The sequence below is a fragment of the Henckelia pumila genome, chromosome 3, assembly GCF_033568475.1.
Source record: "Henckelia pumila isolate YLH828 chromosome 3, ASM3356847v2, whole genome shotgun sequence".
In the NCBI taxonomy this organism is placed as follows: Eukaryota; Viridiplantae; Streptophyta; class Magnoliopsida; order Lamiales; family Gesneriaceae; genus Henckelia; species Henckelia pumila.
The window spans coordinates 143,414,613-143,486,701 of record NC_133122.1 but is presented as its reverse complement, the minus strand read 5'-3'; the positions used below and the strand labels follow the sequence as shown (position 1 = coordinate 143,486,701).

Sequence of the window (72,089 nt, the reverse complement as noted above, 5' to 3'; positions counted from 1 at the left end):
TGATAAACTGATTTCACCAATGTGCGCAGAAACCATTTCTGCATCTTTTAGAGTCAAGACAATTTTTCTGAATCCGAATTCAGTGATTTCCAAAAATGCCCATCCCTATGTCATTTTAGGAAATCCCACTCCCTTTAGTTAAGAAGTCCAATTTCTCTTTCATTAAATTTAACTCTTTAAATTTAACTATCTCTACGGGGTTTTATTAATCCATTACTTGTGTAACCCTCAATGGTTCAGGAATACAACTAGCCGTGGGCTCACAACTCCTTGTGACTCGGAACAACAATTTCCAACTTACCCATCGAATCATGGTAAGAGCGCCTAGCAACATTGCCCCATGATTCCCTAGGTATTACTGATAGTGCCTGCAAGAACCAGTAGATTTTGGTTAGCGTACTGTACGGTCCCTTCATCCATATATCCCGATCGAATCAACAACCATTGGTACATCGAGAGTTGTTCGAGATTTGATAACTATGCAATGCATCTTGAAGATCAAATAGTAACATCGCATGTGCTACTAGGAAACCAAGTAACCTAAATCACATCGAGTACTCTGGCCAGAGATTTGTCACACTAATATCTCCTCAGATCGCATAGGATATCCACACTCGCAAGTATGTGGTGAATCCTTGACAACAAAGCATCGACTCCTATATGTGTCGTAACTGTACCCAATCCCGACACCTGATGACCCCAATAGAGTCGGTAAACGAGTCAAAGTACAGTACTAGCATATAGAGTCTCAATGATGTTTCAAGTAGTAAGGACTAATGGTGTACAACCAAAACCGCGGACTTTATCCACTCGATAAGTGATAACCACTTGGAATAGGGTAGTTCGATCATTCATCATATGAATATCCATTTGCATGCTTTGAACATCTCCATGTTCATTACCAATGAAACGTGGTACTTGGCATCACAAATGCTAGTTTTAATCTTGAGCGATCCTTATCCTTATTTGCGGACGGATCAATTGACTAGGAACTATTTAGAATATACAGTGACTATAAGATGTGTTTCATAATAGTGATCTCTCTTTATTCACTATCTCATCTTACTTACACTATAGTATATTCAAGGTTTTTATCAAAACATCAATAGTATATCACAATATAACAATATGAAGAAAGATAAAGAAAATGTCATTAATGAATATAAATTATATTAAACAAAGATTGTTTATACATAGAGTTATAAAAGTCCTTTAGCCACAAGTTGGCTAACCGGGCACCCACTCTTTCAATCTCCCACTTGCCCTAAAGCCAACTAGTCATACTACGTAATCCCATTGCTTCACGATGTTTGTCAAACAATGGTCCTGGCAAGGGCTTAGTAAGTGGATCAGCGATATTGTTTGTAGAGGCCACTCTTTCGACAGTGATGTCTCCTCTTTCCACGATCTCCCGGATGATGTGGTATTTCCTTAGTACGTGTTTGGACTTCTGATGAGACCTTGGTTCCTTTGCCTGAGCAATGGCACCCGTGTTTTCACAGTACACCGGGACTGGACCAACAGCTTCAGGAATTACACCCAACTCTTGGATGAATTTCCTTATCCAAACCGCCTCTTGAGCCGCAGCTGATGCTGCAATGTATTCTTCCTCAGTGGTGGAATCTGCTGTGGTGTCCTGCTTGGAACGTTTCCAAGAGACAGCACCGCCATTGAGCACGAATACAAATCCAGAGGTTGACTTCGAGTCATCCACATCACATTGGAAGCTAGAGTCAGTATAGCCTTCCAACTTCAATTCTCTCCCTCCATAAACCATGAATAAATTCTTAGTCCTTCGCAAGTACTTAAGAATATCCTTCACGGCTTTCCAATGCATTTGACCGGGATTGGCTTGATATCTGCTTATGACGCTCAGAGCATAGGCCACATCCGATCTGGTAGATATCATCCCATACATGATACTACCTATGGCAGACGCATATGGTATGTGTGTCATCTTCTCTATCTCTTCATCAGTCTTGGGACACATAGACTTGGATAGAGAAACTCCATGGCACATAGGTAGATGTCCTCTATTGGACCCATCCATTGAAAACCTTTTCAATATGGTGTCGATGTAGGTTGATTGAGTGAGTCCTATCATTTATTTAGATCTATCTCTATAGATCTGTATTCCTAGAATATAGGATGCCTCACCTAAGTCCTTCATCGAAAATCTACCTGATAACCATATCTTTGTTGACTGCAACATCCCTACGTCATTCCCAATGAGTAGGATGTCATCAACATAAAGTACTAAGAATGTTACCGCATCCTTAACTACTTTCTTGTACACGCATGGTTCCTCCGAGTTCTTGATGAAACCAAAATCCTTTATTGTTTCATCAAATTTCTGGTTCCAACTTCTTGATGCTTGTTTGAGACCATAGATTGATCTCTGAAGTTTGCATACCTTATGCTCGCTTCCTATGGATGTGTATCCCTCAGGCTGCATCATATAGATCTCTTCCTTAATGTTTCCATTAAGAAATGCAGTCTTTACATCCATTTGCCATATCTCATAGTCATACCAAGCTGCTATGACAATAAGGATTCTTATGGACTTGAACATTGCGACTGGTGAAAAGGTTTCATCATAGTCAACTCCTTGTCTTTGAGTATAACCTTTTGCCACCAATCGTGCCTTGTAGGTCAATACCTTACCGTCAGGCCCAAGTTTTCTCTTGTAGATCCATTTACACCCAATTGAAACAATTCCATCGGGAGGATCTACTAAAGACCAAACTTGGTTCGAATGCATCGAATCTATTTCCGACTGCATAGCTTCAAGCCATAAATTAGAATCCGCATCAGAAATTACTTCCTTAAAGTTTCTTGGATCAAATCCAATGTCGGGTTCACTTTGATCCCCTTCAAGAAGAAGACCATATCGAATAGGAGGTCTAGAAGTCCTCTCGGATCTCCTAGATATAGGCGTGTCAATCAATGGTTCCTGAGGTGTAGGATCGTTATTTTGTATCTCGGGTTCTTCTCGAATTTCTTCGAGTTCCATCATCTTGCCTTTCTTATCTAATATGAACTCCTTCTCCATGAAGGTGGCATTCCTTGAAACAAACACTTTTGTTTCAGTAGGATGATAGAAATAATATCCGATTGAATTTTTCGGATATCCTACAAAATAACATAAGGTGGATCGACTATCCAACTTATCTCCCGCTGTCTGCTTCACGTAAGCAGGACATCCCCAAATCCTTAAGTATGAATACTTAGGAGCTTTTCCATTCCATAACTCGTATGGAGTTTTATCTACTGCTTTAGTGTGGACATTGTTCAACAACAATACCGTCGTTTCAAGCTCATAGCCCCAAAACGAAGGTGGGAGCTCAGTGAAGCTCATCATAGATCAAACCATGTCCAACAAAGTTCGATTACGACGCTCCGAGACACCATTCAGCTGAGGTGTCATAGGAGGAGTCCACTGAGAGAGAATCCCATTCTCTTTTAGATAGCTCAAAAACTCGGTACTTAAGTATTCTCCACCTCAATCCGATCGAAGTGCTTTAATACTTCTACCTTGTTTGTTTTCTACTTCAGCCTTGAATTCTTTAAACTTTTCAAATGATTCAGACTTATATTTCATTAAATATAAATACCCATACCTCGAATAATCATCAGTAAAGGTAATGAAGTAGGTGTGACCAAATTTAGTACCGATACTAAATGGTCCGCAAACATCTGTATGGATCAAATCCAATAGATTTTGACTACGTTCAGGCTTCCCTTTGAAAAGAGATTTAGTAATTTTTCCTTTTAGGCAGGACTCACAAGTAGGTAGAGAGTTAATATCAGACATATCTGTGTTCAGATCAATTAAGAATTGATACCTGGTGCAGCGGAAGTTTAAAATTTTTATTTTATTATATGGAACGATTCCATATATAGGTATCAAAACTTTTACAATTAAATTTGTTCAAGTAAAAATAAAACACAGTTAAATTTTTACCTCGTCAAGCAAAGGCTTGATCGTGGACTCCAACAGAATTTAATCTGCTCTTCTTGTAAATCCCGGGAACCGATGACAGTCACGATCTAACTCCGGAATTAGGTCCACGAATGAAAAATAGAAACCCTCTGACTGACTGCACTAGAAATCAATCATAAGTTTTACGTAGAAAATAAACAGATTTGATCTGTTAATTCGAATTTTAATTTTTCACAAAAATCACAGTCCGAATTTTCTCAAAAGGGACAGAGGAATTTTCGAAAAATCCTCTTGAATAATATAGAGTGAATTTCGAAAATTGCAGTATTCAATTTGTGTAATTTTCGAACCCAACACCTCTATTTATAGATAATTTCTAATTATAATTATATCAGGACTCTAACTCCTTAAAGCCCACAATCCATAACTTAAGCCCAATAAGCCAAACTTGTTGTTATAGAAATTAATATAAAATTCATCGTGACTCTGATTGATAAACTGATTTCACAATGTGCACAGAAACCATTTCTGCATCTTTTAGAGTCAAGATAATTTTTCTGAATCCGAATTCAGTGATTTCCAAAAATGTTCATCCCTATGTCATTTTAGGAAATCTCACTCCCTTTAGTTAAGAAGTCCAACTTCTCTTTCATTAAATTTAACTCTTTAAATTTAACTATCTCTACGGGGTTTTAGTAATCCATTACTTGTGTAACTCTCAATGGTTCAGGAATACAGCTAGCCGTGGGCTCACAACTCCTTGTGACTCGGAACAACAATTTCCGACTTACCCATCGAATCATGGTAAGAGAGCCTAGCAACATCGCCCCATGATTCCCTAGGTATTACTGATAGTGCCTGCAAGAACCAGTAGATTTTGGTTAGCGTACAGTACGGTCCCTTCATCCATATATCCCGATCGAATCAACAACCATTGGTATATCGAGAGTCGTTCGAGATTCGATAACTATGCATAACATCTTGGAGATCTATTAGTGACATCGCATGTGTTACTAGGAACACCAAGTAACCTAAAACACATCATGTACTCTGGCCAGAGATTCGTCATACTAATATCTCCTCAGATCGCATAGGATATCCACACTCTCAAGTATGTGGTGAATCCTTGACAACAAAGCATCGACTCCTATATGTGTCGTAACTGTACCCAATCCCGACACCTGATGACCCCAATAGAGTCGGTAAACGAGTCAAAGTACAGTACTAGCATATAGAGTCTCAATGATGTTTCAAGTAATAAGGACTAATGGTGTACAACCAAAACCGCGGACTTTATCCACTCGATAAGTGATAACCACTTGGAAAGTGCGAATAGGGTAGTTCGATCATTCATCATATGAATATCCATTTGCATGCTTTGAACATCTCTATGTTCCATACCAATGAAACGTGGTACTCGGCATAGCAAATTCTAGTCTCAATCTCGAGCGATCCTTATCCTTATTTGCGGACGGCTCAATTGACTAGGAACTGTTTAGAATATACAGTGACTATAAGATGTGTTTCATGATAGCCATCCCCATGTGCTACCACATCTTACATACACTATAGTATATTCAAGGTTTTTATCAAAACAATAATAGTATATCATAATATAACAATATGAAGAAAGATAAAGTCAATGTCATTATAAAAGTGTAAATTATATTAAACAAAAGATTGTTTTACATAGAGTCATAAAAACCCTTAGCCACAAGTTGGCTAACCGGGCACCCACTCTTTCAATCTCCCACTTGCCCTAAAGCCAACTAGTCATACTACGTAATCCCATTGCTTCGCGATGTTTGTCAAACAATGGTCCTGGCAAGGGCTTAGTAAGCGGATCAGCGATATTTTCTGTAGAGGCCACTCTCTCGACACTGATGTCTCCTCTTTCCACGATCTCCCGGATGATGTGGTATTTCCTCAGTACGTGTTTGGACTTCTGATGAGACCTTGGTTCCTTTGCCTGAGCAACGGCACCCGTGTTTTCACAGTATACCGGGACTGGACCAACAGCTTCAGGAATTACACCCAACTCTTGGATGAATTTCCTTATCCAAACCGTCTCTTTAGCAGCAGCTGATGCTGCAATGTATTCTGCCTCAGTGGTGGAATCCGCTATGGTGTCCTGCTTGGAACTCTTTCAAGAGACAGCACCGCCATTGAGCACGAATACAAATCCAGAGGTTGATTTCGAGTCATCCACTTCACATTGGAAGCTAGAGTCGGTATAGCCTTCCAACTTCAATTCTCTCCCTCCATAAACCATGAACAAATTCTTAGTCCTTCGCAAGTACTTAAGAATATCCTTCACAGCTTTCCAATGCATTTGACCGGGATTGGATTGGTATCTGCTCGTGACGCTCAGAGCATAGGCCACATCCGGTCTGGTAGATATCATCCCATACATGATACTACCTATGGCTGACGCATATGGCACATGTGTCATCTTCTCTATCTCTTCGTCAGTCTTGGGACACATAGACTTGGATAAAGAAACTCCATGACACATAGGTAGATGTCCTCTCTTGGACTCATCCATAGAAAACCTTTTCAATATGGTGTCGATGTAGGTTGATTGAGTGAGTCCTATCATTCTTTTAGATCTATCTCTATAGATCTGAATTCCTAGAATATAGGATGCCTCACCTAAATCCTTCATCGAGAATTTACATGATAACCATATCTTTGTTGACTGCAACATCCCTACATCATTCCCCATGAGTAGGATGTCATCAACATAAAGTACTAAGAATGTTACCGCATTCTTATCTACTTTCTTGTACACGCATGGTTCCTCCGAGTTCTTGATAAAACCAAAATCCTTTATCGTTTCATCAAATTTCTGGTTCCAACTTCTTGATGCTTGTTTGAGACCATAGATTGATCTCTGAAGCTTGCATACCTTATGCTCGCTTCCCATGGATGTGTATCCCTCAGGCTGCATCATATAGATCTCTTTCTTAATGTTTCCATTAAGAAATGCAGTCTTTACATCCATTTGCCATATCTCATAGTCATACCATGCTGCTATGGCAATAAGGATTCTTATGGACTTGAACATTGCGACTGGTGAAAAGGTTTCATCATAGTCAACTCCTTGTCTTTGAGTATAACCTTTTGCCACCAATCGTGCCTTGTAGGTCAATACCTTTCCATCAGGACCAAGCTTTCTCTTGTAGATCCATTTGCACCCAATTGGAACAATTCCATCGGGAGGATCTACTAAAGACCAAACTTGGTTAGAATGCATCGAGTCTATTTCCGATTGCATAGCTTCAAGCCATAAATTCGAATCCGCATCAGAAATTGCTTCCTTGAAGTTTCTTGGATCACATCCAATGTCGGGTTCACTTTGATCCCCTTCAAGAAGAAGACCATATCTAATAGGAGGCCTAGAAGTCCTCTCGGATCTCCTAGTAATAGGCGTGTCTTGTGATGATTCTTGAGGTGTAGGATCGCTATTTTGTATCTCGGGTTCTTCTCGAATTTCTTCGAGTTCCATCATCTTGCCTTTCTTATCCAATAAGAACTCCTTCTCCAAGAAGGTGGAATTCCTTGAAACAAACACTTTTGATTCAGCAGGATGATAGAAATAATATCCGATTGAATTCTTCGGATACCCTACAAAATAACATAAGGTGGATCGACTATCCAACTTATCTCCCACTGTCTGCTTCAAAAAGCAGGACATCCCCAAATCCTCAAGTACGAATACTTAGGAGCTTTGCCATTCCATAACTCGTATGGTGTTTTATTTACTGCTTTAGTGTGGATGTTGTTTAACAACAATACCGCCGTTTCAAGCGCGTAGCCCCAAAACAAAGGTGGGAGCTCAGTGAAGCTCATCATGGATCGAACCATGTCCAACAAAGTTCGATTGCGACGCTCCGAAACACCATTAAGCTGAGGTGTCATAGGTGGAGTCCACTGAGAGAGAATCCCATTCTCTTTTAGATAGTCCAAAAACTCGGTACTTAAGTATTCTCCACCTCGATCCGATCGAAGTGCCTTAATACTTTTACCTAGTTTGTTTTCTACTTCAGCCTTGAATTCTTTGAACCTTTCAAATGCTTCAGACTTATATTTCATTAAATATAAATATCCATACCTAGAATGATCATCAGTAAAGGTAATGAAGTAGGTGTTGCCACATTTAGTACCAATCCTAAATGGACCGCAAACATCTGTATGGATCAAATCCAACAGATTTTGACTACGCTCAGGTTTCCCTTTGAAAGGAGATTTAGTCATTTTTCCCTTTAGGCAGGACTCACAAGTAGGTAGAGAGTTAATATCAGACATATAAAGCATGTCCTCTCCCACTATCTTGTTCATCCTCCTTGAGGAAATATGACCTAGCCTAGCATGCCAAAGGTTTGCCGGGTTTTGACTATCGTCCTTCCTTTTAATTGTTGTTACCGGTTTATCAACATAATTAATTGGAACGTCTTTTAATTTTAAGCTATATAGATCGTTTTCAAGTTGTCCATTTCCAATCAAACATTCATTCTTGTAAATATTGCAAATCTCATTCACAAAATTGCAAGAAAAACCATCTCTATCAAGCATAGAAATAGATATAATGTTTTTGACCAAATCCGAAACATATAAAACATCTCTCAAAAATAACTTAAAATTGTTCTGCAAAACTAAAAAAATGTCTCCTATAGCTTTGGCTTCGACTCTAGAACCATTCCCGAGCCTTAGCTGGGTCTCACCCATCCTTAGCTTACGACTTCTTGTCATCACTTGCAAATCATTGCAAATGTGAGATCCACATCCGGTATCCAATACCCAAGAAGAATTATTAAGCGAAACATTTATTTCAATGTAAAACATACCCTTTGCAGTTCGCAACTGTTCGAGATATTTCTTGCAGTTACGTTTCCAATGACCGGGTTTCTTGCAGTAATGGCAAACGTTTTCATCTTTTATCCCATTTGAAACCTTGGCCTTTCCCTTCTTATTTGGTACAATCTTCTTGGGTGGGGCAGAACGTTTCTTATCCTTTCCACTTGGTCCTTTCTTAGAGTTAGAAGAGGAGCCAACCAAGAGTACCGGTTTATCCTTCTTTAGTGTGGCTTCATATGTGACAAGCATATTGACCATCTCTTCAAGGGTGGCCTCTATCTTGTTCACATTGAAGTTCATCACAAAATCGTCAAACGATGAAGGAAGTGATAGAAGCAACAAGTCCGCGCTAAGTTCATGCCCCAAAGTCAAGTCAAGTGTTACCAACTTTTCAATGAGCCCAATCATGCGCATCCCATGCTCACGGACCGAAGTCCCATCTCGCATGCGGCTCGTCATGAGCTCTCTGATGGTGGCATACCTATCCGATCTTGACTGAGCTCCAAAGAGTTCCTTGAGGTTCTTGTGAATGTCAGCAGCATTCACGGTATCCTCGAATCTCCTTTGAAGCTCATCAGACATTGAAGCCTGCATGTAGCATTTGGCCTTGATATCATGGTCCCACCATAAATCAAGTTTGGCCAACTCTTCCGGACTTGTATTAGCCGGGGCTTCCTTCGGAGGCGGCTTCTCTAACACGTAGAAAGCTTTTTCCGAAGTAAGAATAATTTTCAACTTACGGAACCATTTCGTATAGTTTGCGCCAGTCAATTTGTTTTGTTCGAGAATTGAAAACAGTGGATTACGAGAAGTCATTGTAATAGTATACTGAAAAGGAAACAGACAATAATCAATGATTGTTTAATTAATTTACTAAGACATAAAATATGGCAAATTTTAATTTTATGAATTACACTCCCACTATTTTAACGATTTCACTACCCTCTAGTGAAAACGGGAAACTGTTTTCCTTAGTGAGAACATGGAGTCCAATTGACAAATCATGATCCCGAATAATATCAGTCAACCATAATTTTCAAAAGGTAGAGCCCAATTACTTCCAAAGTAACCCCCATGTTTTTACCTCATGTCCAATAAGGGCCCAATAATATGACGCCGTTTATTGTGACATGTCAAGATAACCCATCAATATTAAGTTGTGATGGACGGTCGCCATGTGGATCCCCAATAATATGAGTCAATCCCATGGGAGTTCCACCCAACTTACAACATGTGTCGATCCAATGTACAGCTTTCCGACGAACGGGCCCCCCCAATAATATGAGCCGGACCGTATCCGCGGGTAGCATCTCATACATTAATCGTTGATGGAAGGTAGGAATATTTAAACAATATTTAAATTCCCTTTTTATTAATCTTGATATCAATTTTAAATCATATTTAAAATGAGGGATTTTTAATTTTGAAAATTTGTCTCATCATGCAATTTATGTATGCTTGCGGGATTCATACAATTTAGTCTAAACATGCATACATCAATAATATCATATATTATTTAAGGATGATCGATCCCATTAACTAATCGACCCGTGGTTGCCAATCACGAATCTAAGTCCAATCCTAGGTGATATGTAAGTATGCAATGCAATCCTATTACATTGTGCTTCCAATTTACATTTCTTCGGTCTTCATTATCTGCTGGGCCCATCATTTCTTAAAATCTTTATCTCCCACTAAGTCTAATAAATTTACAATAAATTTCGATGACAAATTTGGGATACATTTTAGGGGTGGGAACGGGCCATAAACTAGGCCCACTTTTATTACATATGACAATCATATTGGGCTATAAACCAAGCCCATTAATAAACACCAACAACAATAAGACAAATATAAATCACCTAACATACACCTAAAACATTGGTCATGACAATCGATCATCCTTTATCCATTAATTAATTCAATAATTAAATAATTAGATAAACATGCAAAGGCATCATAATTTAAAAGATAAAATCATATTTTATCTTATCCATCCATAAGATCATATCTTATCATCAATTGTACCAAAATAATTAATTTTATAAAATTTAATTTAACGGATAAAATTTATAAATTTTCCAAAAATTCAAATTTATCCAAAAATCAATTTTAAAATTTTCGGACTCGAACAATTCGATCCGATGCCTCGTGAACCAATCAAAAACAATTTTTGATCGGATCAAAAACTAGAATTTCAAAAATTAAAAATAATTTTCCCGGGCTGCCCGGGACAATCCCGGGCAGCCCGCGCCCCAAAAGGGGCCCGGGCTGGGCAGCGACGATCGCTGCCCTGGGTAGCGATCCAATCGCTGCCCGATTTGCCCATTAAAATTCAATTTTAAATTTTCGTTTTGTTTCAAAAATCGAGGCTTAAAAATTTTGTACAATCGATTAATTTAATCGTTTGATCTGAGCAACCTGGCTCTGATACCACTGTTGGAAAACTGTGTTCAGATCAATTAAGAATTGATACCTGGTGCAGCGGAAGTTTAAAATTTTTATTTTATTATATGAAACGATTCCATATATAGGTATCAAAATTTTTACGATTAAATTTGTTCAAGTAAAAATAAAACACAGTTAAATTTTTACCTCGTCAAGCAAAGGCTTGATCGTGGACTCCAACAAAATTTAATCTGCTCTTCTTGTAAATCCCGGGAACCGATGACAGTCACGATCTAACTCCGAAATTAGGTCCACGAATGAAAAACAGAAACCCTCTGATTGACTGCACTAGAAATCAATCAGAAGTTTTACGTAGAGAATAAACAGATTTGATCTGTTAATTCGAATTGTAATTTTTCACAAAAATCACAGTCCGAATTTTCTCAAAAGGGACAGAGGAATTTTCAAAAAATCCTCTTGAATAGTATAGAGTGAATTTCGAAAATTGCAGTATTCAATGTGTGTAATTTTCGAACCCAACACCTCTATTTATAGATAATTTCTAGTTATAATTGTATCAGGACTCTAACTCCTTAAAGCCCACAATCCATAACTTAAGCCCAACAAGCCAAGCCTGTTGTTATAAAAATTAATATAAAATTCATCGTGACTCTGATTGATAAACTGATTTCACCAATGTGCACAGAAACCATTTCTGCATCTTTTAGAGTCAAGATAATTTTTCTGAATCCGAATTCAGTGATTTCCAAAAATGTCCATCCCTATGTCATTTTAGGAAATCCCACTCCCTTTAGTTAAGAAGTCCAACTTCTCTTTCATTAAATTTAACTCTTTAAATTTAACTATCTCTACGGGGTTTTAGTAATCCATTACTTGTGTAACCCTCAATGGTTCAGGAATACAGCTAGCCGTGGGCTCACAACTCCTTGTGACTCGGAACAACAATTTCCGACTTATCCATCGAATCATGGTAAGAGCGCCTAGCAACATCGCCCCATGATTCCCTAGGTATTACTGATAGTGCCTGCAAGAACTAGTAGATTTTGGTTAGCGTACAGTACGGTCCCTTCATCCATATATCCCGATCGAATCAACAACCATTGGTATATCGAGAGTCGTTCGAGATTCGATAACTATGCATAACATCTTGGAGATCTATTAGTGACATCGCATGTGTTACTAGGAACACCAAGTAACCTAAAACACATCATGTACTCTGGCCAGAGATTCGTCACACTAATATCTCCTCAGATCGCATAGGATATCCACACTCGCAAGTATGTGGTGAATCCTTGACAACAAAGCATCGACTCCTATATGTGTCGTAACTGTACCCAATCCCGACACCTGATGACCCCAATAGAGTCGGTAAACGAGTCAAAGTACAGTACTAGAATATAGAGTCTCAATGATGTTTCAAGTAATAAGGACTAATGGTGTACAACCAAAACCGCGGACTTTATCCACTCGATAAGTGATAACCACTTGGAAAGTCCGAATAGGGTAGTTCGATCATTCATCATATGAATATCCATTTGCATGCTTTGAACATCTATATGTTCCATACCAATGAAACGTGGTACTCGGCATCGCAAATGCTAGTCTCAATCTCGAGCGATCCTTATCCTTATTTGCGGACGGCTCAATTGACTAGGAACTGTTTAGAATATACAGTGACTATAAGATGTGTTTCATGATAGCCATCCTCATGTGCTACCACATCTTACATACACTATAGTATATTCAAGGTCTTTATCAAAACAATAATAGTATATCATAATATAACAATATGAAGAAAGATAAAGTCAATGCCATTATAAAAGTGTAAATTATATTAAACAAAAGATTGTTTTACATAGAGTCATAAAAACCCTTAGCCACAAGTTGGCTAACCGGGCACCCACTCTTTCACCCTCTCCCACTAGCTTGTTCATCCTCCTTGAGGAAATATGACCTAGCCTAGCATGCCAAAGGTTTGCCGGGTTTTGACTATCGTTTTTCCTTTTATTTGTTGTTATCGGTTTATCAACATAATTAATTGGAACGTCTTTTAATTTTAAGTTATATAGATCGTTTTCAAGTTGTCCATTTTCAATCAAACATTCATTCTTGTAAATATTGCAAATCCCATTCACAAAATTACAAGAAAAACCATCTCTATCAAGCATAGAAACAGAAATAATGTTTTTAACTAAATATGGCACAAATAAAACATCTCTCAAAAATAACTTAAAATTGTTCTGCAAAACTAAATAAACATCTTTCACTGCTTTGATTTCAACTCTGGAACCATTTTCGAGTCTCAGCTGGGTCTCACCCATCCTAAGCTTACGACTTCTTGTCATCACCTGCAAATCATTTTAAATGTGAGATCCACATCCGGTATCCAATACCCAATAAGTAGTATTAAGTGAAACATTTATTTCAATGTAAAACATACCCTTTGCAGTTCGCAACTGCTCGAGGTATTCCATGCAGTTACGTTTCCAATGACCGGGTTTCTTGCCGTGATGACAAACATCTCCGGATATGTTCACGTTTGAAGCTTTTGTCTTGGCCTTTTTTTGTGGTACAATTTTCTTGGGTGGGGCAGAACGTTTCTTACCCTTTTCACTTGGCCCCTTCTTGGAGTAAGAAGAGGAGCCAACCAAGAGTATCGGTTTATCCTTCTTTAATGTGGCCTCATAAGACATAAGCATATTGACCATCTCTTCAAGGGTGTCCTCTATCTTGTTCATATTGAAGTTCACCACAAATCCGTCAAACGACGAAGGAAGTGAAAGAAGTAACAAGTCCGCGTTTAGCTCATGCTCCAATGTCAAATCGAGTGTTACCAACTTTTCAATGAGCCTAATCATGTGTACCCCATGCTCACGGACCGAAGTCCCATCTCGCATGCGGCATTTCATGAGCTCTTTGACGGTGGCATACCTCTCCGACCTTGACTGAGCTCCAAAAAGTTCCTTGAGGTGCATGTGTATGTCAGCAGCATTCACGGCATCCTCAAATCGCCTCTGGAGTTCATCAGACATTGAAGCTTGCATATAGAATTTAGCCTTGATATCATGGTCCCACCATTGATCAAGTTTTGCCAATTCTTCCGGACTTATATTAGCCGGTGCTTCCTTTGGAGGATTCTTTTCTAACACGTAGAAAATTTTCTCCGAGTTTAGAACAATCTTTAATTTACGGAACCATTCCGTATAGTTTGCGCTAGTCAATTTATTTTGTTTGATAATTGAGTATAGTGGATTTCGCGAATTCATTGTAATGAAATACTGAAAAGAAACTGACAATAATCAGTGATTGTTTAATTAATTTACTAAGACATAAAATATGGCAAAATTTAATTTTATGAATTTCACTCCCACTATTTTAACGATTTCACTACCCTCTAGTGAAAACGGGAATCTCCTTTCCTTAGTGGGAACATGGAGTCCAATTGACAAATCATAGTCCCGAATAATATCAGTCAACCATAATTTTCAAAAGGTAGAGCCCAATTACTTCCAAAGTAACCCCCATGTTTTTACCTCATGTCCAATAAGGGCCCAATAATATGACGTCGTTTATTGTGACATGTCAAGATTACCCATCAATATTAAGTTGTGATGGACGGTCGCCATGTGGATCCCCAATAATATGAGCCAATCCCATGGGAGTTCCACCCAACTTACAACATGTGTCGATCCAATGTACAACTTTTCGACGAATGGGCCCCCCCAATAATATGAGCCAGACCGTATCGCGGGTAGCATCTCATACATTGATCGTTGATGGAAGGTAGGAACATTTAAACAATATTTAAATTCTCTTTTATAAATCTTGATATCAATTTTAAATCATATTTAAAATGAGGGATTTTATTTTGAAAATTTGTCTCATCATGCAATTTATGTATGCTTGCGGGATTCATACAATTTAGTCTAAACATGCATACATCAATAATATCATATATTATTTAAGGATGATCGATCTCATTAACTAATCGACCCGTGGTTTTCAATCACGAGTTTAAGTCCAATCGTAGGTGATATGCAAGTATGCAATGCAATCCTATTACATTGAGCTTCCAATTTACATTTCTTCGGTCTTCATTGTCTGCTGGGCCCACCATTTCTTCAAATCTTTGTCTCCCACTAAGTCTAATAAATTTACAATAAATTTCGATGACAAATATGGGATACATTTTAGGGGTGGGAACGGGCCATAAACCAGGCTCACTTTTATTACATATGACAATCATATTGGGCTATAAACTAAGCCCATTAATAAAATCCAACAACAATAAGACAAATGTAAATTATCTAGCATACACCTAAAACATTGGTCATGGCAATCGATCATCCTTTATCCAATAATTAATTTAATAATTAAATAATTGGATAAACATGCAAAGTCATCATAATTTAAAAGATAAAATCATATTTTATCTTATCCATCCATAAGATCATATCTTATCATCAATTGTACCAAAATAATTAATTTTATAAAATTTAATTTAACGGATAAAATTTATAAATTTTCCAAAAATTCAAATTTATCCAAAAATCAATTTTAAAATTTTCGGACTCGAACAATTCGATCCGATGCCTCGTGAACCAATCAAAAACAATTTTCGATCGGATCAAAAACTAGAATTTCAAAAAAAAAATTAAAATTTTAATTAAAAATTAAAAATAATTTTTTCGGGCTGCCTGGGACAATCCCGGGCAGCCCGCGCCCCAAAAAAGGGGCCCGGGCAGGGCAGCGCCGTGCGCGGGCAGTGACGCTGGCTGCCCCGGGAAGTGACAATCGCTGCCCCGGGCAGCGACGATCGCTGCCCGATTTGCCCATTAAAATTCAATTTTAAAAATTTTGTTTTGTTTCAAAAACCGAGGCTTAAAAATTTTGTACAATCGATTAATTTAATCGTTTGATCTGAGCAATCTGTCTCTGATACCACTGTTGGAAAACGTGTTCAGATCAATCAAGAATTGAAACCGGGTGCAGCGGAAGTTTAAAAATTTTATTTTATTATATGGAACGATTCCATATCAAGGGTATCAAAACTTTTACGATTAAATATGTGTAAGTAAAACAAATAATCACAATTAAATATTTTACCTTAAAATCTCGAAGCGAGATTATGGACACCAACAGAACTTAATCTGCTCTTCTTGTAAATCCCGGGAACCGATGGCGTCACAATCAATCACCGGAATTAGGTCCACGAACGAAAAACAGAAACCCTCTGATTGACTGCACTAGAAATCAATCAGAAGTTTTACGTAGAGAATAAACAGATTTGATGTGTTAATTTGAATTGTAATTTTTCACAAAAATCACAGTCCGAATTTTCTCAAAAGGGACAGAGGAATTTTCGAAAAACCTCTTGAATAATATAGACTGATTTTCGAAAATTGCTAGACTGAAAAGCTTGCTTAATTTTTGAACACAGTACATATATTTATAGATAATTTCTAGACTAGATTAAGTTATAATTGCATTAGGACTCTAACTCCTTAAAGCCCACAATCCATAACTTAAGCCCAACAAGGCAAGCCCGTTGTTCTAGAAATTAATATAAAATTCATCGTGACTCCGATTAATAAACTGATTTCAACAATGTGCGCAGAAACCATTTCTGCATCTTTTAGAGTCAAGATAATTTTTCTGAATCCGAATTCAGTGATTTCCAAAAATGTCCATCCCTATGTCATTTTAGGAAATCCCACTCCCTTTAGTTAAGAAGTCCAACTTCTCTTTCATTAAATTTAACTCTTTAAATTTAACTATCTCTACGGGGTTTTAGTAATCCATTACTTGTGTAACCCTCAATGGTTCAGGAATACAGCTAGCCGTGGGCTCACAACTCCTTGTGACTCGGAACAACAATTTCCGACTTACCCATCGAATCATGGTAAGAGCGCCTAGCAACATCGCCCCATGATTCCCTAGGTATTACTGATAGTGCCTGCAAGAACCAGTAGATTTTGGTTAGCGTACAGTATGGTCCCTTCATCAATATATCCCGATCGAATCAACAACCATTGGTACATCGAGAGTTGTTCGAGATTCGATAACTATGCAATGCATCTTGAAGATCAAATAGTAACATCGCATGTGCTACTAGGAAACCAAGTAACCTAAATCACATCGAGTACTCTGGCCAGAGATTTGTCACACTAATATCTCCTCAGATCGCATAGGATATCCACACTCGCAAGTATGTGGTGAATCCTTGACAACAAAGCATCGACTCCTATATGTGTCGTAACTGTACCCAATCCCGACACCTGATGACCCCAATAGAGTCGGTAAACGAGTCAAAGTACAGTACTAGCATATAGAGTCTCAATGATGTTTCAAGTAGTAAGGACTAATGGTGTACAACCAAAACCGCGGACTTTATCCACTCGATAAGTGATAACCCCTTGGAAAGTCCGAATAGGGTAGTTCGATCATTCATCATATGAATATCCATTTGCATGCTTTGAACATCTCCATGTTCATTACCAATGAAACGTGGTACTTGGCATTACAAATGCTAGTCTCAATCTTGAGCGATCCTTATCCTTATTTTCGAACGGCTCAATTGACTAGGAACTGTTTCAAATATATAGTGACTATAAGATGTGTTTCATAATAGTGTTCTCTCTTTATTCACTATCTCATCTTACTTACACTATAGTATATTCAAGGTCTTTATCAAAACAGCAATAGTATATCACAATATAACAATATGAAGAAAGATAAAGAAAATGTCATTAATGAATATAAATTATATTAAACAAAGATTGTTTATACATAGAGTCATAAAAGCCCTTTAGCCACAAGTTGGCTAACCGGGCACCCACTCTTTCACAATGCTCGATGACTCAGCCACGAGTTTTGACAAGTGTTGAACGTAGAGCAGATCGGAAGCTCCGATCATTCGATCGGAAGTTCCGATTCCGACGTGTCACACATGCATGCAATGAGCTGGATCGGATGCTCCGATCCCGAAATCGGAAGTTCCGATCCTGGCCGGGAATTTTGCCTATAAATAGGGCTTCGCAGATTCATTTCTAAATACGAATTCCCGAGTTTCCTTCTTCAGTTATATAGTGTGAGATATACACTTGAGGGCCCTATCGGTTATAATAGAGGTTCTGGAATAACTAAGGTGTGGTTATAGTCATCCGGGACTAGCGACTTCAAAGGGCTAACTACGGACGAAGGTATGGTTCGGGAATCTATTTAAGTTTTGGGAGTACTTATTAGCTTAGTTAAGGCTTATAGAATTTATGTAGTGATACGATAAACTTTTGAATATAGGCTTGGAACCTAGGATCCTACTATACTTGAACTAGCCTAGAGGTACGTACACATTGACTGAGATTGTCAGCGAGTATACATGTTTATATGTTGCATTTATTTGGCATTATTATATGGCATGATATATGATTTACCGCTTTCTATATTCATATGTCATGTGCATATACACGTTGAGTCTATACCTTGTTATACCTGACTATAGAGCCGCTCAGCTCTATACTCGATAGTCTGTCACTGAGAGTACCGCGACGGCGGGGGCATTTATGTCTGTCTACTCTGGTATACTAGACGAGTGTGGTTGCACCCGGAGGTTGATCCGTGCGGTGGCAGCACTCATGTGGCGCCGGTACTGAGCATGACTTTTCAGATGACCCTGTACCAGTCATCATGTTGCATGCATTATATACATATGTTTACTCATGTCTATGTACTGGGCATTAGCGCTCACGTCCTAGTTGTTATCTTGGACACCCAATTCCATGGGGCAAGTCGCAGGATGGACGGAGCTGGTAGTTCAAGGCAGGACTAGGGAGCAGGAGCCTTGAGGATTTTATTATACAGCAGGATCTGATATAGCTGTATAATGTTTACTGTTTAAGATTTCGATTTGGTTGTATCATTACAGATTTAAGCATGGATTATGTTACTAAGCTGATATATAAATTATGATTATGTTTCCGCACGTTTTTACTCTGTTAAGTATTTTTCTGTATTAAGTTTAATGCATGCTATTAGTTGCCAGTTAGTAGGTGATTCCATGCAGGGTCACTACAGTGATTATTTGTTAATGAGAATAAATATGATTGCAGAAGCGATCAGAAAGAAGAATAAGATACTATAGAAGAGAAGATATCAAATAGATATCTAAAGCTCAGAGAATTGAAGTCAGTATTACTTCATTCAGCTATACAGCTTATGAGAATCAGCACTAAGATCGAATGCGATTTCGGGGACGAAATCATTCCTTAGAGGGGAGGAATTGTAAGACCCGAAAATATTAAATTCTTAATGACGGGATTTAAGAGTTAAATTCCAAATAAGAGTGAAAAGATGAATTTAAGAATTTATGGAAATTAGAGATTTTGATTTCGGGTTAAAAATATTTAATTTGAGGATTTTTCGGATTGTAAGATTTTAATATCCAAAATTCTTAAATTAAAAGATTAAAAATATTTAAATTGATATTTATGGAATTTAAGATGTAAATTCCAAGATTCTAAATATCAAGGATTTAATTTGAGGATGAATTATGGGCAAGGACCAATTTGCGAATATTGAGCAGTTCAAGGACTAAAATACGATAAGGTCCGAAATGATTTAATTTTAATTCGAGAATATTTAATTTGAGAATATTTAGAGTTTAGACTTAAATTCTAATATTCTTAAATTATTTAGAATTGAAATTGAATTAAAAGATTGACCGAAGACCAAATTGCAATTACTGAAGAATTCAGGGACCAAACTGCAAATAGGCCAATATATATCCAAAATTCACATATTTCCACTCCATTCACGTGCACTCAGCAGAAAGAATGCAGAGAATTCTAAAAACCAGCCTTCACGCCATTTTAATCCTTTCAAGCTCCGATAAAAATTGATCCGCCCGGTAGAATTTCCGATTGAGCATATATTTGCGATCACGGCTCCGAGTGCTGTATTTTGACGTAAATTTTAAGAAGTTCTACCATGTTTGAATTTTATTATGTTGTTATACTGAAGATTTGATTGTATAATCATGTTTTTGTATATACGACGATAGCATATCTAAGACGGATCGAGAAAAGATCATCGTTTGAACATGTTTCCAATTATTCAAAGATTTTTCAGAAATCTGATTTTTAGGGGTTGATGTTCACGTTTTATGCTGCTGGAATTAGTGATTATATGTGATTGAGATGATTGTATTATTGATGTTAATACATTTGGAAATTGCCGAAGTCGAACCGTTACGCCGTCGGTTTTGATTTTGACTGAACAATCAAGTCTTGTAGTTGTTTCAGAATTTATGAGATTGTAGTGATATTAGGAGCTGATATTGAATTGAAAATCAATGCATTTCAGATTTGAATTGCAAAAGATCGAATTCGAATCGACGAGCTCGAGAAGTTAGCCTTTGAATCAAGAAAGATTGAAGAAGGTATGAAGCTAGTGTGCCTTGAATGATTGTAATGATTTGAGCAGATTTTGATAGAAGTTCTTTGATGTTATTTGTCCAGAATTGGAGCATCTAAAACTCGAGATCAAAAGGTATGAATAGACATTAATAAGATGGGCAGAATAACTCGAGATTGTTTCTGATTATCGAGTTGCCTAAAATCACATGCATGCATGTTTAATATATGTTATTGTTTACGTTTGCATAAATGGGATAGATTATTCAAGATACACATCTTCTTGAGTTCCCATAACAGTTATGTAAATGTTAAATTGTCGTCTTTGATTTAATTGATATTGTTGCTTTGAGTGATTATATGATCGTATGATTATCTGATTGATGTGTTTAAGATGTTGTTTTTAGCCTATGTATGATTTGAGGCATCCAGATTGTGTTACATTCATCTTGAACCCTACCTTGATAAGCACAGAGGGCTGAATGACCTAGAGTGCAGATGACGTTTGGAGAACTGTAGTTGAGTGGCATGGAATGTAGATTTACTTCCAGAGTCAGATGACTCATGACACGAAATATAGATTTATTTCTAGAGCTAAATGACTCACTATAGTTGCACCAAATTCAGGGGATTTGAGATATTTAACACCACCTCGATTGGGAGAGTCGGTGGTTAGTTAAAGATTTTATTTTCCCGGGATCCCAGAACTACGATTTATTGATATCAGATTTGATAGCCTATTCCTTGACACATGCATTGCATTTATGCATTGACCTAAAGATTTCTATGGTTTAGAATATGTGTTTATAAATGCTAGCATGTTATTATATTTCATTCAAAATGTGAAATTGTTTATATGCTTGGTATGAGATTACCTTAGATGAATAGTTATACTTTAAGAATTTAAGGGTCGACTATGATTCTATGATTTACATGTTATTACATGTTTTATGATTGAAGATTATTATGGCATATAGATTCAATATGCTTTAATGATGTATATGCATGTTATTCATACTGAGATTTATTCTCACCGAAGTTATCCGGTTGTTGCTTTGTTTGTATGCGTGCATTGCATCAGGTTGAGGTATGATCAAGTCAGACATGGCTTGGATAGCACGAGATTGAAAGATTAGAAGTGGTGACTCGGGTTTTAAGCAGATGACATGTATTTTATGATTTGGTAGACATGATAAAACAACAATAACATTTGTATATATTGTTGTTGTTGTTAAGTATTGACTGATACTTGAGATTTCATATATTACAGATATATAGATTGATGTCTAAATGCATGTCAATTATGTAGATTCATGTTGAAAAGCTTATATGATAGATATCATTTTTCAGACTTGATAGTTTAAGAAGACTGATTTTTATACGCAGGGCACGGACCCCGTGCAAGCCTCCGTGTAAGGGTTCGTGTGTTCTCTGTCCCGCAATTCCTTTGATTTTGATTTATAGCAAAGGCACGGAACCTTGTCCAAAAGCTGCACGGACCCCGTGCAATGGTCTGTGCAGGGTCCGGACCAAGGTCCGTGTGTGAGCTGCCCTTTTTTAAAAAAAATTCAGTCTTTGATTTTATTCGTTCAAGTCTGATTCTTTTATGATTAAATGGTAATTTGCCACTTAAGATGAGATTAGCACCCGAGGTCCCCACATCTACCCACCTAAATTTTGATAAAATCATGCAATCTGTTAGCTTCATAGATTCATTAACTTCGCACTCAAGTTTCAAAATACTCTCCACCAAGTTGAATCTTTATTTGCACAGATCAAAAAGACTTTTTCGGTTAACAATAGGTTCAAGCAAATTAAGTAGGAGAGCATGTATCCAAATATATATTAATGGTAATCAAAGATTTATGATTCAAGCAAAAGTATTGAATATTTTTTCACTTTGAGCAGTATTGAGTAGCTAAGATATTATTATTTGTATTTCATTGCCAGATATTTATCTTGGCTTCTTTCTACTCCATATATTTTCCATCTTTAGCCTTGTATTTGGAATATACTTTAAATCTTTTTTTTCTTCAAGGCTACTCCTCACTTTACTTTATCTGTCATTACGCTTTTTTCTTTGAATTTTTTAACTACTCAATTTTTTTTTGTACTTACATAAATATAGAGTGGCTAAAAATACTCAATTGATTCAAAAACGTCTAAATCACTTATGTGTTTATAAAAATCTACCTTAGTTTTAAGCAAAAATCACAAGATTTCAGAATCAATTCATCTCATCAACATTACAAATTCACATAATTTTTCTCTAATTGCTAGGAGTATCGAAAACCATTGCATTCGTGCATATGGGTGAGAACTCAAAATTAAATATAGCTAAAAATGATTTTTCAGCACAAATTATTTTCATCATCGTAGACCAACATATTTACACATCATTCCTTTAATTTACCAAAATAAATAACTCAAACATATACCAACTCAACTTCAAAAAAAAATTCACACTTTTTCACAGACCCTCCTAAACTTAAATACGTGCATTGTCCCTAATGTACAGTAGTAAATAAGAACAAGGGACACGTATCTTGGGCACTGAGCGTCAGTACTCGGCACCATCTTGATCATCCACTGCTTCTCTTTTGTTTTAGGGGTGGCGCCTAAGCTCTTGCAGCTTCGCACTTTGCACCTACACAAATAAAGGTTATTATCGATGTCTAGTCTCATCATAAAATAATATGAAATAAAAAACAATTAAAATAACATAAAAAATAAAAAAACATAAAAAATCTTGGGTTGCCTCCCAATAAACGCTTAGTTTATAGTCCATAGTCTGACTATATTCCTGTTCTAGCCCATTGCCACTTTGTTGAAGGTTTTTCCCTTATATTTCACCCTCCAAACATACTCAACGACCCTATTTAACTTAGATTTATTTTTCTTTTTATTTTTCTTTTTCTTTAGCACCGGCGGATCATTCTCTCTTGGTAATGCTACTTTACTCTCAAGTGTGCGACATATTTCCATCCTTCTTGCTTGCTCGACCATAAACACTTTTTCCTTGGATAGATTGCTAGCCTGCTTGAACACAGTAAGCGTCACTTTCTCACCTTCAACACCCATCGACAACTCTCTTTTCTTGACATCTATATTGGCTACACTAGTAGCCAAGTTTTTCATCAGAATTCATTAATAATGAAGTCTGTCTCACAGATTGTCTCATGATCTGTTGCGACGGGATTTGCAACAATCATGTTAACTTGATTTTGTTTGCTTTTCTTTGGACATCTACGGTCCTTGGCTACATGATTTGACTTCTCACAATTATAACAGTTCCCTTCAAACTTTTTGACATTGATTTTGTCAGGATACTAAATCCTTTTGCTAGCATTTGTTGAACCAAATTAGCCCATTCATATATATAGATAATTTCTCTTTTGGTTCAAATTGCTTGCGATTGTCATCTTCAATACGCATTCAAACAATCAGACCCTCGAGACCCATTTTCTTTCGTTTATGCCTTAAATAATTTTTGAAATCCATCCACGAAGGTGAAAGTTTCTCAATCATTGGTGCAACTTGAAAAAGTTCACTTATTTGCATAAACTCGGCATGCATATCATGTAATAACAGTTGCAATCCTGCACTTGGCTTATAACAGATTTGAAATCAACCAATTTGAGATTGAAAAACTTACCAATTTCGTTTTCATACTTCATAAGCCATTATTTTTCCACTGTCAATTAACTTCTCGGATATTGTTGGAGTCCTCTTATGCAGAAACTCAACCAGATGCAATGTAGCACAATATAACATCATCCTTTTGAAGTCGGGGCCTCCAAAATTCTCTGGTTTCTCAACATGCGTCGTTGGAACTGGGGTAAGAACATGGACGGTAGACGAGGATGTCATTTCAGAATGCACATCAAAATTCGTCTTAAGATAGTTGGGTTTGAGTCCTGTGTAAAACTGAAGTTGTCTGGCTTGTGTCTTGACAGATGTTGCAACATGTACTGGAACACGACGCCAACAAAAATTTAAAGTCGATGCTAAAGTTACACTCTATGTTCTTAAGACGAATTTTCCCCACACATGGTGCTTATGGAATATGATAATCATCTCCCAAGATACAACGACTTTCGTTTTGTAATAGGAACACTCCAAATTACAAAATCCGATGAACTTTAAGATGCTTTTTGAACTTTCTGACAATGCTGAACAAAAAATATATGCAGACACATGCTGGATACAATGAACGTTAATTTATGCTTTCAGAATCTCTAACAACCAACTACATTTTTTCATTATGACTTGTGGTCTATTTATAGATGTCCAAGGGTTGGAGGGGTCTTTTACGATTAGTTGTGTCTCTAAGCTTTATATTCAATCTGATCTGTCAATCTTAATCTAATGGTGCAGATCACACCCCTTTGGTGAGCCACAACCATTCGATCATATCCATTGATCAGATTTAATCTCATGCATAATTTCGAATTGAACGATCCAGATCGCACCTCTTTGGATTGATTACATCCTTTGGATGCAACCCTAGATGCATCAGATCATAACCGCCTAATCCAACGACTAAGATTCAATCTCCTTGATCTAGATCAATCTAATCATCCAACGGTCCAAATTTCATCTAACTATCCAACCATCACAACTCTTCATGTTGTCCTTTCGATCTAACGACAATCAACTACCGCCATGTCATGCCCTAGTGGCGCACACTTAACCGCTACATCATCCACTCAATGCCACATCAACAAACCCATTTTCGAGTAGCATAAATAAAAGCTATCATGACGATAGATGCATAACTTGTTGGTTGGCTTGACCTGGTTGATTTGAATTTAATCGATCTATTGACATACATAATAGTATATATTTAGCAATAGAAAGACAAATTATCTCAATGTGGGACAACTCTCATTTCCATACTATACAATTAATTGAGTCTTATACACCAATATTAAATAAATAATTTCTCATTCACCCCAAATCGGTTTTGAGCAAATTAATATTTCCAAAATATCTACTCAAAATATAGACTCTAATTTTCAAGTCAACTTTAGATTTCATAGAACAAATAATTCTCGATTAATTCGCGAAGGCTAATAGACCTAAAAACCCATTTTCTGCATAAGGTCGTACATGAGCTCACAAGGGTTAAATCCATGACAAATAATATCTACTATACCAAAATTTGGTGAACTTTTCTTCCCCAATATTCCGAGCTTGCCATTAATTTATTTTTTTACATTTAATTTTTTCTTTTTGTGCAAATCATTTTTAAATTTTTATTTTTGGCACAATAAACAAAATCATCCAAAATCGAAAATTTTCACACAAAATCACAATCGATTTTATTATTTTATATATTTATTAAACTCTATTGAATTTATGTTTATATTTTGTGGACACGCATCGCAGATGTCATTATTATATATAAAATTATATCATATATAATTAATGAATATTTTTTTTGAGACGGTTTTACGGATTTTTATCCGTGATACGAGTCAACCTCATTCATATTTAATATAAAAAGTAATACCATAATAATAATTTTTTACAATGAACGACCCAAACAAGAAACCGTCTTACAAATTGACATATGAGATCATCTCATAATTTTTGTGATAATTAAAATACTATTAATTAGATAGATTTTGAAGTTATTTGGGGGAAAAACTATTAAAATTTAATCGATTTTTTCAATATAAAATTTAATTATCAAAATATAACATAATATGTTTTATTTATTTTATAAACAATCATTATTAAAAAAATTCAAAATATTAATATTATGGCTTTTTTTTGTAATTATTGATGAAATTATTATTTAAAAAACAAAAAATATTAAATAAACATGTTATTTATTTAATTTATATACAATAATTATTAAAAAAATCAAAATAGTAATATTATGGTGTTTTTTTTTTGTAATTATTGATTAAATTATTATTTAAAAAACAAAAAATATTAAATAAACATGTTATGAGACTAAAAGATTGAAACAATATAATATATATTTATATATATTTTAAATGGAAATTCTCCCCTCGATTCAAAATGTCGGTTTTTTTAAAGAACTTTTTAAAATAAAATTCAACCAAAATTCTTGTTATGCACCTGACCACAAACATAACTGAAATTACACTACAAGAAAACATGGCATTTAGCGACAAAATTCTAAAATTTGTTCTTAAAATTAGCTGACGGTTTTTAAAATACCGTCGCTATTAGCGATGGATTTCCAAAAAAACGTCGCTAATTCAAATTATTCAAAATCAGTGACAAGTTTTGTATAATTCAGCGACTAAAATAAAAATTCGTCGCTAAAAATGAAGGCGACGAATATAATTATTGATATTCGTCGCTATTTAGTACGAATTTTAAATAAAATAGGTCGTCGTTAAAATTACAGACCAACAAAATAATTATGGAATGAAAAATAACGATAAATCCAATTTTTTCTTTATTTTTTTAATATAGAAATTTAATTTATTTTTTATAGAATACTAATGTAATATTTGCAAATGTTTTAAAAAATTATTATAGATTTTCTTTGCAAAGCTTTGCAATCACTATCTAAGTATATACAAGATAGCAATTTGTATTGTTAGAAATTAATACTGATGCAAGTTATAACTATATGATATTCACGTCAGCATTGTGGTCTCTCATGATCTTGATATTGTAATTCTGGTCCGATCTCTCTTTTTGTTGTGGAACTCCTTACAGTTCAAGTGGGTATTTTATTAACTGTGAACAACATTTGATAAAACATCATTCTGCGTCAGTTTCGATATCTTATCACCTTTGAAAAACCATTGATTTCAAACGTTATTTTTATAACAAACGCATTGAATACGACTTTAGCTATTGCAAACCCTTTTCACTTGACAAAATAAGCTAGCATTCCTACGTTGTCAACCAATGCATCAAAACATCGAAGTGAATCATCTGTTACTAATAAAGATCGGCAAATCAAGTCGCACAATCACAAATATTTATGATTTTTATGTTCAAGTATCCCAAGAATTCAAGAATTTATTTTGTTCGTTTATTTAGTTATGTAATTTTGACTTCTATCATTTAGCTTAACAAAAAGGAAATAAATATCCTTTTTATTATTATGAATTATGATTTTTGAACATACATCAAATTTGCATAATAAATCAGTTTACATTATCCCCCGATTTCTTATTGGCTGGTTAATACCCTTGATTACATCCAACGGTCAGAAACGATGAAGCACATAGTAAAGACAAAATAAGGAGATCCAGGCAATCAAATCCCTCGGCCTATACAATCGATCACCATCTTCTTCTTACCCGTGCTTTCTTACCTGCTGTCCTTGCCTTCGAGGGTTTTTTTTTTTCATTTCTTCTTCTTCTTTTATTTTTCTCTTCATTTTTCTTTATTTTAATTTTTGTTTTTTTACTTTTTTTCTTCGTTCATGTTTCTTACCTTGTAAGAACCTTAATTTCGTTTTTATTTTATCATTTTTTTTTCTGTACTTTTTTTTTTTTGTTGAGTAAAGACAAGATGCATCACCAGAGGTTGAAGCAACAGCAAGCTCTAATGCAACAATCTCTTTATCATCCGGGTCTCCTCGCTCAGCCTCAGGTTTGTATTTATTATTATTATTATTATTATTTTTTACCTTATCACGTTTTCATTTCTTTATTTGTTTGATATTTTTTTCTGTTAAAATTTGTTGATTGAATTACTTGAGTTAGAATTTATGCGGTGATTGTGCTTAGCTATCCATTGAAGAATCAAGTTGGGTTTTTTTTTTTGGCCATTTCAGTAGCTTCTTGTTAGGTTGCTTTGCCCATTTCTGGGAGATAATGGAGATAAATGCTAAAAAAATATTAATTTCTTGAAGTCGTATTACTGATTTGTGTTAATGAATGAAATTGTAAAGAAAAACCTTGAACTGCATATTGGATAACATAATACAGATGGGGGAGTGATGCTGCTTGTCTACTTGACTCAGTGGAGAAGCTGTATCAATAAATAATTACTTGTTAAGAATGGCTGAATTTTCATGATTGGGATTCTGATGATTGTTTTCAAATGTGTGATTAGTTAAGTGAAGCTAGTATCACTGTCATTTTCTATTTCAATTCAAGATCGAAGTTGGACAATGTGATGTTAGATTGCTTTTTTGCAGTAAGTTGTGCTGTATTTCTCTACCAAGAACTTATTTCCTTGAAATTCCGCTTCGACTCTTAGTCCCAGGCGATTCCTAGATTTTTTCCTATGCATAGTAAATATGTAAGAGAGATGTTTGGATATCTGCTACATTGTTGCTTGTTAGATGGCGGACTTTTGGAAGTTTGTTCTTAAATTCTAGTTTTTTATAAATGAAATTGGGTTGAGAGAGCTTTTTGTTCGTCAAATGTGAATATTTAATTTATGACATGTATCTACAATTAATGGGGCTGGTCCCTTATCTTTAAAGAATCTGACCAAATGGGAGCATTCAGTACATAGAAGTTGGGATGTTGGATGAAGTTTCTGTTGGTGTCGAAATGGACAAGTGGGATTTTGAATCTGTTGTCAATATGTGTTCTTATACGTTTGAATTCCGTAAACCTCAATGTGTTCCACGTCTTTGTCCATTTGTGGAATTGAGGTGATATTAAAATGCAAATTAGGTTTGATCTATTGTATGCAGACGAATTTTTTTCATCCAGTCGGACATCTCTTATGACTTGTTTGCTACATGCAGATAGAACCTATCTTGAGTGGAAATTTACCCCCCGGATTTGATTCAAGTACATGCCGCAGTGTGTGAGTTCCTAACGAACCCTGAATTTTTTGAGCACTTTGTTTTTTGTTTTTGTTTTTTTCCGATTTCCCTTTTCATTTCTTGTCCTTGTGCTGACACAGTTTTTACCATGTTGAAGTATTAAGTTAATCCATAGATGTTGATTGAATTATTTCGTGGCATATCATGCCTCTGGACTAGCTATCTCAATGTACAGGAGCAATATTTGTTGATTTATAAACCATTTTGTGATGCCACATAGGTATGTCGGAAACATCCACCCACAAGTTACGGAACCACTTCTTCAAGAGGTTTTTGCTAATACTGGTCCTCTTGAAGGTTGCAAGCTCATTCGTAAAGAGAAGGTGTGGTCTTATGTCTCATTGTTTCTCCTCTTCACCATTCACGTCCTCTGAGAATTTTTTTTTTATCTCCTATGTTTCATGCTTCCCTTACTCCCTTGACTTCTATGCTTATGCAGTTTCAGTTGCATTCAATTTTATTGTGGTTCTTGAATGTTTTGTTAAACATTCATGTTTGATTCAGTATGAACATGTCTAGAGGTTGTTGTCTTAGTGTTATCCAGGACACACAAGTTTAGAAAAGTATGCTCCAACCAAATATACAACTTTCTGCTACTTTTATGGTTGCCATCAATGTTCTTATCCTTGTAATTTTTTCTTACGAGTGAGTGATGTAGCTTCCACTTCTTTTCCTCTTTATGAAATAAAAGTTAATATCTGTGTTACCCAGTATTTATTCAGGACAATGAATAAACACGCAAAAGTTTAAGTTCCTTGCCAAGGTTTGCATTTTGATCACAATTTATTCATTGATTGACCTAATCCACTGAAGTATATTGTGTTTATTGAAGTGCTAATCTTCTCATCCTAACGGGTGTTTCCAACCTGTAATGCAGTCATCATATGGCTTTGTGGATTACTTTGATCGCCGGTCAGCCGCCCTTGCTATTGTGACTTTGAATGGGAGGCAATTGTAAGTAGGAAGATTGGTAAATTATTTGCCTCACAGTGGGTTCTTGATTATTTAAATGCAATTTGCAGGTTTGGTCAACCTATTAAAGTTAACTGGGCATATGCTAGTTCGCAGAGAGAGGACACAACAAGTATGTTGTATATATCCAGAATTATATAATACGCCAATTAGTTTGGGACTAAGTTTTGGTGATCATCTGTACACATGGCTTTACAGATCAATTCAATATTTTTGTCGGTGATCTTAGCCCGGAGGTTACGGATGCTACCTTATTTGCATGTTTCTCTGTCTATCCTACTTGTTCGTAAGTTCAATTTTGTTTGCAATTCCTTGAGGTTGATTTCACCCTTGATTTCACAAGCAACTCAACAGCCATCATTTTATTGATGCAGAGATGCGAGGGTCATGTGGGATCAGAAAACTGGTCGCTCAAGGGGCTTCGGTTTTGTTTCTTTTCGTAGTCAGCAGGTCTGAGTATGGATTTTTTCTTCTTTGTCTTTTCTATTTGTGCAAGCACTCATCAATTGATCATTCTGTATCTTGTGTGACTTCCAGGACGCTCAAAGTTCAATAAATGACTTGAATGGTGGGTATGCTTTGTTTTGTCGCTCTTTTTTATTTTTATTTTTTATTTTTAAAAAAATTCTGATTCTATTTAGTGGATTTCTTTTATTTTAATTTTTAAAATATATTCCTGTATTTGGGCTATAAATTCATGCATCGTACGTGGGGTTTTTTGTTGTGTTTTTATAAATTTAAATTTCACGTTATAAGATGTATTGAAATAAATGTTATGTAATGATTTATAAGATAATTTGTCTCTGAGGATTTTTGTATCACTATTGGACCTCAGGGATCCTTGTTTCTAACCTCATGTTGACTGCTTCATGCAATAATTAGGTAATGTTGATACATTTATGAAAAGTTAGTCTGAACGAAGCTATGATGATTGCAGCTGCATGATAAGAATTTTTTTTACAAGATTCACCATGTTAGATCTATTTTGAGCCCTTGCTGTTGTTTGTACTTGTTTTCCGAAGAATCACAAACAACATATTTAATATCCTCTGGTTGACTCAGAAAAAAACACCTTTTTGCCGACACCAGATTGGTTTGCAATGATGATTTTGCTAGAATCTGTAAGGCATGAGTTGTAGTTGATATTTAGTTCTAAAGCAATACTTTTCCCCTTGAAATTGCAGGAAAGTGGCTTGGAAGTAGACAAATCCGCTGCAACTGGGCCACAAAAGGTGCTGGTCTGGGTGATGACCAGCAGAGTTCTGATTTAAAAACCATTGTGGAACTAACAAATGGAACATCAGGTTGGTTAACTATAATATTCACGTCGATAGATCTGGTTCTGAATGTCAATGAATTTTTCAATGATATTAATTGAAAAAATGTTGTAGAGCTAATGAGTGGGACGCTGAGTTGGTTATTCACAAAATATTTGGTTTCTGTAAATCTGGTTTCAACTTTAATGATCGTTATCATTGAATGATCAGGCGCTTAGCTTTTAACAATGCAGGAGTCCCAGTTGCTAGATGTTCTATAATTTTGATTTAATTGATTTAATGTTGAAAAGGATATGGGTTTTGCTTTGGGTTTGTCTACGTTCTTCATATGTTGTATTCTTTTTTCCTCATGATCCGTTCTGCAGAAGATGGTGTAGAAAAGAGGAATGAAGATGCCCCGGAAAACAATCCACAGTATACCACTGTCTATGTTGGCAATCTTGCTCCTGAAGTAAGCATATATTTAAGCTAATCTCGTATTATGTGAAAAAATTCACTCTTCTTGTGGTATGCTACCATTGCAATCTGGTCTATGTGTTATCAAATGAAGTGATTGTTCGTTATTGTTCATTTTAGAGGTTGAACTAGGAACTGTATCAGCTAGTTGAGTTGTTTAGATGCGACTTAATGCATCTTTGTAAGTATCATACATATGGTAACTAGATACTCTTTCGGATCTGTAAAAAAACGAGAACTGCAACTGGTTTAGTTTTGGCCATATATAAACTTACTGAATCATATCATCTCTAGGAGACGAGGACACCCTTGAGGTTGTGATCTTGTGCAATCCTCCAATCTCCTATATGAAAATTTTCCTTTATATATGTTATTGTCATCTGTTTCGTCTAGATATGCAATGTATTGTACCTACCTACTCTGAACTTCGATCAATCATGAAGTTCTGTTGCTTTACATATATACTGATTTATTTAATGATTTTGTTCATTAATTTTGTTTCCCTGCTGAGTGCTGATGGTAATAGTTACATGTTTAGTGATTTACTCATTTCTCTTGTTTCAGGAGTTGTAGACAAAAATATGTTCTGTTAATATTGCTAACAACAATAACTGCAGGTGACTTCTGTTGATCTACACCGTCATTTCCATGCACTTGGAGTTGGAGCAATTGAGGATATCCGTGTTCAGCGAGACAAAGGTTTTGGCTTCATAAGATATAGCAGTCATGCTGAAGCAGCTCGCGCTATCCAAATGGGAAATGCTCGCATCCTTTTTGGCAAACCGATAAAGGTACACATTCATTATATACGCCTTGGTCGGTATATCTATATCTATATATTTAAACCTGTCATTCAACTTTTGAAGCTCCAAATTCTAATAGCTATTAGTCGACGCTATCTTGATCTGGTTCCCGGCCAGTTAGAAAATTTTCCATATTTTGGTTCCTATTTTCTGGAAAAAGGCTCAAATTAAAGATCTAATAAACAAATATTATAATACTGCAGTGCTCATGGGGCAGCAAGCCTACTCCTCCAGGAACCAGTTCTACCCCTCTACCTCCTCCAGCTGCAACTCATATGCCAGGATTTACGGCTGCTGATCTTGCTGCCTATGAGCGGCAACTTGCTTTGAGTAAAATGATGGGTGGTGCACAAGCAGCCCTGATGCATCCACAGGGTCAGCGACTTGCTGCTGCCACTCAGCCTATATACGACGCCATGTATTCGAGCATCGGCACATCCCAGCAACCCATGTTCTATCAGTAGCCATGGTAATCTAAAGTGTCGCTGCTTCGAATAGCACGCAGGAATTTCAGTTTAGCAAGTTGCTGCTGTTTTCTTTTCCGTTTCATACTACTTTTGCTACTGCATTTTGTCTTTATTTCAAGTAGTCTTATAAATGATTGTATCTTTGTTGTATGAATACTACTAGAGAGATTCTGGATTTTATTGTTGGATTCCACCATTATTGTCTTTGTATTGCGACTGTTGAATTTGTTTCGTAAAGATGGGAGTGACAAAATCGAACTCCGTATTTAACCATCCTTTTTTGTTCTACCAAATTCGTATGATTAACTTTTAGTCAACAGTTTCTTTTTTAAAAAAAATTAAGTTTCGATAAACTTCTGTTGTAAAATTCAAGATCTTGAGTATTGAAATCTTCTCTCAACTTTTACTGCTTCAACCATTAATATGAACATGGAACCAAATATTTTTTTTTTAATACGATACTTGTAGATTATGTGATAACAATCAAATATTTGCTGTACTTAGTAAAATGGGTCATCCACCGTTCATTGGCCCGGGCCTCACACAATTTGTGTATGGGGCCCGGGCCAATGAATGACCCAGATCTACCGGTTGAATGCGATTAAACGTTGCTTGTTAATTACAAAAAAAAATATTTGGCGGCGGAGGAGCATCTGAACGAGAAGTCGGAGAAGAGGGCTGGTAATCCGAAATGAGGGGTAAAGACATTGACCAAGTTTTGCTTATATAAAAGTGTGTGAATTGTTAAGTTTTATGCTACTGTAGTACTGCTGGTTTTCCCAAGTTGTCGTTTGAGATGGTGACATGCGATTAACGTTGCTTGCTAATTACAATTGTTGATAATCTATTGTATATTTTACTAGGTACATCAAATATTTGATTGTTTCTGGTGAGATGAAATAACAGATTACATAATCTACAAGTATCGTAATCAAAGAAGAATATTTGGCGGCGGAGGAGCATCTGAACGAGAAGGCGGAGAAGAGGGCTGGTAATCCGAAATGAGGGGTAAAGACATTGACCAAGTTTTGCTTACATAAAAGTGTGTGAATTGTTAAGTTTTATGCTAATGTAGTACTGTTGGTTTTCCCAAGTTGTCGTTTGAGATGGTGACATGCGATTAACGTTGCTTGCTAATTACAATTGTTGATAATCTATTGTATATTTTACTAGGGTGGTTCTATGATCCACCGGGTGAATAGCAATCAACGTTAATCACATGTCACCATCTCAAACGACAACTTGGGAAAACCCACAGTACTAGAGTATTATAAAACTTAACAATTCACACACTTTTATGTAAGCAAAACTTGGTCAATGTCTTTACCCCTCATTTCGGATTACCAGCCCTCTTCTCCGCCTTCTCGTTCAGATGCTCAATCAAATATTTGATGTCCTAGTAAAATATACAATAGATTATCAACAATTGTAATTAGCAAGCAACGTTTAATCGCATGCACCATCTCAAACGACAACTTGGGAAAACCAACAGTACTACAATAGTATAAAACTTAACAATTCACATCCTTTTATGTAAGCAAAACTTGGTCAATATCATTATTACTAACAACCACAAAGATCAACTTGCTCATATATATACTTATTATTGAGTTTCTATCTCTATTTACTCTAATAACACAGATATACATACAATATCTATGGATTCCATGAAAGCTAAGTTGCTAGGATGCCGGTGGTGAAAACATGTCCATTCGAAAGAGGCGAGCTCGAAACCTCGACGACGGGTCTCGAGCTGTCTGATCTGCACTTGTCTTTGCGCTCGTCCATTACTATTTGGCTGTATCGACACTCTGAGCTGCAAAATGCTCTGTCTCCCCTGCCAAATTCCGTGCAAGAAAACACTCAAAATCATCATCATCCATCAACATGATTGACTTTTATTACTTTTCAAATATTTTAAAACAATTTTCTCGATTCCATGTTGTTTGATCAAGAAAACAAATCTTGCAAAGGAACATGTATAGAATTGTACCTGTACATGTATATGTCTTTGCCATGGAGTTGCTTCTTGCACAAGTTGCAGGAGCTCAGGAAATCCGTCGCCGGAGCTCCGGCGACGTCCCCCAATCTCGGCGGAGATATGTGGAATACACTAGCCCTTTGTATTCTGAAAGGGGCTCTTTCGTCACCCTTTCTACCACGCTCAATAATCCCACCATAATACACTTTGGTGGTGTTGTGGTTATCTGGTCCATGGGACGTCACGATTGTGTATTCCTCTGAACTTTCCATCTCGAATTCCTCCACAGCTCGAAACGGATTCTTCACGGGAATGGGGTTGGATCGGCTCGCCTTTCGGTTGAATAACGCTGCGTTGGCCGGAGTTTCACCCACGCGATCACCGGATTTCTCGAGTGCCGCCACTATTCCTAATCCGACTCCACCAAAATCGAAACATTTCAGGGCTCTCGGGGACTGAGCTTTAGGCTCAGAGTGGCTCCTCGAGCTGGTGACTGCATCCACTATGCCGGATCTATTGCCGGAAACCAAGGATCCGGCGAGTATCCCGATCATGGGCTTCGGGTTTTTCCCGATCATGGCTGGAGAAATCCTCTCTGCTTCACTGTAAAAATCTCCAATTTGTTGCAGAGAGAATGGAGAAGTTTATTTTGATATGTGAAAATGGGGTCTTGAAAATGGGTTCTTTAGGAAGATTCCCAATATATGCTAGATGGAGTCGTTAGACTTGGAAGCGAGCTTGCTTTTTTCCCTTTCTTTTTAAATTTATTTATTTGTTTAAAAAGTGTTTAATTTTTTAATTGTTTATTTTATATTTGATTGAGTCTTTATAACTTTTATAACATAAAAAAGTAAGATACTATGATTTTTTTGAGAATAAGTGGTCTTTTGGGACACAAATCTCGTGTGTTTATATTTTTGACATGAGTTGATCAAATTTATATAAGTAATAAAAAATTGATATAAAAAATAATTATTTTTCATGAATAGAATCGGGTTAGAGATTCGTCTCATAAAACTGATCTGCGAGACAGTCTAATAAAAAAAAATTATGTTTGAAAAAAGTCTCGTATTAGATTTCGAGTTCAATACTCAATTATGACGAAACATATCAAACTCAAAATAAAAAAAGTTAAATGCAATATATTTTAACGCTCTCTTTCAAAATTTTCAAATAATGATTTTAATTACACAACTAAACATAAAATTGATCTAATCACTTTTTTTTTGTTTATGTGAAAATTAAACAACCTTGCAAAGAAATTAGATTTAGAATGCCCAAATTGAGCTTATATATATATATATATATATATATATATATATATTCAATTATTTGTTTTGAGAAATGAGATCAACTTTTTTTTTACGATTGTATAAATATATATAATAGAAACCGAGATGAGTTGTTATAAAATTAAAATACGAGATTTATACAATCGTAAAAAAAAAGTTGATCTCATTTCTCAAAACAAATAATTGAACCACTTTATTCTACCATTATTAAATTGGATTCCAAATCACTTATCAGGGGGCAATATTTTAAGTAACGTCCATTGCAATGATTGCACCCGTTGTACAACCCGGGCCCATTTGGCCGTTAACTGAGTCAGCACAAGATTCCGGTGAATCCGCCGGCCGGAGATTGGGTACGTGTCATATTCATTAATAATTAAGCCCACTCTGTAGGAAAGTGGGCCCACGCATTTATTTTATCTTGTTTTCTCATTTCTTGGACTATTGAGACTAAGCCCACTTGCCAGGGGCCCACGTGATTTCGAAATGAAAGCGATCCGCGGGCCCTTTCATTCACAGGTTTTGTGCTGTACAGTGGTAAATTACGTAAGTGCCCTTTCTGGCATTATTCTACTTTTCGCCTAATCAACTTCTTTTCCTTTGAAAGATTGTTATTCTTTTCACAAAACAAAAGAATGGAAGAATGGAAATGTATGTATGTATTGATTGTCGGGGGTATTAATATTTAGTTAGTAGAATGATTAATTTGTGACGCTTCTTCTATTGTATAGTTTAAAATATTAAATTTCTTGTATCGTTATCACTGTCTATTATTTTGGTAAACCGACAAATACTTATTCATATATATAAAACTTGAGCATCCTTTAATAACTATTTTTGGTGTGTCAAGATGACACCAATTTTCTTCTCTATTTTACCCCTGTTCATTGAGGGTTCTTTGCATAGCTTTCTTTTTTTTTCTTTCCTGAAGGCAAAGCGCAAAATAACATTTTGACAACTTTCATAATTTTAATTTATCTCACGTCTCTCTCACATGTTCGTTTTTTTCCCCAAACCAAAAATAAAAAAACAAATTTTATTAAAAAAATATTATAAAAGCACGCAACGCGTACTTCAGATCACTAATTTGATATTAAAGATGCTGTTGGGTGCTTCGGATAACTAGTTTAATAGTAAGGATGATAATTTCACTTGCGGTTCCATCCAAATGGGGACGAATTTGGGGATATATATCAGATATGAGTTCTTATTAATTCGATGAAAACACAAATTCCATGAAGTGCTTATGATGCACCGATAGATTGAGATCCCATTGGCCCGAACCTTTGAATTATATATTTACTTATTTTATATATATACAATAATTATATTATAATATATATGTACTATCGAGCCCGAAATTGGTATATATCACCTCGGTAATGTGGAGTCCTCAAATAAAAATTCCGGTACAGGAATAGAGATGATGACTTGGTCCTTGCGAGCACGACTACGAGAATTCTGAGATAAAAAACGAGAATTGAATCGGAGATAAGGACGGATTTTGGATTCGAGGATGGAGATATGATGAAATATTATGCCTTGATGGTGTAATCATGACGAAAATTTTTTCTAAACTTTTTCAAATTTCAGTGCTTTTATGTTAAAAAAAATCAAAGACAAACGTAAATGTGATATGGCATGTAGGAAATCAAACCACGAATCTTGCTATTGATTTGGAATCACTGTGATAATTGTGCAGAACAAAAAGGGTGATTATGATTATACTAACTGCATGTAGATGTTACTATTATATGGTTCTTATGATCATATCATATGATGAATTTTTTCAACTTCTTAGTGTCTACACATTGTTTGTTTACACAGTTGAAATACTTATTTATACTTATTACATTTGTTAATTTCAATTAATTTTTTTTTCATATTTAAATACTTTAAAAAATTTAATTTTTTTTAAAGTGGATAAAGTATATTTTAGTTTCTGATAAGTTATAAAATTTACTAAAATAGGTTTGATAAGGGTATTTTTTGGTATTTAAAAAAATTACACCAAAGATACCAAAAGTTATTAATCTAAGATCATCATAATTTATAATACAGAATAGATTAAAGATACATAATGATTTTTTTATTATTTTAAAATATTTCAATTTGGGTTCAATATGTTTTAAGAGCTCGTTTGGTATCAAAAAACAAACAAAAAAAGCATTTTTTTTAAACAAAAATACTTTTTGGTTTATAATGTATTTGAGTGGAGATTTTAGTGCTTAAAAAAATATTTTTTTAAGTTAAATTTTGAGCTTTTTCAAAAGCTCAAAATTAGAGCTTAAAAAAATGCTTTTTTAAAAAAATCACTAAAAACACCAAACGGACCCTAAATCAAGCTTAATTAGATTTCGGCTTTATGACTGAGTAACACTTACAATCCGGTAAATTTTGAACCGGTCCAATCCAGTATCATACAAGATTGGTTCTGTTTCATTAAGGGCAATCCGGAATCGGTTCAATCCTGTCCAATTAGGTTTGATAACTTAAATGTATAGATGTTGATTATATTTTTATTGTTAACATTGAAACAATATAACAAATATTAAATTCATATTTTATTTATACATTAGTTATATATAGTAGAATAAATTTCAAATGACACTAGCTATTATTATAATTCAAATGACACCATTATTAATTAAGTGAATTTGAAATTCATCATAATTAACATGAAATACTATATAAACATAAAAAATGTGTATTTGAAATTTATGTGTTACTTCTCTAAACAAAAAAAATAATTTTAAATACATCCGTAATCCATGAAGTTGAATTTGGATTTGTATTTGAATTAATGCGAACTTTGACATAAACAATAATTTAATTTCTAAATCTAATTAATGCGGACTTCTTCCACTGTTATATGATAGTATTTTGTTTTTTGATAGACTAATTTACGTTTTATTTTATTCACAAGCTAAAATATTTTAGGAGGCTTGACAATAACACACCATCAGGGTTTATTTTATTGTATCTTTTAATGACTGAAAATGAAATGCTTATATAGAGATGTCATTATCTCGATTTTATTAACGATCATAACAATTTTTACTTGACAATTTCATAAATCAATTTTGTGAGATTGATATTTGATTAGATCAAAATCATAATATATTTTTTATGTCAAAAATATTCTTTGATAATATGTTAATTTATTATCTCCGTCTCTCTCGAAGTAACGTTTAATTTACTGTACTCGGAACTATAAGTCAAGTGGATGAGATATTTGACTATTTATGATTTTAATGAGTACACTTTTAAATATATATTATATTATATTAATCACTCGGTCAACAATATTAATTAGACGCACACTTTGAGAAGAAAATAGGATTTTAAGAATACTATTCACTCAACATAATTGCTACGTACATATCTCGTGGTCCAGTTAAGGGCACCATTTGACCATTAATTATTAATTAATAATTAATATGGATCAAATAAATGATAAATAATAATTGATTACTAGTTCTGATTAGTTATACCGTAACCAAAAAAAATTGTATATAGCGAAATTTATACCAAAAATTTCGATTCGATATCATACCGTACCGAAATTTTCGGTATCGGTATCGGTATCGGTATCGGTATACGATTTACGAAATTTTGGTATTTTGATATACCGAAAAAATATTAAAAAAGTCGGTATACACGATATCGCGGTATGATACCGTGTATACGATATATTTTTTTTAAAAAAATACTTTAAAAATATTTAAAATGTCGGTATACACGGTATCATATCGATACCGTATCGAACTTCGGTATACCGAAATTTTTCGATCAGTATGGATTTATGTCATATCGAAATTTTCGGTATGATATCGATATCGAAATTTTCGATACAATATGCGGTATTCATTGAATACCGCGGTATACCGTACCGAACCACCCCTAATTATGATATATCAATCTTCAATTCATACACTCGATCTCGTGGCTGGTATCAAAATAATTTACATATTTTGCCAGTATAAAGAAAGACTTTAATTTTATAAATAAATTAAAAAGAGAAAAATTTCAATTTATTAATTTTTCAGTTTTTAAATTTTTTGCAATCCTACAGTGTGAATGAATTTACGATTTCACGTACAGTGAGTCAAGTTTGCATAGGAACAACTTCGAAATAATTGAACGGAAACTAGAGCTCGAGTACCTTTACAAAGTACAAACTACAGATTCAATACCAAAACACCATAAAATAAAGTAATAATTATTAGAAAATCTCTGTAACATCTTAAATTTCTCATTTTCCGAAATATATTTTCGAACATTTGAACATGGAAAAGATGAGGACATTAAAATCCTCAAAATATGGATATCTTGATATTTAAACATCTTTCCATGAACGAAATACATCATCTTCATTATTTATTTCCAAAATATTGAATTGTACCTATTATTTGGAGAGAATTGCAATTTACTTATAGTGGATGCAAATTTCTATATATAAAAAAAGTGAAATCATGTTGAAAGCAAAGTCATATTCTGATCAAAACTATTTTTCTAACTTCTGAATTGGTAAAAATGGCTAGTGACTGATTCAATCATTTTATAAGTAGTGATGAAACTATTGAGTCAATTGTATTGGATATGTGATGATTTGATAAGATTTTAATTTATTTTATACCTCCTTCTTGTTATTTTTTCCATATATATACTTGTCTGTCTCAGGTTATTCGGCTAGCACATTTTTTATATATATGGATAACAAATTGCATGTTTTGTGTGCTTATACAATGCCTTTTTATGTATATATACACATTACGTACTTGTATAGTTTGTTTTTGCATACATGTTATGTAGTTATACAATTCATTTTTTATTAAATAATTGTAAAAAATAAAAAAATTTAAAAAAAACAAAGAGACCACACTAACATATCAATTTGATATGGTCTCACACTCAATATAATAAAATAGATACATTTTTTCATGGGTTCAATAAAAGTATTCAACGCTTTATCAAAATCCTTCAAATTCTTGTGATAAGTCGCAAAACTATTTTAAACATAAATATTTTATCTAGAATATTATCAATGGTACATAGATATAAAATATGCATCTAAGGAGAAAATATACGAAAAAAAAAATTATTTTTCTTGTGATAAGTCGCAAAACTATATTAAACATAATTTTTTTTTTAATTATGTAATTCCCGCGTTTCTTTTTATTAATCACAATATCCAATTCCCGCAGTCACTAAAAACAGTAAATCCTAGACATAATCAGCTGAAGAAACAAAATATACGTACAATGTCTCCACAATATTCATTCAATCAATTAATTCGAATAAATAAATCTAAATATCGCAAAGAGCCTCCACCACAAGCTTCTTGGAAATACTAGCATCGCATTCTGTCACTCCAAAAATCTTCTCTTTGGCAGGAATTGTACAAGATTCCTTCCCAATACATGCCTGCGTAATCAATCCAAAAAAACCAGAACAAATTAAAGAAATCGAATATATCTATGAATATATGCACACAAATTTTGTGACCATCATTTCAAATGAATGTTGTTAATGAGAGCAGAGCACCTTTTGGACTATAGGGAGTGCATCTTTCGGGGATGTACAAGTTCCTCTCCTGGACAAACCACAACTTCCTCCTACGTCCCCAAAACTCGCGAACTTGATCTCGCGAATCGCCCTCCCGCGGCACGACAACTCCATGTCACGATTCTCATAAGCAGCACCGCACACTCTCGCCACGCTTATGGTCTTGAAGTTGACCAAAGACGGATCCCCCCCGAATTCTTCGAATAGAACGAGCTCGTTGTCGCTATCTTTCATGAACGAACGAGGCACGTGATAATATCTCTGCGTTGGTTCGCCGCAGCCAGTGCCACATTTGTACTCCCAATACGGACCCCTGTAGTCACACGGATCACTCTGGCACCACTCGTTGGTGATATAGCTCGGCCAGTATCGTCCCAGGCTGTTCCCATTGACCCAAGCCATGCCTTTCCCTAACCCGAGCAAGTCGACCACGACGGGGTCGTCGCCCGGCGGTGCCTTGAAACTCCTCTGCCAAAGACAGAAAAAAAGTTGAAAACTATACACTTAACTATCCTATAATACACAACAATTTGATAATTTATGGTATCATTAGTACCTACCTTGTACCAAGTGAACATTTGGTCAACAGGAAACTCTCCAGATTGCCACTGATCCGAACCAGATTTGGCATGAGAATCATATATTTCATGATTGAATCCGTCAATTCCAATCTTATACGACCATTCATGGCCTGTTAAATCCTTGATGATCGTCTCGTCGCCCTGCCTCGTGATGATCTCTATCGGCCCCGGTAGTCCAGTTCCTACACTATCAAATCCACCACCATAGTTCTGTTCATGAATTAATTAAATTTGTTATTGGTAATAGTAGATGATTGATAATGATCAAAAAAATACTAATCAAATTAAGTTTATTAATTTACCTGTAGTCCCATAGTAGCACTGAGCAATGTTATTTGGTTATTTCCAGTCTTCAACTTCGTCTTAACCTTCTTCTCAAATTTGTAGTTAAAAACTCCATATGATCCCGTTTGAGAACCTAATTACATAAATAGTTATATATATAATTATAATTATAATTTATATTATGTGCCAAAATTATCTCAACAAACATAACATACCAAGATATTCCCCGTTGAGATAAGCATGCAGAATATGCCCCGTGCCATTAACACTAAGGATCATATCGTCACTCCAAATGGGATCATTCTCTTCAAGATTCACACTATATTCAAAACATAATAGTAATCGAAGGCTAGAAAAAAACGAACGTAGATTTTCTAACGCGAATCTGGCTAAAAACAGCATGAGATACATATGATTCATACCTTGTCATGTACCACAAATAATCACTAACATCATTGATGGCCTTCTGGTCGACAAGTTTAGTCGCCGATATCGGACCTTTTCCAAGAACAATAGTTTCATTCATAACTTCTGACCTCCATTTCCATTCCAGTGCAGATGGTTCCTCTTCTGCCTCATTAGGCTTCTTCACCAAGACTGAAGATTGAGTAACTATCTACATTTTCAAGAAAATAGTGTAAGAAACTCGTAAAAACCGAGTTTTTAGGACGATCGATCGAAATATGATCTCATCATTCAAATCATTTGGATGTACCTTGGCAGTGTTGTAAGCTTCGGTCTTGCAATCGGGAAGTATTGTAACAGACCATGCTGGTACTATGTGATCGATCCCGTTTATTGTCATTATGGCCTCATTTGTTCTATTTGAATTGCCAAGGAAACAACTTGATGTGCCATTGAGAGTGTATATAGTTGCCTGAATTATTTCATGCATTAATTCTAATTTCATAAGATGGATTTTAATAATAATAATTAATCAAAACTTACATAGTTATAGTATCCTAAATCGGTGTTGTTCATGTCGCCGTAAGTTATAATTTTCTCGATTGAATGTAACACGTCGTGGAGGTTCTTCAAGTGTCCATATTTTGGTTCATTCAAGGTTCCTGCAAAATTATTGTTATTATTATTATTAATAGTCGAACTGTGAAATATGATTAATTGTTAATAATTATTTCCATACCATATTCGTTAATTGGTGCGTTATAATCATATGATGTGGTGATATACGGACCACCTGCTGTTCTTCCAAAGTTGGTTCCCCCATGATACTAATTGAACAAAAAATATAAATAAATTAAATCATTAAAATTTTTGGTATAATAATAATATTAATAATAAATTGGATACCAACCATATAATAGTTCTGGAAAGTTCCTCCATTTTCAAAAAATCTTGCAACGGAAAAGGCAACATCTTCAGGGGTTCTGTTGGGATTTCTGCTACCCCAACTCTTGAACCTGATTATGCTTCTAAATTATATATAAATATTATATACAATAAAATATATAAATAGTCATAATACAATTACAAACCATCCAGTCCAATTTTCTGTCCACATTTTGGGGCTGTTTGGATTATTTGGACTGAATTGATCACAGTAGAAGCCATTGCATGTGTTAATCTGTCACATGTAACAATCAACATTAATGTCAAATTAAATAAAATTACAATATACATATATAATTTAAGAACTATGTCATGTAATTACCACAGACGATGGAGCATCATCTTCTTGGCACATAATCCATGGAACACCAATGTTCAATGAATTAGCCATGCTCGCGCACCAGTTCATATATTCTTTCCCGGCATCTCCGTATGATGAAATAACATTCCCATATTCATTTTCAATCTACAAAAGTTCTCTAAAAACATGATTAGAAAAACTTTTTTTTTTTTTTTAGAAATTAAACTCGAGATCTCGTTTCATATTAATATATAGAACCCTTAATTTGAAATGATCCATGAATGAAAATAAGCAGACCTGTGCTAGAATAATGGGACCTCCTTGTGATCCAAATAGTTTCTCTTTTTTCATCATGTTCACTATCATAGTCGTGAAAGTTTGCATCTCATTCTGAAAATAAAACACTCAAAAACACTTCAAAAAAATACAAATAAAAATCGAATACGTAAAATATATTTAAGAAATGTACAAAACATGATACCTTGTAAATGGTGTTGTTCGTTCGGAGCTCAACGCCAGGCAAATTATGCAGCCAAACAGGAAATCCTCTGTTTAAAACAAACATAGCTAAATTGCATAACATATGATTTTTCACGTGCAAAAAAAAAAAAATATATTACATTTTTATTATTTCATATATTTACCCGTAGTTCCACTCTGCACAAACATATGGTCCAATACGAAGAACAGCGTAGAGGCCAGCGTCCTGAATCGTTTTGATGAACCTCACAAGATCTAAATTGCCGGAAAAATCATATTTCCGTCGTAAAGGCTCGTGCGCGTTCCAAAATACGTATGTTTCCACGGCGTCTAGGCCCCCATCCTTAGCTTTCTTGATCAAATCAGGCCACATCTATAATGATATATAAAAAAAAAAAAGTTGAATATTGAGATGAATATTGTTATGAATAATATGAGTTGTTTAAAGTGACTATTTTCATTTGAAAAAAATAAAATAAAATAAATGGAAATGACAATTGTTATGGTACCTCAACAGTGCTTCTTGGATAGTGAATGGAACCAGAAATGATGATTTTACGTTCACCATTAATGGTGATTGCTCTTCCATCGTGAGAGATATCGGCGGCGAACGTCGTCCGGGCGACGAAAATCAAGAGCAAAAAACAATGGAAGAGAGGATTGATTTTTGAGAAAATCATTTCGTTTCTTTGTTAGCCAAGAAACAGTGAGTGCAAAAGTTATATGTTAATATTCTATTTATAATATAATAATAATCTTGATTGTGTTTGTTAAGGTTATAAGTTGAAATATATCTGAATAAAGATGAGATGTGATCACTTGCGAGATTCTTGGTTTTCATTTATCCGTATTGGGAATTTAAAGATTTCTGATCATGTTTATCCATTTCGGATTTCAAATCATTAGAGATTGATTGCTATATATCTTAGATATTCTGAAAATGATTTTCATGTGGAAATTTAATTCTAATAAATGAAAATACGGGTGCATTTTCTAGGAGCATGCTTGATTTGGATGGAATTAATGTTGCGAGTTTCAATATGTCGAAATTCAAGGAACTTATTAATTTTTTCGGTTATTCCAAAGACACAAAGCGTCTACCTTTAGTAGCATTTCTTCTCTCTTTTTTCTACTAATAAATAAAATACTTTTACAGCCAATGAGCCCTTGGCCCAATGGTTAAGGGTGAGGCCTGAGACAAATTGGTCTCAAGTTCGAATTAAGTTTCTAATTTATTTACTTAGATTTAAGTAGTTTCATCGCTACTTCTACTAAATGTGTCTTTGAAAAAATGCGTAACTAATTCTTGAACAAATTTAATAAAAACAAATAATATACATTAAATTTTTTTTTTCAATGATATTGTAAGAGAAAGTAACATTCATGTATATCCCCTTGAGACATCAACATGATACATATTTACAATAAAATAATAATTTTGATATAAAAGATAATAATTTTGATGAGTTGAGTTGGGTCAAAAATTCGTCACACAAAGTTGGCACGTGAGATAATTTCACAAGAATTTTTTCTGCATTTTTAATATGTAAAAAACCAAACAAACCTATATATTTAATCAGAGAGAATATATTTCATTCTCCCACTTAAATTTACTAAGTGAGCAACTAATGTTGTAGATTGTATATTATTCTATTGGACAATGCTACATGACATACATAAAAAATTACACGTTGGTTTGCACACTTTATTTGGAGTTATAAAATTATTTCAAATGTACTTTTGAAATAGTTTTTTTTAAAATAAAGTACACGAATAATTTTTTAATTTCAAATGCAATATATAAATCAACGTGTAATCTTCCACATGCACGTAATAATATTTTCCTATTCTATTCAGGGAGACGTTATTCCATTTGCTGGAGCGCGGCTTTGTTTGGTCCTCAGCAGCATTTATAATAATAACTGAATTCACAAAGATATACATTGTCTCTCTTACATTACATGCTATGTCTAAAAGCCTAAGTAAGACAACAAATTTACATTTAATACACCCTGTTCTGGCAAAAGGGTTATCTTTTATACAAATCGCTGAATCATTATACAACAGCACCTCTAATGTCAACATGTCGACTTAAGAACTACACGAAAGTCGCTATTTGGGGCCATGGTCTCCGTCTAGACGATAAAATAAATTTAACTTCATGCATAATCATGTTGGCAAGTGTTCTTCATGGTAGGAAAGAACCCATCATAAGTTGGATAAGCAAGAACATAGCTAATATCAAACTTCAGATTGTTTAGCGATTAAATGAAGTGGCTGAATTGTTGTCATACTGTCCTCTCCATGCGTTACCACTATCGGTTCTGCTGCAAGCTTGGTTCGGGATAGGCATCTGACCAAGATCGCCATCCAAGCTCATTTGCTGCACCTCAGCAGACGATAGTATCTTTATACTTTGAACACAGCTCACAAACTCCCTGTTGTAATAAGAACCAGAGTGTGTTATAGAAAGTTGGATGTCTGAAGAAGAAAAAGTACAATCGATACTTACTCCCATGGATCATCTCCGACAAGTAATATGTCATTTTCATGGTCTACATATACAAGCTTCCACTCGGTTCTCTGTGGGTCTTCTAATAGACCTTCAATGCCAAACATGCGGGCAAGGTCATGCCTAAGCTCATCATACCCCTTGTAACGAGTGACATCCACTGTTCTCCCCACCGAGCCACGTTTTTGAACCTACAGTAGGTTTATCAACATCAATAATAATAAGCAAACAGACTCAAAACTCTGAAGAGAGAAGGGTGTCTTTGGGGGAGAACAACCTTTGCATAAGTTCGCATACGAGGAGCCTGGTTAGACCACAACCCACCATTCAGAACAGCGCTTTCATTAATTGCAACCTCGTTCGAACAACCTGGTTTAAAAGACATGTTAGGCATCCCAAACGACTGAGAATTGATTCCAGAAGACAAATCTGTATCAATGTCCCTCGGAGTGCCACTGTAGTTAGACAGTAAGTTCTGTATATCCTTCCCTGAATCATAACCCCTTGACAACAAGGCATCAGGAGCCAATCCATCAATATTACCCGTGAACGGAAGACTATTCCGTGTGTGCGACTGAACATCAGTTTCCAACCCATTTGATGGAAAATTTTGTTGTAGAATACCCGTATCCTGACAATATGACGTTGCAGTAGATGCAGCATCCAAACGATCAGTAGCAGTACCCTTGTATTTAGGCTGTTCGGTTGGTTTAGAGTTGGGGAATTCATGTTTCATCCTAATATCGATTTTGGTATGAGTTTCTTGTACCAAATTAGTGGTATGGTGAACTGTAGCATTATCTAGCAAAGTTGTCGGCCCAGTTTGATACCTGTTAAAGAAGTTTGATTGTGAAGCCTGAAAATTATTCTTCGAAGGTGATGTTGAACATGATGGAGCATCCCCCTCCACGCGGCCCCTGATATTTTCGAGAGGAGATTTATGTTGGAACTGATTGGTGGGAAACTGTGGAGATTGGACCGAAGAAGATCCTGGAAAGGTGCTCATATTTACTTTTGGAGGTAGACAAAGATTTTGGGCATGCTGGTTCTGTTGCAATTGTTGTTTTGGGGTACATTGAGCTTCCAACAACGGATTTAACGGGGACGACAACTGCTGCTGCTGCTGTTGCTGCTGTTGTAGTTTCTGTAGAAGTTGCAGTTGCATCTGCTGATCCGAAAGATTTTGTTGAGAAAACTGTTGCATTGGTGGCTTTTGTTGCTGCAACACCGGTTGTTGCAATTGCATTTGCTGCTGTTGTGGTCTCTGCAAGAGGCTAGATTGCTGCTCGACGGGTTGCAGGAAAACCATGTCCTGTGTCATTGACGTCACTGGAAATGTAGTTCTGTTAACCAATGAATCATTTTGCTGCAAATGCGCATTTCCAGTCAATATCTGTTGCTGCTGAAGCTGAGGATACACTCCAATTTGATGTGAATTTTGGTTTGATGCCTGGTCCAAAATGACACCATTCGTTACAGGAGGTAGCAGCACAGGTTGTTGTGGTAGCCGCTGCTGCTGCTGCAACTGCTGCAGTGTCTGCTGCAGGAGCTGTGGCTGAGATTGCTGCAACGGCAGCTGCTGCCTCGGTTGTGGCTGCTGAGTGTTTGTAGGAGACTGCAACATTTGCTGGACTTGTTGCTGTTGGCCAACTTGTAGATTTGGAAGATTCCCCTTACCCGGTGGAAGATTATGTGAAGCTAAAGATGGGTTTTGAAAATTCAAAAGTTTTGTGTGGTCATCGGTGCTAAGGTTACCTTGTAGAACAGATGAATTGGGAAATAAGCCCGACTGATTACTGGATAATTGATTATTCTGTTGCATGCTCATCCATTGAACTAGACTAAGGCCGGGAAATATCGAGCTTGACGCATCTTTTATGCCAAAATCATCTGCAAGCCAGGGCATGCCTCGCTTGAAAATATTCTCCATATCGAGGTCATCGTCTGATTCAATCACTCGTGTCAGAGGAAAAAATTAATATACAATGCGATAACTTTATTTGTTACATATGTAGTTTCTACCTGGAAAACTTGGATGTTTGGGGAACTTCGGTCTGAAAAAGGGAGGCGGGCAAATGTAGAAAGGAGTAACAACAGGTTCAACTTCCCATATAGAAACTCGACTAGGGCGTTCTCCAGCAGTTGATTCATCCCATCCAACCTAGCGTAAGGGATTGTTAACAACATAAAATTTTAAACAAAATTTTCACCTCGAGAAAGAAGAAATTAAATCCTGTAAAAACAGCTTGCAATCTGCTGAAATGGAAACTAATGACATACAGCACATATTTGAGGAATGGGAAATACTACCTGGAGATTACGCCACTGCGAATTTTTCCAGCGCACAGAATCTAAATCGCTTATACCAGTAACTGTACCCATGTATCGACGAACTCCTGACTCCTCAGTCTCAAACATCATCCTAAATCTCATACCCGGGGAAACTTGCGCGTACATTGCTTTATTGTACTTGGCTAATGGAATCACAAACTCTGAAGGGCTAGCCCTGTCAATCTCGAATAAACATGTCATGAGAATTTTGAAAAGTAGATTCTAAAGTATAATAATGTAACATATCAATTCAATATTCAGTACCTTGGATTATAGAATATAGTGAATGGACTATTATTTGCAGCAGCATGAGCGGCAGCAGCTAGAATACCAATGTGCATGCTATCGCTAGATATAACAGACGAGGAAAGTGCCGGCTGCTGCCTAGTAGCTCGCCGAATACCAAGGAGAAGCTGTGACTTTTCGTCCCTAAGTTGTCATTTAGAAATCTTGATTATGGAAGGGATAATATTTTGTTACAAGTTGTTTAAAATATTTATATACCTTATGAAAAGAACAGCATCACCAGCTATAAGTCTTTTTGAGCTCACAAACACACTCCAACCTGTTGTCAACAGGTGTCTTTTCGGTTGACCTGATACCAACCATTAATAGTCTGTCTGAACATTTGTCTGAGCTTTTATCGATGCCAAAGTAAAACTAAATGGAAAACACATAAAGATCTCTAAGACAGAACACCTCGATAAATATGTCTGAACGTCCATGTTTGGTCGTGCAAATCTCTAGCTGACAGCTCCTGTGCAGGAGGTTGCATTGAGAAATCCTACAAAACAACATTTTCATTAGAAAAAGAATGCGGCAAAATCTACTCACTGTATATTGAACTTTACATAACAAGTGCCAATATATAATAGCACATACAAGGGGTGGAAAGATCTTCTCAGCTGCCCGACGAGGAACAGAAAACCCACCGTGAGTGCTTGTGTCACTTGCTGTCAGATTTTTGCAGAAAAACTCGGCAGGTTGCCTGTTGTGCTTAAGCCCGATATCAGATACAAGTAATGCTTCCTGGTCATACTGTAAGATAAACAAGTTCAAACTTTTCTCAGACTGATAATTTCATCATATAGCAATGAGGGTGAAACTTGAACGAGTTCTTAAAATTGTACGGTAAAACCATTCAGCAAGTTAGGTCGATCAATTTTGTAAAACAAAAACTAAGACTCGTGCGCCAGGAACATACTATATAACGTAATGATGCTCCACAAAATATTATTGAAAATAAACATGATAAAATAGGCAACAAACCTTATTCACAGGTTGAAGAGTCATCTGTGCATAGACCTCATCAGTTTCAGCATCAGCCTGTTGACACATATATATCATCAAATAAACAAATAAGGTGCTATCATTTCCCATATCAAGCATGCACACAGAAACAAAGGTTATCTGTTCAGGGATAAAGCAAAAATTGTAAGAATTTTTGTGAAAGATGTATAAAAAATCAAATCATACATGTAAGGTGACATTGTGAAGCATGCAAATCAATTTGGGAGGAAGATTAGGATAACTTGGGATGCCATCTGTCTCTTTCTGCATCGATGCTGCCACCTGTTGCGGCAAAGAATTACTTCCATGGGAAACTAAATTGCATAAAATGTCATTGAATTTCAATAAGTGGAGATATGAAACATACTTGTTCGCTATGACCTTGAGGAAAATAGATCACGAGGCTTCCAACAGGAGGCAAAGCAACCAATGGACCGGCACATGCATGCCACAACTCTGAATTGATCATCTTTTTATCCCCTGTTTTGATTAAAAAAGATACAATGAAACATAAAACAGAGACATGTCGAAGACTTTGGTCAAAATATCTTCTGTGTGTTTATTTATTTGGTTTTTTTTTTACCTTGGACCAAACCTAGAATGTAAAAGTTTTTTATTAAACTTTGTGAGCTTCAATTCGTAAAGGGATCAAGTGTTTTCAAGTAGGAAAACTAGTCATCTGGTTCCATTTTTTTTTCAAGGGGGGAAAAAGAAAACCAATTTAGCTACAGTCATCTCTCAAAGTTACAGCCTAAAAGGAGTATACATAAAACAGTAAACCACCAGAATGCACTAGCAATAAAAAAGTTCATCGTCTCTGATGTCTGGCTAGCCTGTTCAAGTTGCCCTTCAGTCCAAAGATTATACGCAGCACCACACATGAAAATGTTCTTAACCCCAAAATTCCAAATCCCAGTTGGGAGCCAATTCGTAAAATAAAATATTAACAAGAAATTATACTGAATGGACCTAATTCGCTTTCACCAGAAAAAATTATAGAAAGAAATACAGAAAAGCCTCATCTTTTTATCTTTCTGATCGCAACGATCATTAAAGTAGGGGCAACTAACTTAATAATACTGCTAGGATAATCCAAGTGCTTTATCTTTATGTGACTGAAAATCAGCCAAGAAGATGACTCCAAAGTTATGCGACAACAAAAATCATACAATTTCAGTCTTTAAATCTCCATCCAGTTCCAAGGCGAAGCACACGAAACTTTTTCTACCAAACATAGAGAAACTAAGACTATTGATCCACAAGTAATTATGGCAAAGTCTGATAAAGTTAAAATTCGATCTTAATGCATGATTTGCTAGTTTATGAACCAAAAAGTTCTTAAACTTTCCTTTCATACGATTAAAGAATTTGCAAACTCCAAGAAATTAAAATCTTCAGCTTTTCAGCATAAAAGTGAGGGTAAGCACAAAACGGGAAAATGTTAGGGTCAAACAAAAAAGAAGAAAAAGAAAAGAAAAAAGAAAGAAAGAGATGCATTGAGCCAATGCATACGAAGAACATACCTTCAGCAGAATTTGCCACAAATCCACCCGAAGGAATCTTCATTGCCAAAATTCTGATCTTTAATCTGCAGAATTCAACTCTTTTCACCCAAAATTTCTTCTTTCCTCAGTGCCACATCCACCAACTTTTGCTTCAATGGGATAATAATGTCGTTTTCGAATTTGAACAACTCAAGCCGGCTAATTCAAAGAGTCTAAACTTTCAAGCAAATGATTTCGTCTCAAACAACCAAAACTACACAAACATCGCCTTTTCTCATTAGTGCAAAATCAATCTCCAAACCCAACAAAAATTAAATTAAACTGGACAGATATATTTCAAAGATCGCCAGAAAACCCAGTATAACTTCTCCTTTCTCCTTCACATTCAGATTCAAGGCAGTGCCTGTATTTTCTTGATTCCGGCAAAAACACAAAATTTACACCACTGAAACTGGAAGCTAAAGGGACCAAAAGTGTAGACAATCAGAAACGACTATCCATTCCTCAAACCTTCCAAAAAAGAGCGAGCCCATTAAACATTGAAGGTCACTGTACAGTCTCAGGTCCCAAAAATTCTTGAAACTGATAGTCCTGAAAAAACTTGCTATAAATGGAAAACCTAACCCACATGGGTCGAAAGAGGCGATGAACGAAATCCAGGCACGGCGGAGCAGTAGGGAACAAGACAGCGCGAAGGGCTAAGCAATCTCAAATCTCGCCGGAAAATCAGAAGCCCATGAAAGTAGAGCTTCTCCAAGAAAAAAAAAGTGTACAAAATGGAAACTCCCCTGAAGAAGTTTTAGTATTTCTTTATATCATAAAGACATACTCCAGTTGTAATCGATCACACTTAATTATTCAACAAAAGATTTAAAAAATGCACTTATATCATAGATCTTTCATATATTATTATATGGTTCTTTGTCCAGAATATGGATTACTGTATGTTTTGGTATTTTTTATTTTAGAGTAGGCCGACATAAGGCTTGAGCCAATTGTCAAGGGTTAAAAAATTTCAGAAATTACATTGCGTGTTGACTCTTTCATGACATTTCTCTCATACTATATAAGCTAAGATGAATATAGCTAAGATGAATTCATTTTTCTCGTCACGGTATGATTTACTTGATAATCGTTGTTTGTAAATTACTACGTTAGCTCAGAGGTTTATCTCATAGATATCAATAGTGTGGTGCAAATGATACAAGTTATAACCATTACTGTAATATCAAAAAATATAAACAGGACAAATACTCTCATTTATAAGCAATCCGTATATATGTCAATACAACTTTCTCTCAGTTTCTCTCTTCGTTCTCAGTCCCATTCTTAGGAATTCGATTGACTCAAACTAGTCATCCTCGCATTGGTTCTCTCGTTTGATTTCTTAGCTCAGTTCATTTTTTTGCTCATTGATTTCTGGGGAGTTGAATGTTGATCATGACGATGAAAAATGTCATGCTCAATTGGATGAGATTCTATCTTAGCGGTCGTGGCTTTCATCATCATCAAAATAATAATATTTGAATAAATATATCGTTCCTCATTTATAATGTGTTATGAATTGGTACATCATTTCTCCATTTATTTTGAAAATTCTTCAAATAATTTTGCATAATAATTATTTTTTTAAAAAAATGCATAATAATTCATATATATTTAAAAATACAGAAAATTTGGATATCGGGAAGACTATTCCGCCGGTGTAGTGGTTTGAATTGCAGTGCTTCATGAGCTTATTCCGAGTGCCTTCCTCGGGCAATCTATATGTGAGCAACAAAAAATTATCTAATGTAGTGACACCCTATAAGATTCGAGGATAATTTTTATTTATGTAAACTATAAAAAAAATTAAGTAAAATATTTTTCTCCCTCGACTATGGTCTCAAATATTTTTGATAATCGAGAAGGCAATTAATGGGATAATTAAATCACAATTATGAGACTTAACCAATAATTTTTTTAGTTAATCTAGCTTCCTTTATTTACCCGTCTTTTCGTCTAATATTATATGTTCATCCAATTTTAAAGTGTATTCTTAGAGAAGATTTGGCTAAATTTATTTAAAATAACTTATAAACTCTTAGAATTTAAAAGTTATTTTAAGAGTTTATGAGCTATCATCACTTATTGTAAAATTAAAGCTGTTAAAACGTTTGGATAAAATTATTTTAAAAAATAAAGATTTGATATGTTTCGTATTATAAGATCTTATTTTTTTCAAAATCATCAAAAACTGAATAATGGTATGAATATTATATATAACACGTTATACATATACGAAAATAGTTTCAAAATAAACTTATTTAAAAAAAAATAAAAAAACTATTCTATATTTTAATTTATAAAAATTTAGGTTATTTGGAATTTTTTAAAATATATTTAATGGATGGATGATATGATCGGAATTGATGAAAATATGCAAGAATATTTTGGAGAGATAAAATATTAAAACAATATTTTTTTTAAAAAAAAGTAAGATAACTCTTACTTTTTTTTAAAATAACTTATAAATTGTTTGGAAAAAAATTTACTAAACAAATTTTAACAGCTTATAAACTAGCTCAGTCAAACATACTCTCAATTAACTTTTGAATTTAATTTAATTCAGATTAATTAACATGAAAAAAATTGATTAAAAAATGGAAAAGAAAGAGTAAAGATTTTAGGGTTGCTTTAAGGGTTTCTAATTGTCGCTTTCTATAAAATAATAATTTTATACAGATGTATGTTTCAAGTTTCAACTTACTATTATATTTTAAAGTTGATAATCAAAAAGCACAATTGATATGTGCGTAGAAGTTTAATTTTGACCTCTTTGTAACTTGATGTAAAGATCCTAATAGGTTTGGCTAACTAGTGGGAGGCAGGGCCGGCACAATACATTTATGAATAGGTTTCTTACATATATTCATATTTATATTAAAAAGTAATCTCTTTAATAGATTGGGTCGAGTAAAAAATCTTATCTCAAAATTGATTTATGAGATTGTTTCATAAGAATTTTTTGTGTATATTTATTAATAATAATTAAAATGATCGATCGTTACGTACAACAGAGCTAAACCAAAAAACAAGTTCCAAAAAAAATTACGTTGTACATTTATAACATGTTGTTCTACACAATCTGCTAGATTATTTTTTGATCTAGACGGGAATTGGGTTAGATTGCCTGGAGCTAGAAATCTGGTAAAAGATTATGTTGTGGGGACCCGGGTTGCTAATCTTATCTTAGGCAATTAACGATTAATAGACAATTAATCGAACAATAAAAGAATATTCAAACCAAGAGCTAAACAATTTTTTTTTTTTTTAAAAAAAACTGAGCACCTCGCTCGATCGGGTAAATTCACCCGATCGAGCGGGCAAGAAAATCCAGCTCTCGGGTCTGAATCCATATTGGTCTCGCTCGATCGGTGGAAATCACCCGATCGAGCGAGCCCAAAAACTCACTTCTCTGCTTTGGAAATTCATAGGCCGCGCTCGATCCGTGGAGTTTACCCGATCGAGCGGGCACTCTGTCTAGAAAATAAAAATGCAACTTTGCTGTACAATTTGATTCCAAATCTCATACCAACTTCATATAAACTTCTCAACATCATGCTAGATACTTTACATGCATTCAAACTAATATCAAGTGATCTAGAATACATGAATTCTCAAGTATAAATCAATACTTGACAAAAACAACATATACAAAGGTTCTTGCTTTCTAACATGTTTACCAAATCATAAATACATGTCATCTTCTTAAAACCCGAATCACCACATGCTATCTCTCTTCTCAAGCTATCCAAGCCAACTCTAGCTTGATCATGCCCCAACCTGATGCAATGCACACATACAAACAAAGCAACAGCCGGATAACTTCGGTGAGAATAAATCTCAGTATGAATAACATGTATATACATCATTTAAGCATATAACTCATTCATATCATGAACGTTACATAATAACATAACATGCTAGCATTTATAAATGCATATTCTAAACCATAAAAATCTCTAGGTTAATGCATAAATGCAATGCATGTGCCAAGGAATAGGCTATCAAATCTGATATCAATAAGCTTAGTTCTTGGGATCCCGGGGAATAAAATCTTTAACTAACCACCGACTCTCCCAATCGACATGGTGTTAAATATCTCAATTCCCCTGACTTTGGTGCAACTATAGTGAGTCATCTAGCTCTGGATATAAATCTATATTCCGTGCCATGAGTCATCTGACTCTGGAAGTAAATCTACATTCCATGCCACTCACTACAGTTCTCCAAACGTCATCTGCACTCTAGGACATTCTGCCCTCTGTGCTATTCAGGCTGGAGTTCAAGATGAATGCAACACAATCTGGATGCATTAATTATACTTAAGCTAAAACAATATCTTGAACATATCAATCAAAGAATCATATGATCATATAGTCAATCAAGGATACCAACATATCTGTAAGTATCACATCATATATTGAAAACATATTCAATACAGACCATAATACAAATCAAAGAAGACAAGTAAACATTTACATAAATATTTTGGAAATTCAAGAAAATAGCTATCTTGAATAATCTATCCCATCTATGTAAACGTAAACAATAACATATATGAAAACATGCATGTATGTGATTTTAGGCAACTCGATACATAGAAACAATCTCGAGTTATTCTGCCCATCTTATTAATGTCTATTCATACCTGTGATCGGGATTCAAACATCTTGAATCATTGCAAAGCCTTGCAAATGCTGATCAATAACAACTTGTCAATTCTGTCATCAAAATCTGCTCATTTCAATCAGTGCTACTTGAAGGTGTTTTTGATTCCACTTCAAACACTTCAAGTTATTCGAACTCGAACTCATCGATTCGACTTCGATAATCTGTACTTCAAATCTAAAATAGATTATAACATAACTAAATATCAATTTCCAATCTGAATCGATGTTTCTTTAAAGCTTATACAGTTCAAATCGTGCTAATACAATCAGAATTCAAACCGACGTCGCAACTATTCGAGTCCGATAAATCTTTTAATTCAAATATCATCATATCTACATTCTAAACTCAATCTCATATTCAATTCATCTATAATAAACTTGAAGATGAGCTCTAGACATTTAGAATGCATAACAATTCAAAATCTTGAACCGGCGGCGTAACGGTACGATTTCGATCTTTCCAAAAGCATAACATCAATCTTACTACTCATCTCAACTCAAAAGCAACACCAATTCATCAACCCAATTTCGAAATCATCAGCCCTAAAAATCCAGAATTATGAAAAATCTTTCAAAAATCGAAAACATGTTCAAACGACGATCTTTTTTCGATCCGTCTTAGTTATGCTATCGTCATATATACTAGAACACGTTTATACAATCAAATCATAATTCTAACAACAACTTAAAATTCAAACATGGTAGAACTTCATAAAACTTACGTCAAAACGTAGCACTCGGAGATGTGATCGCAAATATATGTTCAATCGGAAATTCTACCGGGCGGATCAAAAGATATCGAAGATTAAAGAATCGAAAAATGGCTTAACCCTTCTCTTTTCTTCTTCTCTCTGTTCTTGCTGGATATTCTGATGAATTTTCTTCCCTTTACACGTTTTTATGGCCATTTGCATGACAATTGCATTTTGGTCCCTGTACTTTGGCCTAATTGCAATTCAGTCTCCGGACAAGTGATTTAATTCAATTTCAATCCTAAATAATTTAAAAATATTAGAATTCAAGTCTAAAATCTAAATATTCTCAAATTAAATATTCTTGGATTAAAATTAAATCATTTCGGATCTTATCGCATTTTAGTCCTTGAACTATTCAATATTTGCAAATTGGTCCTTGCTCGGATTTCATCCTCAAATTCAATCTTTGATATTTATCATCTTGGAATTCACATCTTAAATTTCATAAATATCAATTCAAATATTTTTAATCTTTTAATTTAAGAATTCCGGATATTAAAATCTTAAAATCCGAAAATCCTCAAATTAAATATTTCTGACCCGAAATTAAAATCTCTAATTTCCATATTCTTAAATTCATATTTTTACTTTTAGTCGGAATTTAAATCTTAAATTCCGTCATTAAGAACTTAATATTCTCGGGCCTTACAATTCCTCCCCTCTAAGGAATGATTTCGTACTCGAAATCGCATTCAATCTGACTGCTGATTCTTGTAAGCTGTATAGCTGACTGAAGTAATACTGACTTCAATTATCTGAGCTTTTGATATCTATTCTGATATCTTCTCTTCTATCGTATCTTCATCTTCTTTCTGATTGCTTTGGCAATACATATAATCACTGAGTCAACTTATATCTAAGTTGCTCTTTCTCGTGATCTAACTCTGCATTAGTTAATCTGTCTTGCTTACAATCTTATCGACTTTTGTTGTATCTGAATTGAATGCACATACATATTCTAGCTGATATTCTTCAGCCAATGCATATGGATAACAATTCATCTATCTGACAATTCACGATTGAGTATTAATCAACTAGCTAGATCAAATACTCATAGCTTCTAAAATCTTTTTCTGAACCTAATGATGCTTGGGAAAGAATTTATTTTCTGATCATTTTGTTCAGGCTTCAACTCTCTATCTGTTACTCATCTACTAGCTCTGTTAATGCTGCTCTATTCTTATTCTGTTCGAAACAATCTTCATATTCTCTATCGTTTCTTGACTCATATCTGGTCTGATAGCTGATATCTCTGTAAGATTGTTTCAATATAAAGACAATTCTGTGTTTCTGATCAATCAATCATCAAAATATTGTCTTTATACTATTAAATAGCTGTCACAGGAATCATAGTAATCACGTGGCAAATAATTAATCAACTAGTACCGAATCTAGTACTATAGTTCTGAGCATATCCTCGAAAATCTGGATAATCACATCTGATAGTCCACTAATCAGAGGATGGTATAATGAAATCTCATACAACCAAACACTCAGAACATCTGTCAATCAATGCCACCATCTAGAAAACAAATCTAAAATCTCTATCTTGACAATAGATTTCAATAATTCTTGTAATCTGATCATCTTGCTAAATGCATAACCAGTATCGCTTTATGTTTGTATCATATCTAATACAACATATTCGTGAATCTGTCGAAATCTATTACAAACTAAATTGCACAATCATAACAATTCGAGTAGATTCGAACTAAAGTCGTTCACAAAGTTGATCTTATTTCAATTTTTATGAAACTAATCTGTTACATAAACCACTTGAGTTCTTCTTTTCTGCTTCTTTTACTGGAATTTTCGTATTGGTACTGTTAATTATGTCGTATCTGCTTTTAATTCTTTCACCAATACTGATTTCCAAGTAATGACTACATGTAAGTCATACATGTTTAGACAACTGAATAAATATTAAATATATTGTCATATGCCTCTTTCAGAATCTGATATTCCATTTCTAGAATATCTGGCATAATCAAACGATTAATCACCACAAACATTCATCTGTTCTGCTCTGTTGTCTTATCTCTTATCTTAATCTAGCGTTCTCAATCAATCTGTTGCTTTTATCTGTCCAAACTAATTCGAGTTTAGCTTGGATCACAACAATTCTGATTGTTTAAGTATCTGCCAAGTATAAACATTCAATAAGTACATATCTGTACCCAATAAATCCAGCAATTAGCTAAAACCCAGAAATCTTGCTAGTATTCTAAATCTGAATTTCTATCAGTTACGAGCCAAATACTTCAAGATACACTGAATAAATACATCAAATAATCAAAATTCTCAAATCTCAGCTCAAAGGAACTTGCTCAAATCAAGATCATCCAAAATTACATATTCTGAATGATAAAATCTGCTAAGTGATACCATATCACTTGCATCATAAAAAATCAAGAAGAATGAATCAAATCAAACTCTAGTAAAAAAAAATAAGAGTCCATCAAACTCGATCGAGGTCGAATACAAAAACCTCATAATCGATAGCAAGAGATTTAAGAATCATGATTTCTATGATGTAATAGCTTCAGCAAAATTGAAGAGAAAGCTCAACTGTAACTGATTTTTCTTATTCTCTATTGACATGAGTTCATTTATTAATTTTTAGCTGACAATAGTCGAATATAATCTTTTCAACTTAACTTATTGTCATAGAATTAATCATCCTTTTGGTACTACGTAACTCTTTTCTACTCAATCTTCTAGCTGTTTATGGAGTTCTTTAGTTCAAGTAATGCTCTTCTATACGAGTTGTCATAATATTTTCATACTAGACACCACTCTATATAGAACTGCATTCATGTCGTATAAAGGTCGAAATATGTCATTGAACTATTTCTGTACATTCTAACCACTGACATAGCTGTCAATTCTAGGTTAATTCTGTACTAGTTCAATATATCAACTAAACTTCTACTGACATTCTTCCATGGTCATCGTGATATAATCAGTACCGAAATAACAAAATCTAATTTCTGAAACTCATATCATAAATTTCTATTCATTTCTATTGTTTTAGCAGTGCACAAATTCAATCATGCATTCTAGCTTAATATCCCACATCTGATATCAGTACATTCAATCTTATTTCCTCAATTCTGTATTTCATCTTCTCTGTCTGATCATTCAAATGCATTTCTTCTACTCAAAGGCAAAAATCTCAACAAATATATTGAATAAAGGCTCATCAGATACGGATTATAACATAACAAATCACTAATCTATGACTGTATACTATGCAATCAATATATAAGCGGTTAACTAGAATTAACTCACTTACCTGTAATATTCTTATCTGATACAACTTGAGCCTTTCAATCTTTGCTGTTGTTGCCACTATCTCTTGCTTCATAGCTATATTGCTATGGAAGTTGTAGTGGAGGTGATGATCATAGGTTTTCACAATGACTGAGGCATGAATAAAAATTCAACTCTGCCTCGTACTACCGGTTCATGCTTTCGTTCTTCTCTGGCTTGAAATCAACTTATACTTCTATTCTGCAAAGTCTACTGTTCTATCTTCTTTAGCATATACGGAAATAAACAATTCTGTTTACTTACCTGCCAAACAATTTCAGTACTTCTTCTGGCAACTTCACCAACTTCTTGCTAAGTCCTGGAGTTGATATAAAATCAGGCTGGTTCTATGTTCATCTGAATATGCTTCTCTTGAACAACTGATCCAGCTCTTCAAATCAACTTCTTTCTAGACATAGCATATTCTGTATCTTTCTGAGTTGATGATTAATAACTTTGGAGTTGTTCAACTAACATTGAAACGACCCAAACATACTAAAATAATATATGCGGAATTTTTTTTTTTTTTAAAAATAGTACTAAGTAAAATAGATGTACATACATGCCCATACATATATGCACAAAATAAACAGATTTAAAAATAACATAAATAAAATGCAACATTCTTACTTAAATAACTGAGTCAAACTTAAATAAAATACTGTCAAACAATCCACTTAAAAGTTTGCATGCAATAAAAATTATTTAATAAAAATAGTACTAAAATTCACCACTGACAAACATAAAAAAAACAGAGTTTTTAAAAATTCTTAAAAATATCCATAAAGACTCAGCCGGCGGTCACGGGGGATCACTGCATGTCCGCTCATACGTCGTCACCACCGGTAGGAACTACATCTTCCTCTACGTACTCACCTGCATCATATAAGTGTAGTGAGCCTAGAGGCCCAACATGCTAACATAACAAGGGTTTAAAATAATTTAAATCACTGGAATACTAATACATAACATATACATGAATGAGCATGCTTAAAAATCATGAATCATGACTGAAAATCTTGCTTAAACTTGATCTTATATATAATCATATATTACATACATAAACATTGTTGAGCATAACATTTTCTAACATCGCATGATCATATCCGTAGTGTAACCTTAAACTTAAAAGTTCGACTGATCAGTCTCTTAGAACAACGTACGCGGCGGTGACGAATCACCTCTTACTAGTAGTAAACTACCTTTACATTGACAGTAAATTGCCCTTAACATGTGGGGACTGGTCACCCTTAAATTATCACACTACTTCAACTTCCAACATAAAATTATTTTTTAGCTCAACCTTAAACATTAAATCATGCCATAAAATTATTTCATGAATGCATGCACTGAAAATATGTCCGTAATATATATTTAATTAATTTTTCATAATATAATATACTTATACTTAAAATAAAATTTATGCATAAAAATAATTAAATATATATCCCGGACTTATTTATTTTTCATGGGTTGGTCCAGACTGCTGGTCACTCACTCTAAGCCCATTAAACTTAAATAAAAGCCCAATAATCATATCTTAGCCCAAATAACTTAATTAAACTTAATTGGGCCTAAATAAAAATATTTAAGCCCATTAACTTAATTAAGCCCAATAAAATTCTAGACTGGCCCAAAAATCCACTGACTGGCCCAAAAATTCTCATGGGCTCCCAAGCCCATAAAATCATTGGGCTAATTTAAATAAATTATTTAAAGCCCAAATAAAATTATTTAGAGGCCCAAATAATTTTCTAACTAATTAATAAAAGCCCAAAATCAATTAATCTCTTAATTAATTAAAAATTAAAATACTCGAGCCCGGCCCACCTAACCCGGACCCAAACTCACTTGACCCGACCCTAAACTCTACTGACCCAACCCTGACCCCAAGACCCGACCCAGAACCCAGCCCCAGCCCCAGCCCAAAACCCATACCCCCCTCCCTAGTCCCTTCGGCTGCGCGAGCAGCAGCCCTTTCAGGGCTGCTGCCGCCTTGCTCCGGCCATGGCCGGTCGGAGCGCCGCTGGCAGGACCTTCCCAAGGTCCTATCGGTCTTAACCTACCATGGCTCGGTCCCAGCCATGCCCCATACAGCAGGACCGAGCCCCTCTTCCAACAACCCTAAACTGTGCACCCCAAGATAACCAGCTGAGATGGCTTCGTTCCTAGCCCTTCCTGGTTCGATCCCACTGAGCCAAATGACTCCTAGGACCCTCACTCACACCCTTACACAACCAGCAGCAGTCTGGTCCCTCCCATGGCTAAAAAACGTGGCTATGTCCAAGCAAACAAGCAAAAACATGAATAAAAACATGACTAAACATGCATGCTTCAAATTTCCAGATTTTCTAACGTAAAAATCTTGGTGATTCTGATGAAAAGAGATTTAATAGCTTATATAGTATAGAAGAAAAGGAATCAAACATTCCTTTATAATTGTTTGAAGTAGGTTGATGCGTATAAGGGCTCCGGGACGACGAACGGACCAAAAACTCGATAAATCTTCAAAGAACGAGTTGATCGGCTATGGAGGACTATTTTTCTGAGATGGAGGCGTGAAGAGGGTTTGGAAGAAGGTGGGAGTCGGCTGATTAGGGTTGAGAGATAGGGTAGGTTTGTTTTAAATTTGATAAATAGAATTAAAATAGGATATTAACTAATTTAGAAATAAAATCATACCTAATTAAATATTTAAAACTCTATAATAACTTAATAATTCTGATAACACAACCCAAATCCCAAAATATAAATTTAAGGGATTTTTAAAATTTAATAAAAGTCATTAAAATGACTTATTTTGGCTAAAAATAAATCCTTAAATAAATATATAACTAAATACTAAATTTTTCTTGACAAAATATCTTAAAATATTATTTTAAGGCTCATAAAACTCATAAAATATTTTTGGCTAAATATTTTGGTATCTCGTCCGTCCACGGTCCCGTCTACGCGATCAAAACAATTAATTTTCATAAATCATGAAAAATCACTAATTATGGGTTAAATGCTTAAAAATAACTTAAAACATGCACACATAATTTCACATAATTATTTAACCCATAATCTAAAATTCTAAATAAATAAAATCCCTAATTATGCATGCGAATTTACGTATTAAAAATACTGGATGTTACAATTCTCCCCCCCTTAATTTGAATTTTGTCCTCGAAATTAAAGTACTTACCCGAACAACTCCGGGTAGCGAGTCCTCATGTCTGCCTCGGTCTCCCAAGTAGCTTCCTCCTCTGAGTGATTCAGCCACTGAACTCTGACCATCGGTATGACACGCGTCCTAAGTCTCCGCTCCTCCTTAGCCAAGATCCGTACTGGCCTCTCCTCATAAACCAGATCAGGTGGCAACTGCAAGGGCTCGTAATTCAACACATGCGACGGGTTAGAGACATATCTCCGAAGCATGGATACATGAAAGACGTTGTGCACTGCTGCAAGCCCTGGCGGTAGTGCTAATCGATATGCCAAAGTGCCAACTCTCTCCACGATCTCAAATGACCCAATATATCTCGGATTCAACTTGCCTCTGCGTCCAAATCTCATCACCCCTTTCATAGGTGACACTCTCAGAAACACGTGATCACCTACTGCGAACTCCAAATCTCGTCGTCGAGTATCTGCATAACTCTTCTGACGACTTTGAGCAGTCCTCATACGATCCCGAATCTGAGTCACAATGTCAGCTGTCTGCTGTACGATCTCAGGACCAAGTAAGATCCTCTCGCCGACCTCATCCCAATGCACAGGAGATCTGTATCTCCTCCCATACAATGCTGCATAAGGAGCCATACCTATAGACGACTGAAAACTGTTGTTATAGGTAAACTCCACTAATGGCAGTCTAGTCTCTCACGAGTCCTGAAAATCGATGACACAGGCTCTCAGTAAGTCCTCAAGAATCTGTATCACCCTCTCTGACTGACCATCTGTCTGGAGATGAAAAGCTGTGCTGAACAGAAGTCTAGTCCCCAATGCTGTGTGCAAACTCTTCCAAAACACAGACGTAAATCTCGGATCTCTGTCTGATACTATCGACACTGGTATGCCATGCAGTCTAACAATCTCCTTGATGTAAAGCTCTGCATACTATGTCAATGAGTAATTAGTCCTCACCGGCAAGAAATGAGCTGACTTGGTGAGTCTATCCACGATCACCCAAATAGCTGTGCTCCCTCTGTTACTCCTCGGAAGCCCAACTACGAAATCCATCGTGATGTTCTCCCACTTCCATACCGGAATGGGTAAGGATTAAGCAACCCTGCTGGACGCTGATGCTCTGCCTTGACCTGCTGACAAGTCAAGCACTCTGATACGAATCGTGCGATATCACTCTTCATGTCGGGCTACCAATACAAAGTCTGCAAATCCTTATACATCTTCATACTTTCTGGATGAATGGAATACGGAGATGTGTGAGCCTCTGTCAGGATCTCAGTCCTCAACTGATCAATGTTCGGGACACACAATCGACCACTGTACTGAATAATGCCATCACTGATAGTAAAAAGAAGATTGCCCTTAACCTCATCCCTCTGCACCAACCGATGTAACTCCTCATCTGTAGGCTGTCCATCTCTGATCCGATCTCGTAGAACTGGCTGCACCGTCAACACCGACAAGCTCGGTGCATGACCACTCGAGTAAAACTCCAAACCAAACTTTTGAATCTCGCTCTACAGTGGTAACTGCACTGTTAAACATGATACCACTGTCGACTTCCGACTCAAAGCATCGGCCACTACATTAGCCTTAACTGGATGGTAGCTAATGTCGCAGTCGTAATCTTTCACTAACTCCAACCACCTCCGTTGCCTCATGTTCAACTCCTTCTGAGTGAAGAAGTACTTGAGGCTCTTATGATCCGTGAAAATCTTTCACTTCTCGCCATACAGATATTGCCTCCAGATTTTCAAAGCGAAGACCACTGCTGCTAACTCCAAGTCATGTGTCGGGTAGTTCTGCTCGTGAATCTTCAACTACCTCGACGCATAAGCAATAACCTTATCACACTGCATAAGTACTGCGCCTAAACCTAGATTAGACGCGTCGGTGTATACCACTAACTCCTCGTGTGGTACTGTCATCGCTAAAACCGGTGCGGTAGTGAGTGCTTCCTTCAGCTGATCGAAGCTCCTCTGACAGTCTGAACTCCAAATAAACTTCGCATTCTTCTTGGTTAAGGAAGTCAAGGGTACTGCAATAGAGGAAAAACCCTTGATGAACTTCCTATAATATCCTGTCAAACCCAAAAAACTGCGAATCTCCGAAGCATTCCTTGGAATACCCCATTTCTGCACTGCCTCAACATTTGACTGATCCACTGCAATCCCATCTCTCGAAATAATGTGGCCAAGAAATGCCACTTGCTCAAGCCAAAACTCGCACTTGCTGAACTTGGCAAACAAACGATGCTCTCTCAAAATCTGCAAGGCTGTCTGTAGATGCTGCCTATGCTCCTCAACGCTCCTAGAGTAGATCAAGATATCATCAATGAAGACTATGATGAACTGATCAAGATACGGCTGAAATACCCGGTTCATGAGATCCATGAAAACCGCTGGAGCATTGGTCATCCCAAATGGCATTACTAAGAACTCGTAATGCCCATAACGTGTCCGAAAAGCAGTCTTGGACACATCTGCCTCTCTAACTCACAGCTGATGATAACCAGATCGCAGATCGATCTTGGAGAACACCAAAGCTCCCTGCAACTGATCAAATAAGTCCTCTATCCTTGGCAGTGGGTACTTATTCTTCACTGTGACCCTATTGAGCTCTCGATAATCGATGCACAGTCTCATACTGCCATCCTTCTTCTTCACAAATAACACTGGAGCTCTCCATGGAGAAAAGCTAGGACGAACAAAGCCTTTCTCTAATAACTCCTGAATCTGCTCCTTCAACTCTTTCATCTCGGTAGGAGCTAGTCTGTATGGTGCCTTTGAGATAGGCACCGTGTCTGGCAATAAGTCGATACTGAACTCCACCTCTCTCACTGGTGGAATCCCTGCAACATCCTCCGGAAAGACGTCCGAAAAATCACGAACCACCTCTATCTCTGATAATGATCTACTAGCTGGTTCTGAGGCCGTGACAATACTCGCTAGGAAACTTCGGCAACCCCGTTTCAACAGCTTCCTCGCCTGAATAAGAGATATCACCTGAGGAATATCACTGCTCTGAGATGCATGAAAAGTAAACGGGTCGCCTTCCGGCGGTTTCACTGACACTGTCCTCCGACGAAAATCAATCGAAGCTCCATTGACTGTCAACCAGTCCATACCCAATATCAAGTCAAATCCGCTCAATGGAAAAACCACTACATCTGCGCGAATGGAGTGCCCCTGCAGCTCCAAATCCAGCTCTCAAATGACACTAGAGTAGAAATAATCTGTCCTGACGGCATAGTGACATCATAACCACTGTCGGCAATCTCAGGTGTGATGCCTATCTATCTGATAAACTCTAGGGAGATAAACGAATGCGTAGCCCCTGAATCTAGCAACGCAAACGTGGAGTTGCCTCCAACTAGAATTCTCCCGGTGATCAAGGAGGTATCTGGGTCTGCCTCCTCAGCTTGCATCACGAACACTCTCCATGTAGTGTTCTTCTTCCTCGGGCAATTGACCATCTGGTGCCCTGGCTCCTTACAATGAAAATAGACGCCCACTCCTAGAAGACATGGTCCTGGATGCATCTTCTGGCACTTCGGGCAAGTAGGATATCCTCCAGCATTAGGGGCCCCGCCCCTAGGCTGCTGTCTCTGCTGTTGTGGCTTCTGCTGGTTCGGGCCCTTAGACGGCCCAGTAAACTGCTTCTTCGCAGGAGGCTGCGAAGATGGTCGCTGATATCCAGACTGAAACTGCCTCTTACCCTGCTGCTCTCTGTGGATCTCTCTCCTACCATCCTCCGAACGCAAGGCTCAACTGACTGCCATCTCATAAGTAAGGACGTCCGCCATACGAACGTCATGCTTGATCTCTGCCCTGAGCCCCTCAATAAACTGTCTCATCTTCTCAGGCGCACTGTCAGCAATCAGCGGCACAAGGTGACAGCCCCTCTCGAACTGTCGGGTGTACTCTACAACTGTCTTGTCTCCCTGTCAGAGACTCATGAAATCTCGAATCATGCTACTGCGCATGTCTTCAGTGAAATACTTGGAGAAAAACATCCTCCGGAAGTCTGTCCATCGCAAAGTAGTCAGATTCACTCCCCGTGATGCACTCTCCCACCATAAGTCTGCATCACCCTTTAGCATGTACACTGCGCACCTCACCTTGTCCGCATCAGTCAAACCCATGTAAGCAAAGATGCTCTCCAAAGAACGGATCCACCCCTCAGCAATGAGTGGATCTGTGGCACCTGCGAACTCCTTAGGTCCCTTCTTCTGGAACCTCTCCGCCACGTCCTCATCATGGGACAGTCTCGGACGTGCTGCCTGCTGCTCCAACAGAGCAGTAATCCCGGCCATCATATTTGCATTGGCCTGTTCCAATGCTAATAGAGGGTTTTGCGGAGGTGGGGATCCTCCACGCCTGTTCACTGGTCTCGGAGGCATTCTACACCACCACATATTTCTTTATGTAAATCGACATGCATAACTAAGTACTTAAAGATTTTCTGCTAACATAAATGTTTAAGTCTTAAACATGATACTACTAAATCATACTAAAAGCAATTAAAACTTACAGACCGGTAGCGTGGATTTCTGAGCTCGCATAGAAGTGATGACCCCTCCAAGAACGCGGCTTTGATACCAATTGAAACGACCCTACTAAAATAATATATGCGGAAATTTTTTTTAAAAAAAATAATACTAAGTAAAATAGATGTACATACATGCCCATACATATATGCACAAAATAAACAGATTTAAAAATAACATAAATAAAATGCAACATTCTTACTTAAATAACTGAGTCAAACTTAAATAGAATACTGTCAAATAATCCACTTAAAAGTTTGCATGCAATAAAAATTATTTAATAAAAATAGTACTAAAATTCACCACTGACAAACATAAAAGAAACAGAGTTTTTAAAAATTCTTAAAAATATCCATAAAGACTCAGCCGGCGGTCACGGGGGATCACTGCATGTCCGCTCATACGTCCTCACCACCGATAGGAACTACATCTTCCTCTACGTACTCACCTGCACCATATAAGTGTAGTGAGCCTAGAGGCCCAACATGCTAACATAACAAGAGTTTAAAATAATTTAAATCACTGGAATACTAATATATAACATATACATGAATGAGCATGCTTAAAAATCATGAATCATGACTGAAAATCTTGCTTAAACTTGATCTTATATATAATCATATATTACATACATAAACATTGTTGAGCATAACATTTTCTAACATCGCATGGTCATATCCGTAGTCTAACCTTAAACTTAAAAGTTCGACTGATCAGTCTCTTAGAACCAACGTACGCGGTGGTGACGAATCACCTCTTACTGGTAGTAAACTAACCTTAAATTGACAGTAAACTGCCCTTAACATGTGGGGACTGGTCCTCCTTAAATTGTCACACTACTTCAACTTCCAACATAAAATTATTTTCTAGCTCAACCTTAAACATTAAATCATGCCATAAAATTATTTCATGAATGCATGCACTGAATATATGTCCGTAATATATATTTAATTAATTTTTCATAATATAATATACTTATACTTAAAATAGACTTTATGCATAAAAATAATTAAATATATATCCCGGACTTATTTATTTTTCATGAGTTGGTCCAGACTGCTGGTCACTCACTCTAAGCCCATTAAACTTAAATAAAAGCCCAATAATCATATCTTAGCCCAAATAACTTAATTAAACTTAATTGGGCCTAAATAAAAATATTTAAGCCCATTAACTTAATTAAGCCCAATAAAATTCTAGACTGGCCCAAAAATCCACTGACTGGCCCAAAAATTCTCATGGGCTCCCAAGCCCATAAAATCATTGGGCTAACTTAAATAAATTATTTAAAGCCCAAATAAAATTATTTGGAGGCCCAAATAATTTTCTAACTAATTAATAAAAGCCCAAAACCAATTAATCTCTTAATTAATTAAAAATTAAAATACTCGAGCCCGGCCCACCTAACCTAGACCCGAACTCACTTGACCCGACCCTAAACTCTACTGACCTAACCCTGACCCCAAGACCCGACCCAGCACCCAGCCCCAGCCCAAAACCCGTACCCCCCTCCCTACTCCCTTCGGCTGCACGAGCAGCAGCCCTGAACCTTGCTTCGGCCATGGCCGGCCGGAGCGCCGCCGGCAGGACCTTCCCAAGGTCCTGCCGGTCCTAACCTACCATGGCTCGGTCCCAGCCATGCCCCATACAGCAGGACCGAGCCCCTCTTCCAACAACCCTAAACTGTGCACCCCAAGATAACCAGCTGAGATGGCTTCGTTCCTAGCCCTTCTTGGTTCGATCCCACTAAGCCAAATGAGTCCTAGGACCCTCACTCACACCCTTACATGACCAGCAGCAGTCTGGTCCCTCCCATGGCTGAAAAACGTGGCTATGTCCAAGCAAACAAGCAAAAACATGAATAAAAACATGACTAAACATGCATGCTTCAAATTTCTAGATTTTCTAACGTAAAAATCGTGGTGATTCTGATGAAAAGAGATTTAATAGCTTATATAGTGTAGAATAAAAGGAATCAAACATGCCTTTATAATTTTTTGAAGTAGGTTGATGCGTATAAGATCTCCGGGACGATGAACAGACCAAAAACTCGATAAATCTTCAAAGAACGAGTTGATCGGCTATGGAGGACTATTTTTCTGAGATGGAGGCGTGAAGAGGGTTTGGAAGAAGGTGGGACTCGGCTGATTAGGGTTGAGAAATAGGGTAGGTTTGTTTTAAATTTTATAAATAAAATTAAAATAGGATATTAACTAATTTAGAAATAAAATCATACCTAATTAAATATTTAAAACTCCATAATAACTTAATAATTCTGATAACACAACCCAAATCCCAAAATATAAATTTAAGGGATTTTTAAAATTTAATAAAAGTCATTAAAATGACTTATTTTGACTAAAAATAAACCCTTAAATAAATATATAACTAAATACTAAATTTTTCTTGACAAAATACCTTAAAATATTATTTTAAGGCTCATAAAACTCATAAAATATTTTTTGCTAAATATTTTGGTATCTCGTCCGTCCACGGTCCCGTATACGCGATCAAAACAATTAATTTCCATAAATCATGAAAAATCACTAATTATGGGTTAAATGCTTAAAAATAACTTAAAACATGCACACATAATTTTACATAATTATTTAACCCATAATATAAAATTCTAAATAAATAAAATCCCTAATTATGCATGCGAATTTACGTATTAAAAATACTGGATGTTACAAACATACACCTCAGTACAATCGGTTCAAAAACTTACCTCA

General features: G+C 35.7%; 4 protein-coding genes across 5 annotated transcripts; 1 reads left to right on the top strand and 3 right to left on the bottom strand.

The window, feature by feature from the left end:
* The first annotated feature begins 27,922 nt into the window (after positions 1-27,922).
* LOC140886964 (oligouridylate-binding protein 1-like) lies at positions 27,923-33,572 on the top strand. The gene is made up of 12 exons (XM_073293925.1): positions 27,923-28,212; positions 29,324-29,385; positions 29,625-29,727; positions 30,282-30,358; positions 30,427-30,488; positions 30,575-30,662; positions 30,751-30,826; positions 30,914-30,944; positions 31,561-31,680; positions 32,019-32,104; positions 32,727-32,900; positions 33,116-33,572. Exons 1-12 carry the CDS (start codon positions 28,132-28,134, stop codon positions 33,374-33,376), a joined length of 1,221 nt encoding a protein of 406 aa, XP_073150026.1. The 5' UTR covers positions 27,923-28,131; the 3' UTR covers positions 33,377-33,572.
* Positions 33,573-34,791: 1,219 nt separating this feature from the next.
* LOC140892061 (FCS-Like Zinc finger 13-like) lies at positions 34,792-36,068 on the bottom strand. The gene is made up of 2 exons (XM_073300811.1): positions 35,373-36,068; positions 34,792-35,216 (listed from the first exon to the last, which is right to left on the bottom strand). The coding sequence occupies exons 1-2, from the start codon at positions 35,936-35,938 to the stop codon at positions 35,054-35,056; spliced, it is 729 nt and encodes a 242-aa protein (XP_073156912.1). The 5' UTR covers positions 35,939-36,068; the 3' UTR covers positions 34,792-35,053.
* Positions 36,069-41,784: 5,716 nt separating this feature from the next.
* LOC140891272 (beta-galactosidase 15-like) lies at positions 41,785-45,940 on the bottom strand. The gene is made up of 16 exons (XM_073299686.1): positions 45,727-45,940; positions 45,382-45,590; positions 45,219-45,285; positions 45,035-45,127; positions 44,759-44,902; positions 44,583-44,671; positions 44,402-44,507; positions 44,231-44,318; positions 44,035-44,153; positions 43,802-43,963; positions 43,509-43,702; positions 43,302-43,405; positions 43,104-43,219; positions 42,781-43,011; positions 42,200-42,688; positions 41,785-42,079 (listed from the first exon to the last, which is right to left on the bottom strand). Exons 1-16 carry the CDS (start codon positions 45,895-45,897, stop codon positions 41,963-41,965), a joined length of 2,499 nt encoding a protein of 832 aa, XP_073155787.1. The 5' UTR covers positions 45,898-45,940; the 3' UTR covers positions 41,785-41,962.
* A 1,144-nt stretch (positions 45,941-47,084) lies between these two features.
* LOC140891271 (auxin response factor 19-like) lies at positions 47,085-53,812 on the bottom strand. Of its 2 annotated transcripts, XM_073299683.1 has the most exons (13): positions 52,874-53,812; positions 51,718-51,830; positions 51,537-51,632; positions 51,330-51,386; positions 50,943-51,098; positions 50,760-50,844; positions 50,565-50,655; positions 50,325-50,489; positions 50,040-50,235; positions 49,752-49,890; positions 48,007-49,673; positions 47,730-47,920; positions 47,085-47,655 (listed from the first exon to the last, which is right to left on the bottom strand). In XM_073299683.1, the coding sequence occupies exons 1-13, from the start codon at positions 52,914-52,916 to the stop codon at positions 47,475-47,477; spliced, it is 3,180 nt and encodes a 1,059-aa protein (XP_073155784.1). In that variant the 5' UTR covers positions 52,917-53,812; the 3' UTR covers positions 47,085-47,474. The 2 variants fall into 2 exon arrangements, with proteins under 2 accessions (XP_073155784.1, XP_073155785.1); XM_073299684.1 differs by lacking the exons at positions 51,330-51,386; positions 51,537-51,632; positions 51,718-51,830; positions 52,874-53,812 and having other exon boundaries at positions 50,993-51,098.
* Positions 53,813-72,089: the final 18,277 nt, after the last annotated feature.

What these genes read in the sequence shown, in the direction of transcription:
- LOC140886964 (XM_073293925.1), top strand. Translation starts at nt 28,132, where the DNA reads ATGCATCACCAGAGGTTGAAGCAACAGCAAGCTCTAATGCAACAATCT. An exon ending in TCAAGTACATGCCGCAGTGT is followed by an intron (nt 29,386 to 29,624) that starts GTGAGTTCCTAA and finishes GATGCCACATAG; the next exon opens with GTATGTCGGAAACATCCACC. An exon ending in TTGGCAATCTTGCTCCTGAA is followed by an intron (nt 32,105 to 32,726) that starts GTAAGCATATAT and finishes CAATAACTGCAG; the next exon opens with GTGACTTCTGTTGATCTACA.
- LOC140892061 (XM_073300811.1), bottom strand. Translation starts at nt 35,938, where the DNA reads ATGATCGGGAAAAACCCGAAGCCCATGATCGGGATACTCGCCGGATCC. An exon ending in AAAGACATATACATGTACAG is followed by an intron (nt 35,217 to 35,372) that starts GTACAATTCTAT and finishes GGAATTTGGCAG; the next exon opens with GGGAGACAGAGCATTTTGCA.
- LOC140891272 (XM_073299686.1), bottom strand. Translation starts at nt 45,897, where the DNA reads ATGATTTTCTCAAAAATCAATCCTCTCTTCCATTGTTTTTTGCTCTTG. An exon ending in ATGATGCTCCATCGTCTGTG is followed by an intron (nt 44,672 to 44,758) that starts GTAATTACATGA and finishes TACATGTGACAG; the next exon opens with ATTAACACATGCAATGGCTT. An exon ending in ATTTAGGATACTATAACTAT is followed by an intron (nt 43,964 to 44,034) that starts GTAAGTTTTGAT and finishes GAAATAATTCAG; the next exon opens with GCAACTATATACACTCTCAA.
- LOC140891271 (XM_073299683.1), bottom strand. Translation starts at nt 52,916, where the DNA reads ATGAAGATTCCTTCGGGTGGATTTGTGGCAAATTCTGCTGAAG. An exon ending in CTCTTCAACCTGTGAATAAG is followed by an intron (nt 51,099 to 51,329) that starts GTTTGTTGCCTA and finishes TTTATCTTACAG; the next exon opens with TATGACCAGGAAGCATTACT. An exon ending in GTCGGAGATGATCCATGGGA is followed by an intron (nt 47,656 to 47,729) that starts GTAAGTATCGAT and finishes TTATTACAACAG; the next exon opens with GGAGTTTGTGAGCTGTGTTC.